This window comes from Oncorhynchus mykiss, chromosome 3, assembly GCF_057628025.1.
Source record: "Oncorhynchus mykiss isolate SJ-2025 chromosome 3, ASM5762802v1, whole genome shotgun sequence".
NCBI lineage: Eukaryota > Metazoa > Chordata > Actinopteri > Salmoniformes > Salmonidae > Oncorhynchus > Oncorhynchus mykiss.
The window spans coordinates 58,445,200-58,517,288 of record NC_143024.1 but is presented as its reverse complement, the minus strand read 5'-3'; the positions used below and the strand labels follow the sequence as shown (position 1 = coordinate 58,517,288).

General features: G+C 42.3%; 1 protein-coding gene across 3 annotated transcripts; it reads right to left on the bottom strand.

The window, feature by feature from the left end:
* Positions 1–15,183: 15,183 nt before the first annotated feature.
* LOC110520045 (polypeptide N-acetylgalactosaminyltransferase 13) lies at positions 15,184–71,812 on the bottom strand. Of its 3 annotated transcripts, XM_036974307.2 has the most exons (13): positions 71,293–71,812; positions 65,937–66,199; positions 53,489–53,657; positions 47,419–47,585; positions 46,827–47,034; positions 45,082–45,252; positions 40,699–40,816; positions 40,411–40,591; positions 36,646–36,785; positions 35,418–35,516; positions 34,370–34,504; positions 32,195–32,409; positions 15,184–18,757 (listed from the first exon to the last, which is right to left on the bottom strand). In XM_036974307.2, exons 2-12 carry the CDS (start codon positions 66,076–66,078, stop codon positions 32,224–32,226), a joined length of 1,716 nt encoding a protein of 571 aa, XP_036830202.1. In that variant the 5' UTR covers positions 66,079–66,199; positions 71,293–71,812; the 3' UTR covers positions 15,184–18,757; positions 32,195–32,223. The 3 variants fall into 3 exon arrangements, with proteins under 3 accessions (XP_036830202.1, XP_036830203.1, XP_090085760.1); XM_036974308.2 differs by lacking the exon at positions 32,195–32,409; XM_090229634.1 differs by lacking the exons at positions 15,184–18,757; positions 32,195–32,409 and adding an exon at positions 33,955–34,044.
* Positions 71,813–72,089: the final 277 nt, after the last annotated feature.

Genomic DNA, 72,089 nt, shown 5'->3' with positions numbered 1-72,089 from the left:
AGTGAAAAACCTGGCTCCCTGCAGGATCTCGAAGGCTGAAGACATAAGAGGAAGCGGATAACGATTCTTCACTGTTATGTCATTCAGCCCTCGATAATCTATGCAGGGGCGCAGAGACCCGTCCTTCTTCTTGACAAAAAAAAACCCCGCTCCGGCGGGAGAGGAGGAGGGGACTATGGTACCGGCGTCAAGAGCTACAGACAAATAATCTTCGAGAGCCTTACGTTCGGGAGCCGACAGAGAGTATAGTCTACCCCGGGGGGGGGTGGTTCCCGGAAGGAGATCAATACTACAATCATACGACCGGTGTGGAGGAAGAGAGGTGGCCCTGGACCGACTGAACACCGTGCGCAGATCGTGATATTCCTCCGGCACCCCTGTCAAATCACCAGGCTCCTCCTGTGAAGAAGAGACAGAGGAAACAGGAGGGATAGCAGACATTAAACATTTCACATGACAAGAGACGTTCCAGGAGAGGATAGAATTACTAGACCAATTAATGGAAGGATTATGACAAACTAGCCAGGGATGGCCCAAAACAACAGGTGTAAAAGGTGAACGAAAAATTAAAAAAGAAATGGTTTCACTATGATTACCAGAAACAGTGAGGGTTAAAGGTAGCGTCTCACGCTGAATCCTGGGGAGAGGACTACCATCCAGGGCGAACAAGGCCGTGGGCTCCTTTAACTGTCTGAGAGGAATGTCATGTTCCCGAGCCCAGGTCTCGTCCATAAAACAGCCCTCCGCCCCAGAGTCTATTAAGGCACTGCAGGAAGCTGACGAACCGGTCCAGCGTAGATGGACCGACAAGGTAGTGCAGGATCTTGAAGGAGAGACAGGAGTAGTAGCGCTCACCAGTAGCCCTCCGCTTACTGACGAGCTCTGGCCTTTTACTGGACATGAAGTGACAAAATGACCAGCGGAACCGCAATAGAGACAGAGGCGGTTGGTGATTCTCCGTTCCCTCTCCTTAGTCGAGATGCGGATACCTCCCAGCTGCATGGGCTCAGCACCCGAGCCGGCAGAGGAAGATGGTAGTGATGCGGAGAGGGAGGCGACGGAGAGCGCGAGCTCCTTTCCACGAGCTCGGTGACGAAGATCAACCCGTCGCTCAATGCGAATAGCGAGTTCAATCAAGGAATCCACGCTGGAAGGAACCCCCCGGGAGAGAATCTCATCCTTTACCTCTGCGCGGAAACCCTCCAGAAGACGAGCGAGCAAGGCCGGCTCGTTCCAGCCACTGGAGACAGCAAGAGTGCGAAACTCAATAGAGTAGTCTGTTATGGATCGATTGCCTTGACATAGGGAAGACAGGGCCCTGGAAGCCTCCTCCCCAAAAACAGATCGATCAAAAACCCGTATCATCTCCTCCTTAAAGTCTTGATACTGGTTAGTACACTCAGCCCTTGCCTCCCAGATTGCCGTGCCCCACTCACGAGCCCGTCCAATAAGGAGAGATATGACGTAGGCGACACGAGCAGTGCTCCTGGAGTAAGTGTTGGGCTGGAGAGAAAACACAATATCACACTGGGTGAGGAACGAGCGGCATTCAGTGGGCTCCCCAGAGTAACACGGCGGGTTATTGATTCTGGGCTCCGGAGATTCGAAAGCCCTGGAAGTGGCCGGTGGATCGAGGCGGAGATGGTGAACCTGTTCTGTGAGGTTGGAGACTTGGGTGGCCAGGGTCTCAACGGCATGTCGAGCAGCAGACACTTCCTGCTCGTGTCTGCCTAGCATCGCTCCCTGGATCCCGACGGCTGAGTGGAGAGGATCCGAAGTCGCTGGGTCCATTCTTGGTCGGATTCTTCTGTTATGGTGAGTGAATGAGGACCCAAAAGCGAACTAACTTAAACAGAGCTTCTTTAATAACCAAACATAGGTAGGCTCAGATAGACCGGCAGATTCCGACAGGACAGGACAAGGTTACAGCAAACATGACGATAGTCTGGCTCAGGCATGAAACACAACAAACAAGAATCCGACAAGGACAGGAACAGAAACAGAGAGAGATATAGGGACCTAATCAGAGGGAAAAAGGGAACAGGTGGGAAACAGGGTGAATGGGTAGTTAGAGGAGACAAGGAACAGCTGGGGGAAAGCGGGGGAGAAAAGGTAACCTAACAACGACCAGCAGAGGGAGACAGGGTGAAGGGAAAGGACAGAGACAAGACACAACATGACAGTACATGACATAAATATATGGCGCATCCACATAAATATATGGCGCATCCACATAAATATATGGCGCATCCACATAAATATATGGCGCATGCATCTGTTTATGTACTGTACATGTGCACCTCAGTGAGGTTTCAACTCAGGTTGCATGGCCTTAACTTATGTATGGAATACTATGTGATAAGTGTGTGTGTAACAGTATATCAAGTATGCTAATGTATGGTGTGAAGGCATTTGGGCAGTGTTCAAAGCACTTAAAGTACTACTTAAGTATTTTGGGGGGTATCTGTACATTACTTTACTATTTATATTTTTGGCAACTTTTACTTCACTACATTCCAAAAGAAAATAATGTACTTTTTACACCATCCATTTTCCCAGACACCCGAAAGTACTCGTTACATTTTGACAGGGAAATTGTCCAATTCACACACTTATCAAGAGAACATCCCTACTGCATCTGATCTGGTAGACTCACTAAACACAAATCCTTCATTTGTAAATTATTTCTGAGTGTTGGATTGTGCCCCTGGCTATCCGTCGATGAGAAAAAAATTGTGCTGTCTGGTTTAATATAAAGAATTTTAAATTATTTACTCAAGTATGACAATTTAGTTATTTTTCCACCCCTGAACATGGCTGGGGGTTATAGCATTTATTTCACATGACCCATCAATTTAGACATGTGTGTCTGGTTAAGCGTCATGTAATATTTGTACAATATTTTTATCTGGACACTTTCTGATTACCTGGATTTTTTCCTTATTGTAGGCTACTACCACTTTTAGTCTTAATCTTTACTACACTACTCACTGTTTAGCACATGACCTCATGTGAATCCTTAAAGAGATGGGTGGGGCTGGCTTAAGACGGTGTGAACAATGCTGAATGGGTGTAGACAAAGGAGAGCTCTCCAGTAGGTAACAAAACATTCAAAGGCCATTTTCTCAGTGTATCAACTTTCAAAGCAGAATGACTTTCCCATTGTTCTTAAAAAATGCTGTGTATGATATACCATTTTGTAGCTCTGAGTCTCTACTATCCAATGTAAAAAAAAAGCAAAAGCAGTTATCATGGTAACCAAACAAACAGACTTGTTAGTTTAGCTAACCAAACCATCTGTCCTAGTTTTCCATCATGAAAATGGAATTCAACAATGCCAATGTTTCAAATCGACTTTTGCTTTCAAAGGCATCTCAAACATAGAACATGCAAGAATGAACTATGGCCATTGAATTCTACCATGCAAAAATACTGTGCTTTCTAGGGAAATAATGCATGCTCTAGAATACCCTTCAAGCTAAACAGAAACAAGTATTCCACAATGCAATGGAATATGTAGGTATACTCCGTATACCCACTTATTTTTCAGTGAGCATTGCGTATTCTCATGTCTTAATCCCCACGATGTGTATCAAGGTAGTGGAAGTATACAGTGGGGCAAAAAAGTATTTAGTCAGCCACCAATTGTGCAAGTTCTCCCACTTAAAAAGATGAGAGGCCTGTAATTTTCATCATAGGTACACTTCAACTATGACAGACAAAATGAGAGAAAAAAATCTAAAATCTAGAAAATCACATTGTAGGATTTTTTATGAATTTATTTGCAAATTATGGTGGAAAATAAGTATTTGGTCACCTACAAACAAGCAAGATTTCAGGCTCTCACAGACCTGTAACTTCTTTAAGAGGCTCCTCTGTCCTCCACTCTTTACCTGTATTAATGGCACCTGTTTGAACTTGTTATCAGTATAAAAGACACCTGTCCACAACCTCAAACGGTCACACTCCAAACTCCACTATGGCCAAGACCAAAGAGCTGTCAAAGGACACCAGAAACAAAATTGTAGATCTGCACCAGGCTTGGAAGACTGAGTCTGCAATAGGTAAGCAGCTTGGTTTGAAGAAATCAACTGTGAGAGCAATTATTAGGAAATGGAAGACATACAAGACCGCTGATAATCTCCCTCGATCTGGGGCTCCACGCAAGATCTCACCCCGTGGGGTCAAAATTATCACAAGAACGGTGAGCAAAAATCCCAGAAGAACACGGGGGGGCCTAGTGAATGACCTGCAGAGAGCTGGGACCAAAGTAACAAAACCTACCATCAGTAACACACTACGCCGCCAGGGACTCAAATCCTGCAGTGAAAGACGTGTCCCCCTGCTTAAGCCAGTACATGTCCAGGCCCGTCTGAAGTTTGCTAGAGAGCATTTGGATGATCCAGAAGAAGATTGGGAGAATGTCATATGGTCAGATGAAACCAAAATATAACTTTTTGGTAAAAACTCAACTCGTCGTGTTAGGAGGACAAAAAATGCTGAGTTGCATCCAAAGAACACCATACCTACTGTGAAGCATGGGGGTGGAAACATCATGCTTTGGGACTGTTTCTCTGCAAAGGGACCAGGACGACTGATCCGTGTAAAGGAAATAATGAATGGGGCCATGTATTGTGAGATTTTGAGTGAAAACCTCCTTCCATCAGCAAGGGCATTGAAGATGAAACGTGGCTGGGTCTTTCAGCATGACAATGATCCCAAACACACCGCCCGGGCAACGAAGGAGTGGCTTCGTAAGAAGTATTTCAAGGTCCTGGAGTGGCCTAGCCAGTCTCCAGATCTCAACCCAATAGAAAATCTTTGGAGGGAGTTGAAAGTCCGTGTTGCCCAGCAACAGCCCCAAAACATCACTGCTCTAGAGGAGATCTGCACGGAGGAATGGGCCAAAATACCAGCAACAGTGTGTGAAAACCTTGTGAAGACTTACAGAAACATTTGACCTCTGTCATTGCCAACAAAGGGTATATAACAAAGTATTGAGATAAACTTTTGTTATTGAACAAATACTTATTTTCCACTAATTTGCAAATTAATTCATAAAAAAATCGTACAATGTGATTTTCTGGAGAAAAAAAAATCTCATTTTGTTTGTCATAGTTGAAGTGTACATATGATGAAAATTACAGGCCTCTCTCATATTTTTATGTGGGAGAACTTGCACAATTGGTGGCTGACTAAATACCTTTTTGCCCCACTGTATGCCATATCAATGAATAAGGCTGATGGAACAGATCAGAATGTTTAGCTTAAAATGTTGACAAACTATTATTTCTTCACATTTTAGGCACACAGTGGTAGATCTGTGAGCGAATGTTCCAAAACGCACATGTTAATGGTTTCATGGACAGAGATGGAAATATCTGTTCGAAATTTAGAAAGCGAGATCTAAAGATGCAACAACTATCATGGGCTGCTAATATAACTAGGATAATGCCTTTGGCTGCTAGACAATGAAAGAATGAAAATTAATAGAATAGGAGAAAGCACATAAAGAAGTCAATATAAAATAATTGCCTCTACGCGTCTATGGTGGGATTTTGGCTATAGGTTACTTTGAAGCAAGGTAAGACATGCCTCCTGATATGAAGTAAAACATTCAGGTTTCAAACAGTGAAGTAACAGGAGAAATATAGTGATGCTAATGATAGGCCTAACCGTACTCTGGTAGATGGAAAGGCTTTCCCAATAACCTTCTCAATTAAATGTTAGCTAGTTACAAAGTAGCCTATGCCTACCTGGCAGAATGATTTCATGCTTATTTGCATCAATCCAGTGTGCTACAGAAATACCACTATCCAAACAACAGTGCTAGGTGCCTGTGCACTTGAACTAAAGGGTAACTACACACAAAAAAAATCAAAATTTCTTAGATTTTTTCCCCCAGACCTCAAAATTGGTCTTGTGATGTGGTGTAAGCATTGTTAAGGACCTACAATATCAAATGCTGTTATTTTTCTACTAAAAAAAGTGTGACTTTGAGGGCAAAAACATGAAAAAATGGGGGAAATCAGAAACCTGTGAATTTCTGACTCGGTTCACAGACTCATTTATCTGTTTCAATAGTAGGCCTACTATTAGCCTACTTGCACAGTACAGCTTGGGTTGTCCTGACTGTGAAAGACCAATATGGGGTTTATAATATTAGGTAATTCAGAGTGTATGTCACTGCTTCTCATACAATTTTTCACACAGGGTGCCTTTCCTTCACCATGTCGGCCTTTTTGGAAATAGTATAGTATACCCACTTCTCAGGCACCACTACACACAGAGAGACAAAATGCCAAAATTGTGTGCAGGTCCCAGACCGCATACAATCGCTCGGAAGAAAAATATAAATGTGAAAACGCTTCGTAATCAGCAGGTATACACTAACAGTAAAATATTTACCTTACAGCTCTTCTCAAAAATGCAGAGAGAAAAAAGATAAACAATAGAAAAACTGAAAAATAGTAGCACAAGGAATAATACACGAGTAACGATAATTTGGCTATATACAGTGCATTCGGAAAGTATTCAGACCCCTTGACTTTTTCCACATTTTGGTACGTTACAGCCTTATCCTAAAATTGATTAAATAGTTTTTTCTCTCATCAATCTACACACAATACACCTTAATGATTTTTTTGCAAAAAAAACAACAGAAATACCTTATTTACATAAGTATTCAGACCCTTTGCTTTGAGACTCAACATTGAACTCAGGTGCATCTTGTTTCCATTGACCTGTTTCCATTGATCAACTTGATTGGAGTCCACCTGTCATACAGTCAATTGATTGGACATGATTTGGAAAGGCACACACCTCTCCATATAAGGTCCCACACCTGACAGTGCATGTCAGAGCAAAAACCAAGCCATGAGGTCAAAGGAACTGTCCATAGAGCTCTGAGACAGGATTGTTTCTAGGTATAGATCTGGGGAAGGGTACTGAAACATTTCTGCAGCATTGAACCTCCCCAAGAACACAGTAGCCTCCATCATTCTTAAATGGAAGAAGTTAAGAACCACAAAGACTCTTCCTAGAGCTGGCAGCCCGGCCAAACGGAGCAATTGGGGGAGAAGGGCCTTTGTCAGGGAGGTGACCAAGAACTCGATGGTCACTGACAGAGCTTCAGAGTTCCTCTGTGGAAATGGGAGAACCTTCCAGAAGGACAACCATCTCTGCAGCACTCTACCAATCAGGCCTTTATGGTAGAGTGGGCAGATGGAAGCCACTTCTCAGAAAAAGGCACATGACAGCCCACTTGCAGTTTGCCAAAAGGCACCTAAAGACTCTCAGACCATGAGAAAAAAGATTATCTGGTTTGATGAAACCAAGATTGAACTCTTTGGCCTGAATGCCAAGCGTCAAGTCTGGAGGAAACCTGGCACCGTCCCTACGGTGAAGCATGGTGGTGGCAGCATCATGCTGTGGGGATGTTTTTCAGCGGCAGGGACTGGGAGACTAGTCAGGGTTGAGGGGAAGATGAACGGAGCAAAGTACAGAGAGATCCTTGATGAAAATCTGCTCCAAAGTGCTCAGGACCTCAGACTGGGGCGAAGGATCACCTTCCAACAGAACAACGACCGTAAGCACACAGCCAAGACAACGCAGGAGTGGCTTCAGGACAAGTCTCAATGTCCTTGAGTGGCCCAGCCAGAGCCCGGACTTGAACCCGATTGAACATCTCTGGAGAGACCTGAAAATATCTGTGCAGCGAAGCTCTTCTTCCAACCTGACAGAGCTTGAGAGGATCTGAAGAGAAGAATGGGAGAAACTCCCCAAATAAAGGTGTGCCAAGCTTGTAACATCATACTCAATAAAAATGTAGGCTGTAATTGTCACACCCTGACCATAGAGAGCCTTTTTATTCTCTATTTTGGTTAGGTCGGGGTGTGACTAGGGGTGGTGTTCCTATCTAGGTGTTTTGTTTCTATGTTGGCCTGGTGTGGTTCCCAATAAGAGGCAGCTGTTTATCATAGTCTCTGATTGGGGATCATATTTAGGCAGCCATTTCCCCACTGTGTTTTGTGGGATCTTGTTTTTGTGTAGCTGCCTGTGAGCACTGCATGAGCTTCACGTGTCGTGTATTCTTCATTGCTTTTTTGTTCGGTTCCCTTAAATAAAAAGATGTTGAACCGATATCACGCTGCGCTTTGGTCCGAGTATGCTTACGACGATCGTGACAGTAATCACTGCCAAAGGTGCTTCAACAAAATAAAGGGTCTGAACACTTATGCAAATGTAATATTTCAGTAAAAAAAATTATATATCTATATATATATATATATATATATATATATATATATATATATATATATACAGTGCCTTGCAAAAGTATTCGGCCCCCTTGAACTTTGCGACCTTTTGCCACATTTCAGGCTTCAAACATAAAGATATAAAACTGTATTTTTTTGTGAAGAATCAACAACAAGTGGGACACAATCATGAAGTGGAACGACATTTATTGGACATTTCAAACTTTTTTAACAAATCAAAAACTGAAAAATTGGGCGTGCAAAATTATTCAGCCCCTTTACTTTCAGTGCAGCAAACTCTCTCCAGAAGTTCAGTGAGGATCTCTGAATGATCCAATGTTGACCTAAATGACTAATGATGATAAATACAATCCACCTGTGTGTAATCAAGTGTCCGTATAAATGCACCTGCACTGTGATAGTCTCAGAGGTCCGTTAAAAGCGCAGAGAGCATCATGAAGAACAAGGAACACACCAGGCAGGTCCGAGATACTGTTGTGAAGAAGTTTAAAGCCGGATTTGGATACAAAAAGATTTCCCAAGCTTTAAACATCCCAAGGAGCACTGTGCAAGCGATAATATTGAAATGGAAGGAGTATCAGACCACTGCAAATCTACCAAGACCTGGCCGTCCCTCTAAACTTTCAGCTCATACAAGGAGAAGACTGATCAGAGATGCAGCCAAGAGGCCCATGATCACTCTGGATGAACTGCAGAGATCTACAGCTGAGGTGGGAGACTCTGTCCATAGGACAACAATCAGTCGTATATTGCACAAATCTGGCCTTTATGGAAAGGTGGCAAGAAGAAAGCCATTTCTTAAAGATATCCATAAAAAGTGTCGTTTAAAGTTTGCCACAAGCCACCTGGGAGACACACCAAACATGTGGAAGAAGGTGCTCTGGTCAGATGAAACCAAAATTGAACTTTTTGGCAACAATGCAAAACGTTATGTTTGGCGTAAAAGCAACACAGCTGAACACACCATCCCCACTGTCAAACATGGTGGTGGCAGCATCATGGTTTGGGCCTGCTTTTCTTCAGCAGGGACAGGGAAGATGGTTAAAATTGATGGGAAGATGGATGGAGCCAAATACAGGACCATTCTGGAAGAAAACCTGATGGAGTCTGCAAAAGACCTGAGACTGGGACGGAGATTTGTCTTCCAACAAGACAATGATCCAAAACATAAAGCAAAATCTACAATGGAATGGTTCAAAAATAAAAATATCCAGGTGTTAGAATGGCCAAGTCAAAGTCCAGACCTGAATCCAATCGAGAATCTGTGGAAAGAACTGAAAACTGCTGTTCACAAATGCTCTCCATCCAACCTCACTGAGCTCGAGCTGTTTTGCAAGGAGGAATGGGAAAAAATGTTAGTCTCTCGATGTGCAAAACTGATAGAGACATACCCCAAGCGACTTACAGCTGTAATCGCAGCAAAAGGTGGCGCTACAAAGTATTAACTTAAGGGGGCTGAATAATTTTGCACGCCCAATTTTTCAGTTTTTGATTTGTTAAAAAAGTTTGAATTATCCAATAAATGTCGTTCCACTTCATGATTGTGTCCCACTTGTTGTTGATTCTTCACAAAAAAATACAGTTTTATATCTTTATGTTTGAAGCCTGAAATGTGGCAAAAGGTTGCAAAGTTCAAGGGGGCCGAATACTTTCGCAAGGCACTGTATATATACATTTCAGAATAAGGCTGTAAAGTGGGAGCCACAATCTCACATTTGAACTCATCAGACCGAAGGACAGATTTCCACTAATGGTCTAATGTCCATTCGTGTTTCTCATGCAAAGCTGTCATCAAGGCAAAGGGTACTTTCAAAGGGTGGCTTCTTCTCAGATATAAAATATATTTTGATTTGTTTAACACTTTTTTTGGTAACTACATGATTCCATATGTGTTATTTCATAGTTCTGTCCTCACTATTATTCTACAATGTAGAAAATAGTAAAAATATTGAAAAACCTTTGAATGAGTAGGTGTGTTCAAGCAGACTGGTACTGTATATTAACAGATACATAGATATAGAAATACAGACTGGTACTGTATATTAACAGATACATAGATATAGAAATACAGACTGGTACTGTATATTAACAGATACATAGATATAGAAATACAGACTGGTACTGTATATTAACAGATACATAGATATAGAAATACAGACTGGTACTGTATATTAACAGATACATAGATATAGAAATACAGACTGGTACTGTATATTAACAGATACATAGATATAGAAATACAGACTGGTACTGTATATTAACAGATACATAGATATAGAAATACAGACTGGTACTGTATATTAACAGATACATAGATATAGAAATACAGACTGGTACTGTATATTAACAGATACATAGATATAGAAATACAGACTGGTACTGTATATTAACAGATACATAGATATAGAAATACAGACTGGTACTGTATATTAACAGATACATAGATATAGAAATACAGACTGGTACTGTATATTAACAGATACATAGATATAGAAATACAGACTGGTACTGTATATTAACAGATACATAGATATAGAAATACAGACTGGTACTGTATATTAACAGATACATAGATATAGAAATACAGACTGGTACTGTATATTAACAGATACATAGATATAGAAATACAGACTGGTACTGTATATTAACAGATACATAGATATAGAAATACAGACTGGTACTGTATATTAACAGATACATAGATATAGAAATACAGACTGGTACTGTATATTAACAGATACATAGATATAGAAATACAGACTGGTACTGTATATTAACAGATACATAGATATAGAAATACAGACTGGTACTGTATATTAACAGATACATAGATATAGAAATACACTGCACTTTTCCCCACTTTCGTCAAGTGTATTCAGCTACTGTGAGCAACTTCAAACACTCACTCGATAATTTTCCAACCAATTTGACGTGCGTTGGTATCCCACCTGGTTCTTCAAGATCAATATGAGTGTTGAGGCTGTTTGTTTGCAGCCAGCATCTCATTAGCGCTCGTCTTCATCCATTTGCTGTTATCTCACCTCAAGTCTGTACACGTCTGTGCAGTACAAATGATCACATTCTAAAAACAGCACAAAGTCTGTGGCTGGCTAAAACCAACGGAACACTTGCCAAACGAAGGATTGTGTAACAGCTAACACGTTTAATGTGCACCCAATAGCAGCGTGTGTCTGAAGTAATAATTCAAGTCTCTCGAGGGAAAGAGGGAAGGGAACCATTTTTTTTTTTACCAGGCAGCAGTCACCGAGGCCTTCATTATACCAGGTAGACGAAGAAGAACACAAACGAACTGCAGCATTCAGTCATTTTATAATGAGTGTGGGGTGACACAGGTCACCTTTTATAGGTGTACTTCCCTCATTAAGAGGAAGAGGCTACTCAGATACTGATTCCTGTGCAAAGATGAAGCCATTAGCTTTGGCTGGACAAAGGTCTACTCTTGTGCTGTGAGCTCGAGCTTTTTAATTGCTACGTTTCCAGACACATACAGCTAAACTTTTGCCAGGCATCCATACCCTGTCACAACACTTGACAATGTGTCTGTCTGCACTTTTAGTAGATATGCTACTTAGGCCTAACTGGATAACTTAGTGTCCATGTGTATTGAAGTCACTATGTTAACCTGTTGTGTTCTTATTACTGTGCAATCAGTCATAATACAGCATGACAAGCGACGACATTTACACGGTACAAGAAGAGGTTAACACTAACCGATCATCACACAGTCGTAAGAAGACGGTGAAGTGTTACCCTCCTGTTCTATTGCTTTTTGTCCATTTCAGACCGTGTTTGGCTATTCTGAAAATCATTAGGCTTTAAACAGCTACTTGTTTCCATGTGGATTCACTCTTACCGCGCAGGCGTCAGAATCAAAGCAAGTAAATTACCCAGCTAGCATTGACATATGGTGCAAGGGAGTCTGCTATTGCACGGCTATTTATGGCTGCTCCCGGCTAGGTCAGTCAGTCACAAGGGACCCTTCGAAAATGCTGTCTGAACAATCCCTTTAATTGTGAGCAATGCCTTTAACCCACACACTCACACGCAATTAGTTTTACATTTTCAGTTTCATACTGCATGTGTCACTCAAAAGTACATAGAGGATTTGGGTTAGAGATTGATCTAAGTCTCTTCACAGTTCACACACTGGAAGGGGGGGGGGGGGGATGCAGATTCATTCTTGTCTTAAGATTATCCTAGAAGGGGGTTCGGGGATCTGTAATGCACATTGCAAAGAGTACAGAATAAAACACTTCCTAGTTGTGATCGCACATGTAAAAGGATGATATCAGGTTTTCTATTCCATTTCAAGTGAATGGTATTTCGGATTCCCATCATCGGCAAATCTTGTGTAAGGAAATGTTATAGGCCTACTCTGCTAATCAATATATTTTTTAGCCAATATACTGTCTCCCATCAAGAGCTTAAAGGAAGAAAGTTTGACATTCTTGTATAACCCATTTCATAAAAATAGCCTGGGCAAGACCTGATAGGACGGCCGGGATTGATTTATTAATCTAATCAGAGAGACGTAGGGGACATGCATTTATCGTGCACTCTGTATCAGCAGAGATGGCACTTGAGGTCATTTGCTGGGAAGAACAGCCAATCACTTGACAAGATCTTCTCTCATTTCCCTTCCCATCTCACTCCATAATCCTTCTGATCAGGGATACTGCATGGGGCCATGCTTCTGGTCACATATTAGGTTGGTTGATTCGGCACCCTATTTCTCACCAATGCTGTTGTCCTCTATTTGAAATACTGTACGACCTTGTTTTATTGTGCCTATGTTGATTTCCAAACGCAGCTCAAGGTTGATCAGCAATCCTCTGTCCACGAAAGAAATGGGTTGTGATAGCCTTTCAGCAAAGATAGCGTTTTGACTTGATCTGGGAACATGGCCTCCGTCCCAAATGGCCCACTCTTCCTCATATGGTGCACTACTTTTGACCAGAGCTCTGCCATTTGCGATGCACACTGGGCCACTCCGTACTGAAACAATAATAGGCCCCCAAACATTCTTCTGTCATGTAACATGAGAGCGTGTAGTGGCTAATCTAAAACACAGCTGGGTCAAATAGACAGAGCCACTGAGGCACACAATAAACTGTCAACATCTTGTGGTGATCAAACGATATTACATCTGTCCAAGATCTGAGATGATTGTCTTCCATACAGTAGATCAGCTTTTCTTTAACCATATATATATATATATATATATATATATATAGTGTATAATTATTATAAAGGGTTGTGGGTCAGAGTTAATACACACTGGCAAACCATTTCACTCATATAAGATACTGTATTGCAAGGCATAAACACCCCTGAATGAGTAACTACACAAATGGAATTCATACTTTATTATACAGTACTTTTAGTAGGCATCCTTTTCAGAAACACAGGAAACAGCGAGTCCTATATGGATGTTTTCATTGTCTAGAATAGCAGCACAACAGGGCTTGTTGCTAATGCACCAGCTCCTGGTGATTGAACATTGGTTACCACACAATTACTGTGGTTAGAAGAAGGGTTCCTCCTTCTAATCACTGCCTTACTGTCTAAATGGCCATTATCACATAGAAGTCGTTTTTTTTGTTTTTTTTACAATCACTTCCCTTAAACATGTCAATATCCAGATTGCGCCAGGGATTGCACAACCGCCGTCCACGTCAGTGGCTTCTGCATCAGTCGCTGCAGATTGTCTAGGGTCCGCATCCCAAATGGAACCCTTGTTCCCTATATAGTGCACTACTGTTGACCAGAGAGGTGCATCAAAAAAAAAAATTGTGCGCCGTCTAGGGAATAGGATGCCATTTGGGTCGCTGTCAAGATCTGTACATTTGAGATGTACTACTACAAGACAGACAGCTCTCCCATGGCAATTGATCAGTCTCCCCAGTCTCCCACACAGTCTTGCCTCAAACCATCTCTAATTAAAGCTATGTTTCATTCTGGGCACAGTGGAAGTGCAGGTCCCCACAACAATCAAGGGCAGGCTTACTCCTCTGGACCTCTGATCCTGTGTGAGAAGAAAGGGGCCATCCAGGCTGCTGATTCTCCCCTCCTCTCTCCCCATTATTGGATTCACTTCTCCGGCTGAATAAAATCCCATATATCAAGCGCACTAGCAGGGAGAGAGAGGCTGGCAGACACACGCGATCATGTACATATCAGACACGAGGAGAAAGAGAGGACCAACCCAGTCTAGGACCGTGGCCTTCCTCCCTTGCATTTAACCGTGAGGGTGTTGATGTTGGGAAGGAAAACGAATTGAAATCGGGTGAATAGCGGAACACATTTAAGGGGACGGCGAACGTAGTAGTCAAGTGCTGTAGTAGCTAATGCACTGCCGTTTCTTCAGGATACTGGGTGTGAAACGTCTCTATAATCACGACCGAGGACGCTGGTGTATAATGGCCCATAAATCGTGTGAGTGTTGAGGCTTTTCATGGCAGCCGTGTCGGAAATGCAATCCCTTTTTTTGTGTGTTACAGTAGACGAACACAGACGTGAAAGCGTTAAATCCCCGGCTGTCTCCATGGTGAGGGGCACTAATCATGCAGTACCTCTTAGCGCCACAGCGAGCCCAGTCAGATAAGGCTTCCATTATGCTCTTATTTTAGACCATCTCATCCCTGTAATAGACTGGCAGCCCCTGTGTGGCTGTCTTATTTATCCCCATGTGTCCTGATTTGTCTGTCTAGGCCCCACAGCAGCCCGCAGGTGTGAGCCTGGCTGATTGATGTTGGCTTAGGGTGCCTGCCTCCCTGCCTGCCTCGGAGTGCCTTGCTGCCTGCCGCTGTGCAGAGGTGCTGAAGTGTTGTGTAGCCAAACTCAGATTGGGCCCCATGAGGAGTCATTAATTACACTGGAGTGGTTGCCTTGGAGAGGTTTACAAATATTTATTTAAAAAAAAAACTCCCATTCTCTGATGTGGGTGGGGAAAAGGGAAATATACAGTGAAGCAATTAAGTTATGCCATTACATGTAATATTATGCAAATACGCTTTGAGACAGTTTTCCAGCAATGTAAGGCGTCTATAAACCAAATTAGTGTGAAATCGTTTGTCGTCAAGACTTCAACCTTAGACCGAGTCTTTATTGGAAGCCATTTTGACATGAGATTCAATCCGATCGCGGGTTTGTCGACAACGCGCCATTTAAAAGGCCGTTTCAGTTTGCGCCGACATATTAACATTTTAGTCATTTATCAGACACTCTTATCCACAGCGAACTTACAATTAGTGCATTCATCTCAAGACAGCTGGGTGAGACAACCACATATACACAGCCATAGCAAGTACATTTTCCCTCAATAAAGTAGTTACTATCAAAGTCAGTGCTAGAAGGAAAATACATATATATATATTTTTTTTTATATGCAGCGTTTACCGTGAATGTGGTCTCTGCGAAAGCGGGAACATTGCCTTTAAAGGACGCATTGTCGGCAAAGGGCAATCAGATTGAAACCCGGACCCAGTTTATACTGGACCTTCTCCATAGACTAACTCTAGACCTGACCCAGCAACTATAATGAGCGTATCATTGAGCCATGGTTAAAGCGCCCACCAGGCTCCTAGTAGATATTAAGGTTGAGTCCCAAATGGCACCCTATTCCCTCTATAGAGCACTACTTCTGACCAGGGACCTAGAGCCCGATGGGCCCTGGTCAAAAGTAGTGCAGCACATAGAAAACAGGATGCCATTTGGGACGCATCCCTAGAGCTAAGGAGGAGACGGGAGACACAGGGGGGGGGGGGGGGCCTAAAAGTTTCAACAGAAATGTTTAATCAACAACAGATTTATTCGATTTGTCGTTCACCGTTTCATTGGTTCGTATCATCCCCCAGTAATCAAACACATGGCAGATTCCATCAAGATAACTTTTTTTCATTTCTTCTTCTTTTTTTGGGGGTGTTTTTTTACAAAAATGTACAAACAGGTAACATACATCAGCTTAGACCAATACATGTACAGGGTAACAGTTCAAAATTCAAACACAATCTATAGTACATTCCTATTGTAGTACCATGCATGTCAAGATAAGCTACGGGGTGAAGTTTCCCCTACTGTCGGAACAGATCTAGGATCAGCTTCCTCTTCCCCAATCCCAACCTTAACTATTAGTGGGGGGATATGAGTCTAGGGGCAACTTCACCCTACACCTAAAGATAATCTAGGTGAAACTAAACGATAAATATATATGAACGTAAACAGAGTTCATTTCATTTGAGTCTGAATGCCAAACAAACAGTAGGCATAGATATGACAGTGTTCAAGCATCGAGATAGTTTGAATCCGTTTTAGTACAGTAATGTCCATTAGGTAGTTTGTGGGTTTTTGCTGATGAACCTCTAAAACACATTGCACATTTCATAAAACCCCCTAGAAAGCATTAACAGAGTTCCATTGGTATTTCTGAACAGCGCACGGGCAATGGATTCAATGACATAACCATGCCACGCTCTACATTTCAACGGGGCTTTCAAGTTTCACAGCGTCTTAGAAAAATAATTGGTTCTGTATGTACAGTCACTGTGACGACGAAAACATGATGATGGCCGTTATTTATTTACACCACCGGATGGATGTCAGCGGGTCCGGTTTGACAATCCATTGAAAAACATAGTTGATCCGTTTTCAAAAAATCTTGATCATAATCAAGACATTTTTTCATGCATCCCAAATGGTCCCCTGTTACCTATATAGAGCACTACTTTTAGACCAGAGCCCTATGAGACCTGCTCAAAAATAGTACAACAGGGTACGATTCAGGACGCATCGTTTGACTGACCATCAAAATGGCACAGTAAAGTGGTAAAACACGATGAGTTTTGTTTAGTCTCATTATACTGTTGCCATTGTTCATATTGATCGATTCACTAATGCTGAGATGTTTCGGGGAGCTTTAGACTTCACAATAGCTTAATTAAATAAACAAGAAACTTGATATTCAAACCGACATTGTAAATGCACTCACAACCTTTTCATGTCGACAGATCATTTTTGCTTTATGTTTAGATCGGGCAAATGATATGTTATAATGAACCGTGCAAATGATAAGTAAACTATTATAATGAAAGTGATGGACATAATGTCTAAAGTAGAATAAGGGAACCTTCAAGTAGACAGACGTATCCAAAATAAACGATACATTCAATAACCCAATGTTTGGGGAGCGGACCGTGCTACAGTGCAGTACAAACAATTTCAACAAACAACTGCATTCTGTGACAACTACTCCGGGTTGACTTTGAGGCAAAGCTTGTCAAGATTTTTTCCTTTCTCTAAATTCCTTGACCCATTCAATAATGGACTATTTCTCTTAAGGCATACCGTATCAATCCAAGTAACTTTGGCCTCAGATATACAGTTGTGTTTTGAAACAGTGTTATGACATGACATATCTATTTCCTGTAATTACAAAAGGGACAGTGCAAACCTTTATGCCATTGAGCATTGAAGCAAAAAAGCTGCCGAAATTACATTTGTAATGCAAATTGGATAATGGTAAATTAGATTTGACAGCTATATGCCTCCATGCACGAGTTCTGTATCACCTCTAATGTTTTGCGTTTTGTCAGCCTCTTGATATGTACCCATCAACAACAGCAACCCTTATCCTTCACCCTCAGATGTACTACGTGGCTCCAACACAGATGTGAATTGGGGGGTGTACAATGTCCGAACAGAATCATCTCTTTTCAGGGCTACACTTTAAACACACACTTGTGTTCAGAGCCAGAGTACATAGTCTGCGAGATCCCACAGACGTACAAATGGTGTCCTGCTATCGGTGCTGCTGCTGTACAAAAGTCGGGAACCTCTGAACGCACACCCGACCAGGTTTGAGAGCCATCTGACATATACGGTACCGTCAGTGCGATAGTCACTCTGATTCCAGCTTCCTCCATATGTAAAAGTGTGAGTCAACGTCACCTCAGACCCGTTCATATGAGTCAACCATACAGATATTTTCTGGCTGAGAGTGTGCACGCCAACCTCTTGCCAGCCACTGTGTGTAATATTGATTGAATGAGGGGATCGGAATTGCAGATAACGCCCTTGCCGAGCCTCCGAAGCCCCGTGGGAAAAAAAACACACAAAAAACACAGGCTGCAACCTGCCTGCTTCTTCCCCACCTGCGAGTGTTGAAGGAGGCAGGAGCGTGTGCATGATTTAAAAAAAAATACCTGGTGGAGCGAGGCAAAGGTAGTGGCCAGCGGGAACGAAGTGGGCGGTGGTTCAGGTGGGGGCGAAACTGGCCAGGGTGGTGGTGAGTGAAGTTGGAGGTCCTGCTCCTCGTCAGATCAGAGCGTCAGTGTCATGTTGCGGAGGAACCACTGCTGGGAGCGGCTGCCTGTGCAGTCTCTCAGGGTGGGCACCATCTTGTCCTCCTCAGTAGGCATGTCCAGACACTGGTTACTGTTGACGTGCAGCAGGGTCAGCCGCTGGGGAGAGAGGCGCAGGCAAACAGAGGCAGAAACACACACACACACACACACACACACACACACACACACACACACACACACACACACACACACACACACACACACACACACACACACACACACACACAAAGGTGAATGAGCATTATGCACTGAGCACATAGGCTGGGTTCTTGGCCTCTGCTCCACCTTGCAGCCAGAAAGATGGTTACTGGGAAGATTAGAGATACTTCAAAATTAATGTCCTCCACCCGCTAATACAGATTTTGCAGTATATTTTCCAGCAGGTTGTATGTGGATTACATTTCATTTACAGAAACATCATCATTGGGTATTGAAATTATGCTGATTTATGTTGCACTAAATAAGTCTTTCTACATTAATTTTGTGCTAAAAATCAAGGCTCTTGAATTAATCTCTGGACTCTTTTACCTCAAGAGGATTCGTTTTGTAGAAATCAATCTTTTGAGTGTCGATAATCTTTTGAGTGTTTCCTCGTGTCGATACTTAAGCCCCAAGACTAACGGCAAGGAGAGGTAGCATAAAAGGTCTTAATTAACCAGTTATGGCCACTTGCTCTCTCTTTGTCAGAGGTACTATACTTTGCCATTTTATACCTCCTTCACCAGTCACTACTCTAGTCAAAATGTCCATACAGAGCAGAGACGGGGTAGACTCCAATTCCTGCCATTTGGCCACGTTTCACTTCTGAGGAAATAAAATGACACATTTCCAACCGATAGCGTTAGCTGTATTGTGTCAGAACAGGTGCATCCATGCAATGAATCTCCAGCTCAACCCACTTGGGGTTTGAGGCCTGGTCAAAAGTAGTGCACTATACATGGACACGGGTGCCATTTGGGACACATCCCTGGTCTGTTAGAGGTAATATGATACAGCTCTGTGTGTGTGTTGGGACACCAGTCATCACCCAGAGCCATTGTAGAAGTACAGTACAAGTACATCATTTTTTACATACAACTGGCGACGAGACACATCGCTCGACCGGCAACATGTCCCGCCTGACTTACTGTACAGTAGGGGAGGAATCAGATGGGCTTGAAAGTTGAAAGTAATAGAGGATGTGGGGTTCAGAGTACAACGTTGTATATAGTCAGGTCCATAATTATTGGCACCCTTGATACAGATGATCAAAAAACACTGTATAAAATGAATAATACAAATACTGGGCTATATTGTATGCGCCAACAACAACAAAAAATGGGAACATCATTTTATACTAATGCAATTGCTGAGAGAAAGAGATATATTTTAACAAGTGACAATAATAAAAAATAAATCTTAAAAAGACCCCAACCCCCCCCCCCCCCCCCCCCCCCCCCCCCCCAATACTCGAGCACTGAGCCTTTATCTAAAATGTTTAATGAGATTGGATTCCTCTATACACAAATCCTTCCAGATCCTTGATATCCTTTGTCTGCTCTTATGGACTGACATCTTCAATTCAAACCACAGGTTTTCAATGGTGTTCATGTCTGGAGATTGCAAAATGTAAATTTTGCATCAATGAACAATTTCTTTGTGGATTTTGATTAGTGCTTGGGGTTATTGTCTTGCTGGAAGATCCACTTGCGGCCAAATGTCAGCCTCCTGGCAGAGGCGACCAGGTTTTTGGCTAAAATGTCCTGGTACTTCGTAAAGTTCATGATGCCGTTGACCTTAACAAATGGCCCCAGGACAAGTGCACGCAAAAATAGCCCCGTAACATCAAAAAATCCACCACCATATTTTACCGTAGGTATGAGGTACCTTTCTGCATAAGCTTTCGTTTTTCAACGCCAAACCCACCACTGGTGTGTGTGTGTCCAAAGAGCTCTGATTTCACGTAACCTGACCATTGCACCGGTTCCAATCCAAGTCCCAATGCCAGTTATCAAACTCCATAGTGTTTAATATCATATTTTTGTGATGACTTCTACTTGTGATATTCATGAACTGTATTTGGATGAACTAACAGTCCGCTAAAACAAAATGATTCAGGGAGTTGGTTTAGCATTTAAACTTAAGCACTGCGTTGGCATCATAGTTTGACAGAATGCTAGAATCCATATTCTCCAGCCCTATTGCTCATGGGTTAGATGAAATGCAATGAGTTTCCTTCTAGGGAGCTTTTCCTGTCCACTGTGTTCACACCTCTTGCTTTGCTTGCTCTTTGGCGTCTAGGCCAGGTAACTGTAAAGCACTGTGTGACAACTTCTGATATTAAAAGGGCTTTGTGAAATCTTTTGATTGATTAGTTGATCGATTGATTTTCCTGGAGCATAACTGAGAGGCATATGCATTGTTACCCTCAAGTTAAAAGGGAACTCATTAGCAGCCTAATTGGGGACGATTGCAACTAACATTGGCCACTTGATTATCGCCAGCTGATCTCTCGTTAAACCATCAATAGTTGCTAAAATCCCTCGCACAGCTGATTTGAATTGCAACCATCCTCCGCCCCTGATTTAGCGCTCCATAGTGTCGATGTCAGGGTTATCTTTTAGTCCTGATTGCAACCACAGAGAAATAGGCACAGTTGTTTACACCGCCCAAAATCGGTCCGCGAAATAACCACAAAGCGGGGAATTTTTGTATGGAGGTCAATGAGTGTCAAATTGGGTCAACAAAAAGTGGAATTGCTAATTTGCTACGTGCGGCTTATTTGATCGAATAGAAGTTTTGTAATGGTTCGTTAAGTAGTTACGAATGCAATGATAAGTGGATAGCATGTGTCATTTGGGCAACTTTGGAAAAAAAAAACGTTATATCGGAGTTGTACTTATTGTTCACTCACGTATCTGCCCTCTCATTGGCTGGAATAGTCCCACCTGATCACACCTCCTCCCGCCTGCCTTCCATCTTTGAGGAAATACATTTCCATTGTTAGAGCGGTCACTCGACTATCTTGTCAATATAATAGAAAATATTTGTTGCAAACCAACATTTTCAAAACTATTTCACCCTCTGTTGGGTATTAATCATCGGAACAATTTGATCTTGCCAGGCGCTATTTAATCTATCGCTGAAGCTTTACAGATTGTGCATAGACACAAGGAACATTGCCTTTAAATTCCAATCACGCTTTAACGCTGAACTTCCATGATATGGATTGAATAGAGCCCTAAGGGCTATTTATCTATTTAATAATCATTCTGTAAAACTGAAATAAAGTATTTCATTTCCTTGTTTACCACACAATATTTTCTATGGCAATGTGGCCTACCCTAGAATATATAAAAATATGCCTATCCAATTTATTGGGTACAGGACAGAACAACTTATCAACTCTGGTAATGCTCCCATGGTGATTTTAATCAGATGCACAGGGGGGTTGTGGTCAGGTCAGATCACCTTAAGGGAGAAATACAGTGCCTTGCGAAAGTATTCGGCCCCCTTGAACTTTGCGACCTTTTGCCACATTTCAGGCTTCAAACATAAAGATATAAAACTGTATTTTTTTGTGAAGAATCAACAACAAGTGGGACACAATCATGAAGTGGAACGACATTTATTGGATATTTCAAACTTTTTTAACAAATCACAAACTGAAAAATTGGGCGTGCAAAATTATTCAGCCCCCTTAAGTTAATACTTTGTAGCGCCACCTTTTGCTGCGATTACAGCTGTAAGTCGCTTGGGGTATGTCTCTATCAGTTTTGCACATCGAGAGACTGACATTTTTTCCCATTCCTCCTTGCAAAACAGCTCGAGCTCAGTGAGGTTGGATGGAGAGCATTTGTGAACAGCAGTTTTCAGTTCTTTCCACAGATTCTCGATTGGATTCAGGTCTGGACTTTGACTTGGCCATTCTAACACCTGGATATGTTTATTTTTGAACCATTCCATTGTAGATTTTGCTTTATGTTTTGGATCATTGTCTTGTTGGAAGACAAATCTCCGTCCCAGTCTCAGGTCTTTTGCAAACTCCATCAGGTTTTCTTCCAGAATGGTCCTGTATTTGACTCCATCCATCTTCCCATCAATTTTAACCATCTTCCCTGTCCCTGCTGAAGAAAAGCAGGCCCAAACCATGATGCTGCCACCACCATGTTTGACAGTGGGGATGGTGTGTTCAGCTGTGTTGCTTTTACGCCAAACATAACGTTTTGCATTGTTGCCAAAAAGTTCAATTTTGGTTTCATCTGACCAGAGCACCTTCTTCCACATGTTTGGTGTGTCTCCCAGGTGGCTTGTGGCAAACTTTAAACGACACTTTTTATGGATATCTTTAAGAAATGGCTTTCTTCTTGCCACTCTTCCATAAAGGCCAGATTTGTGCAATATACGACTGATTGTTGTCCTATGGACAGAGTCTCCCACCTCAGCTGTAGATCTCTGCAGTTCATCCAGTGATCATGGGCCTCTTGGCTGCATCTCTGATCAGTCTTCTCCTTGTATGAGCTGAAAGTTTAGAGGGACAGCCAGGTCTTGGTAGATTTGCAGTGGTCTGATACTCCTTCCATTTCAATATTATCGCTTGCACAGTGCTCCTTGGGATGTTTAAAGCTTGGGAAATCTTTTTGTATCCAAATCCGGCTTTAAACATCTTTACAACAGTATCTCGGACCTGCCTGGTGTGTTCCTTGTTCTTCATGATGCTCTCTGCGCTTTTAACGGACCTCTGAGACTATCACAGTGCAGGTGCATTTATAGGGAGACTTGATTACACACAGGTGGATTGTATTTATCATCATTAGTCATTTAGGTCAACATTGGATGATTCAGAGATCCTCACTGAACTTCTGGAGAGAGTTTGCTGCACTGAAAGTAAAGGGGCTGAATAATTTTGCACGCCCAATTTTTCAGTTTTTGATTTGTTAAAAAAGTTTGAAATATCCAATAAATGTCGTTCCACTTCATGATTGTGTCCCACTTGTTGTTGATTCTTCACAAAAAAATAAGGCAATCGCAAGGCACTGTAAAAGTTTATGCCCGTATCACAATGTTTGTACAGGGGGGTAGGAGGAGACTCAGCCTATGGTTAAATATGAGTGCTTGTGTGAAAATGTTTTTGTCTGAATGCAGCTGTATTGACCCTCTGGGCAGAATAAACTTGGTTAAGCTTTCATAAGGTCCGTTGAGTGTTTTACTTTGAGAATTAGAACCTAACACATTCTTTGTGAGGCATTGGAACATCTCCCTGGTCTTTGTGGTTGACTCTTTGTTTGAAATTCACTGTTTGACTGAGGGACCTTACCGATTATTGTACTGTATATGTGGGGTACAGAGATGAGGTAGTCATTCATAAATCACGTTAAACAGTATTATTGCACACAGAGTAAGTCCATGCAACTTATTATGTGACTTGTTAAGCACATTTTTACACCTGTATTTATTTAGGATTGCCATAACAAAGGGGTTGAATACATATTGACTCTAGACATTTCAGCTTTCATTTTTTATTAATGTAAAAAAAAAAAAAAAAAATTGAAAAACATGATTCCACTTAGACATTATGGGGTTTTGATTGTAGGCCAGTGAACCAAAAAACTCTAAATTTAACCCGTTTTAATTCAGGCTGTACAACATAATTTGAAAAAGTCAAGGGGTGTGAATACTTTCTGAAGGCACATACAGTTGAAGTCGGAGGTTTACATAGACTTAGGTTGGAGTCATTAAAACTTGTTTTTCAACCATTCCACAAATTTCTTGTTAACAAACTAGTTTTGGCAAGTCGGTTAGGACATCTCCTTGTGCATGACACAAGTAATTTTTCCAACAATTGTTTACAGACAGATTATTTCACTTATAATTCACTGTATCACAATTCCAGTGCGCCAGAAGTTAAATAGAGTAAGTTAACTGTGCCTTTAAACAGCTTGGAAAGTTCCAGAAAATGATGTCATGGCTTTAGAAGCTTCTGATAGGCTAATTGACATAATTTGAGTCTCAAACGCAGTGCCTCTTTGCTTGACATCATTGGAAAATCAGAAGAAATCAGCCAAGACCTCAGAAAATAATTTGTAGACTTCCACAAGTCTGGTTCCACCTTGGGAGCAATTCCCAAACGCCTGAAGGTACCACGTTCATCTGTACAAACAATAGTACGCAAGTATAAACACCATGGGACCACGCAGCCGTCATAACACTCAGGAAGGAGACGCGTTCTGTCTCCTAGAGGTGAACATACTTTGGTGCGAAAAGTGCAAATCAATCCCAGAACAACAGCAAAGGACCTTGTGAAGGAGGAAACAGGTACAGGAAACAGGTACAGTGCCTTGCGAAAGTATTCGGCCCCCTTGAACTTTGCGACCTTTTGCCACATTTCAGGCTTCAAACATAAAGATATAAAACTGTATTTTTTTGTGAAGAATCAACAACAAGTGGGACACAATCATGAAGTGGAACGACATTTATTGGATATTTCAAACTTTTTTAAACAAATCACAAACTGAAAAATTGGGCGTGCAAAATTATTCAGCCCCCTTAAGTTAATACTTTGTAGCGCCACCTTTTGCTGCGATTACAGCTGTAAGTCGCTTGGGGTATGTCTCTATCAGTTTTGCACATCGAGAGACTGACATTTTTTCCCATCCTCCTTGCAAAACAGCTCGAGCTCAGTGAGGTTGGATGGAGAGCATTTGTGAACAGCAGTTTTCAGTTCTTTCCACAGATTCTCGATTGGATTCAGGTCTGACTTGGCCATTCTAACACCTGGATATGTTTATTTTTGAACCATTCCATTGTAGATTTTGCTTTATGTTTTGGATCATTGTCTTGTTGGAAGACAAATCTCCGTCCCAGTCTCAGGTCTTTTGCAGACTCCATCAGGTTTTCTTCCAGAATGGTCCTGTATTTGGCTCCATCCATCTTCCCATCAATTTTAACCATCTTCCCTGTCCCTGCTGAAGAAAAGCAGGCCCAAACCATGATGCTGCCACCACCATGTATGACAGTGGGGATGGTGTGTTCAGCTGTGTTGCTTTTACGCCAAACATAACGTTTTGCATTGTTGCCAAAAAGTTCAGTTTTGGTTTCATCTGACCAGAGCACCTTCTTCCACATGTTTGGTGTGTCTCCCAGGTGGCTTGTGGCAAACTTTACGTTACCTACACCTTTTATGGATATCTTTAAGAAATGGCTTTCTTCTTGCCACTCTTCCATAAAGGCCAGATTTGTGCAATATACGACTGATTGTTGTCCTATGGACAGAGTCTCCCACCTCAGCTGTAGATCTCTGCAGTTCATCCAGAGTGATCATGGGCCTCTTGGCTGCATCTCTGATCAGTCTTCTCCTTGCATGAGCTGAAAGTTTAGAGGAACGGCCAGGTCTTGGTAGATTTGCAGTGGTCTGATACTCCTTCCATTTCAATATTATCGCTTGCACAGTGCTCCTTGGGATGTTTAAAGCTTGGGAAATATTTTTGTATCCAAATCCGGCTTTAAACTTCTTCACAACAGTATCTCAGACCTGCCTGGTGTGTTCCTTGTTCTTCATGATGCTCTCTGCGCTTTTAACGGACCTCTGAGACTATCACAGTGCAGGTGCATTTATACGGAGACTTGATTACACACAGGTGGATTGTATTTATCATCATTAGTCATTTAGGTCAACATTGGATCATTCAGAGATCCTCACTGAACTTCTGGAGAGAGTTTGCTGCACTGAAAGTAAAGGGGCTGAATAATTTTGCACGCCCAATTTTTCAGTTTTTGATATGTTAAAAAAGTTTGAAATATCCAATAAATGTCGTTCCACTTCATGATTGTGCCCACTTGTTGTTGATTCTTCACAAAAAAATACAGTTTTATATCTTTATGTTTGAAGCCTGAAATGTGGCAAAAGGTCGCAAAGTTCAAGGGGGGCGAATACTTTCGCAAGGCACTGTACATAAGTATCTGCATCCACAGTAAAACAAGTCCTATATCGACAAAACCTGAAAGACCACTCGGCAAGGAAGAAGCCACTGCTTCATATCCCAACCGTGAAGCACGGGGGGGGGGGGGGGGACGACGACGACACAACATCATGTTGTGGGGGTACTTTGCTGCAGGAGGGACTGGTGTACTTCACAAAATAGATGGCATCATGAGGAAAGAAAATTATGTGGATATTTTGAAGCAACATCTCAAGACAACAGTCAGGAAGTTAAAGCTTGGTCGTAAATGGGTCTTCCAAGTGGACAATGACTCCAAGCATACTTACAAAGTTGTGGCAAAATGGTTTAAGGACAACGAAGTCAAGGTATTGGAGTGGCCATCACAAAGCCCTGACCTCAATCCTATAGAAAATGTGTGGGCAGAACTGAAAAAGCAGGTGCGAGCAAGGAGGCCTACAAACCTGACTCAGTTACACCAGCTCTGTCAGGAGGAATGGTCCAAAATTCATCCAACTTATTGTGGGAAGCTTGTGGAAGGCTACCCGAAACGTTTGACCCAAATTAAACAATTTAAAGGCAATGCTACCCAAATACTAATTGAGTGCATGTAAAATTCTGACCCACTGGGAATGTGATCAAAGAAATAAATCATTCTCTCTACTATTATTCTGACATTTCACATTCTTAAAAGAAAGTGGTGATCCTAACTGACCTAAGACAGAGATTTTTACTAGGATTAAATGTGGTTTTTTTTACTGAGTTTAAATGTATTTGGCTAAGGTGTATGTAAACTTCCGACTTCAACAGTACATATATACACATACAGTACCAGTCAAAAGTTTGAACACACCTATTTATTCAAGGGTTTTTCTTTATTTTTACTATTTTCAAACGTTGTAGAATAATAGTGAATCCATCAAAACTATGAAATAGCACACATGGAATCATGTAGTAACCAAAAAAAGTTTTAAAAAATATTTATATTTTATATTTGAGATTCTTCAAAGTAGCCACCCTTTGCCTTGACGACAGCTTTGCACATTCTTGGCATTCTCTCAACCAGCTTCATGTGGTAGTCACCTGGAATGCATTTTAATTAACATGTGTGTGATATTAAAAGTGAATTTGTGGAATTTCTTTCCTTCTTAATGCGTTTGAGCCAATCAGTTGTGTCGTGACAAGTTAATTAAGGGTGGTGAACAGAGGATAGTATTTTACTAAAATGCGGCTAAGTCTAAGAACAGCACAAACAAGCAAAGAGAAACAACAGTTCATCATTACTTTAAGACATGAAGGTCAGTCAATCTGGACAATTTCAAGAACTTTGAAAGATTCTTCAAGTGCAGTCGCAAAACCATCAAGAGCTATGATGAAACTGGCTTTCATGAGGACCACCACAGGAAAGGAAGACCCAGAGTTACCTTTGCTGAATAGGATAAGTTCATTAGAGTTGCACTAACTGCACCTCAGATTGCAGCCCAAATAAATGATTCATGTAACAGACACATCTCAACATCAACTGTTCAGAGGAGACTGCGTGAATCAGGCCTTCATGGTCGAATTGCTGCAAATAAACCACTACTAAAGGACACCAATAAGAAGAAGAGACTTGCTTGGGCCAATAAACACAAGCAATGGATATTAGACTGGTAGAAATCTGTGCTTTTTGAGATTTTTGGTTCCAACCGCCATGTCTTTGTGAGACGCAGAGTAGGTGAACGTATGACCTCCGCATGTACGGTTACCACCGTGAAGCATGGAGCAGGAGGTGTGGGGGTGCTTTGCTGGTGACAGTGTCAGGGATTTAATTACAATTCAAGGCACACTTAACCAGCATATCTACCATAGCATTCTGCAGCAATACTCCATCCCATCTGGTTTGGGCTTAGTGGGACAATCATTTGTTTTTCAACAGGACAATGACCCAAAACACACCTCCAGGCTGTGTAAGGGCTACTTGACCAAGGAGAGTGATGAGATGACTTGGTCTCCACAATCACCCGACCTCAACCCAATTGAGATGGTTTGGGATGAGATGGACTGCAGAGTGAAGGAAAATCAGCCAAAGGGTGCTCAGCATATGTGGGAACTCTTTCAAGACTATTGCAAAAACATTCCTCATGAAACTGGTTGAGAGTATGCCAAGAGTGTGCAAAGCTGTAATCAAGGCAAAGGGTGGCAACCTTGAAGAATGTAAAATACAAAATAGTTTTGGATTTGTTTAACACTTTTTTGGTTACTACATGATTCCATATGTGTTATTTTATAGTTTTGACGTCTTTATTATTATTCTTCAATGTAGAAAATAGTAAAAAATAAAGAAAACCCTTGAATGAGTAGGTGTGTCCAAACGTTTGACTGGTACTGTATATATATATATATATATATATATATTTTTTTTTTATGCCCCTACACACCTCTCCCCTGGTAGAAAACATAAAAATGCACATACATACATAGTTTATTTCCTAATCACACTGGACTCCAAGTGTATCGGCATATCAATCACTCCAATCTTAATTCCAACCCTCAGATGTCCACAGACTAACCAATCTTTCCCAGTACAGTACACTAACACTTTACTAATTCCTTTTGCAATACATCCTTCTATTTTACTGTGATGTCTTACGAGGGGTTTTGAACTGATTTTGAACTGGTTTCAAAAGTATATTTCAACTGTCTATCACACATTTCTGCAATCCAGATTACTTTCATTTACAACGTGCTAAAAGCTGATCTTCAATTACTTTATCATCAGTCAAATCATTGTAGTATGTCACATTCTGCTATTTATCTGTTATATGTTTTGATTTTGTTGTTCCTGATAGGATGGTTTCTTCATTGGGGCGGGAGTAGTGAACGCAGGAAAAATGACAATTTCCCATGCCTTTACCGCTGTCTAGTATTAAGACGGCTTGACACCGTGACAGTGTCAGATCAGCTGGTTTACTAGTTTTATTCCACTGCTGTTTCATTGCAACCAGGGTTATTTTTTAGCTCGGAGCACTATGTAATCTCCCTTTAGTAGCGTGTTAAGAAATCCGGCGGTAACCTGCTGGTAACCCGCAGGTGCAATGTCTTTGTTGCAATCAGGCAAGGTTTTAGTCATGACTAAGAACCCACTGAATCAAAAAATGTCAAACGGTCCACATACTGTAGCTGAATATATTGACTTTGCAGCAATTATCGTCTTTGACTTTCAGGCAATGATTATTTCCGAAGTTATAGAGGACGTTTCCAGTTCTGTATTCAGCCTTTTATGTTTTGAATGGGTACGACAGACCCAGATGGTTTGTTTTTGGGTCGTGAGGTAAAAACTTCAATAAACTCTACCTGCATTCAGAGCACCATCACACACACACTCTCCACTATCTTTCTCTTTGTTCTCTCTGTGTTTTGTAAAAAAAATGACTTCACCGGAGAGGAGATGGACCGGGCGTTACAGTAAAAACCACTCAGGCAGGTTTTGGTGCACTTAACAGTCAAAGGTTTACAAAAATATATATGAATAATACAATGTTCTGCTTTTTTTTTTTCATGAATAAAACATATTCATGTATTGATGTTCTCAAAAACCATACCTGTTCAAATACTATTACATTATCAAACCCGAATTGTAATATCTGCCATTATAGTCCTGTACCTGACAGTAAGGTCTGAACCTTCACTACACTAAAGCTTATTTATTAATCATAAGGACATGGCCAGGGCAATGATAGAGGTGCTATTTCTGCCATCACTGCAAGATCCCACCATTCCGCAGTGCAGAGAAGAGAGAATGAAGAAAATAGAACAGAGGAAAACCAATCCATATTTAATGAAAATATTAGAAATGTGGGGGATGATTCCTCTGCTCATAATTATTTAATTGCTCCTCAGTGGCAATAAAAAAAAGTCCCATTTACAGCTGAGGCAGTCCCAGCGAGTGGCTCATGAGCTCTGTGCCGTGTGTGTGCACAGCTGAGACCTGCTAATTAAATGAAGATGGTTTCTAGGAGTCGGCCCAGGGCGAAGAACATTTATCCGCTGTGTCCTTCACAAGGAAGAGTCGACGACCGGACTCGCTGACAGATGCAGGATCTCTTTTAAAATGTGCGTTTGTGCTGACACTAACTACGCTTAAAAACAGAGCCTGGCATGTAAAGAAAATCACCACCGTACCAACAGATTTAATGGACATTTGTTTCGTGGCATTTTGCCATTTGAGGGAGCAGGCGACGATCAGATCAGGAAACGGTGTGTGAATCCCAAATGGCATCTTACTCCCTTTATAGTGCTCTACTTTTGACCAGGGCCTGATAGAGCTTCGGTCAAAAGTAGTGCACTATAAAGGGAATAGGGTGGCATTTGAGGTGGTGATCGCAATATTGTTTGTTCAGGGAGTGTCTTGCAGTGTTACTCTCAAGGACGGCGAACACCGTCAGGAGCAGAACAGGGAATAAGGCCGTCTGACAGCAGGCTGCTCTGCCACCGTCCCTTTTACAAAGAGCAATAACCCTGAACGCAACTCACCCAATTGAAATCAGCGGTAGTCTGAAAAGGAAAGCACACTGCCATGAATACGGTCTTTACCAGGCAGACACAGACTGTTTAACAGGCAAATAAACTCCTAATGAATTACAGAGGTACTGGAAAGAGGTAACCAAGGCTAAAGTTATGGGAATGACAAACAGAAAGAAAGCGCATATATTAAACAGAAGACTGTAGTTACTTGCAGCGAGCGTCCAGGCTAGATTTAGAATATTGATAGGTCAAATGGAAATGAGGAGTGGTGATTGAAATGCAGTCCTCAGACAATGAGCGCATGCTGCAAGCTGAACACAGCTGTTATGGCGTGTGTTCAAAAGGCAGCCCCCACGTTCCCGAGGCCAGCGCCATGAAAGAAGGATCACTTCAAAAGAACTTGTCAACAAAGGCGAGCCCATTTCAATCTGCCCATCAAATAGCTCGGTAATCAGCTAAAAATTGTACCAAAAAAAAAACGACCATGTCTCCTCGGCTCTCATTTAATGAGCACCACCGTATGAGGGGCCGCAGCCAGTGATTTTTGTTGTTGTTGTATCAAAATAAAATATGAACGTACTGTAGGAAAATACATGTCAAATGAGATCTAATTTGGTGCAGAAGAAGGCTGGATAAAGGTCTTTGCAGATAGCGCCATGTATACACCACCTTATGTGTCTCTGTGCTCCTGTCATTAAGCATTCATGTCAAAAGGTCAGTGGTAAATGCTACTAAATGCCCTTGAAACTGCTTTGCATGGCACACTTTGACTAACGAACAGAAACGTTCCCCAATCCCAACCGGCTCAAGCTCCAAGAACAACATGTCAAGGCTGAGGCAAAGGAAATGGAAAAACAAACCTTCTGTGAGGTCAAAAGCTGCTTACTAAAGCAAAGTGACAGCCTATTGCCCCAGATAGTCGCACGACTCCAGCTCTACAGACTAGACACTACACACCAGACTAGACAACTACACACTAGCCAACTACACCAGTAATGGCTGGTGAGCAGAGATATAGCAGGACGGGCTAATTTTATTGGCACACTAGACCACTACGCACTAGACTACTACACACTAAGACCTCCACTAGGTCTGGTAGTACAATACTGACCTGCGGTGACCCATGCAGGAAGACAGCCCCTACAGAAAGTAATCGGTGGGGCTGTAGTACAGCTTCCTAAACACCTCCAGCCGGGTGAAGTTCCTCAGGACCCAGGCTTGCAAGGGGCTACTATTACAGTACTCCACCGTGGGGCCCCAAGTGCCGTCCTCCAGCCTGCTGATGGTCAGACACGACTGGGTGATGATGTGGAGGAACGTGTGCTTCTGTGGATAGGCATCCGGATGGAGGATGGACATGTCATGGACAGACAAGAGGAGATGGGAGTAAGTGAGAATCGCTAGGACAGAGCCAGTACTCAGGCCAGGAAGGACCAACAAGATCATCGACAGTACTGTATACTTCCATTTCCAAAATAACTATTCCACACGACCTATCTAACGGAGGACAAAGGTTACAGTTGGACCATGTTGGAGTGTCGCTCAGAACGGAACCAACATTGCGTACAACCAGACAATCTTCAACCAGATTCCCTAGTTTGATAGACATTTTCGAGACTTGTGGTGCGGTGGGACTGATATTCCACAGTCCTAAAAGATGAGCAGGGAGGGATTGAGAATAGAGGTGAGTAGAGAGATGGCTCTGACCAGTGCTTGAATTGGTCCGGTACACACTAAGTACCGGCACGTCAAATGTTCTACTGCTTTGAGTACAAGCTTTAAAATATCGCAGCGTTTCTGCACCTTAATATAAACGAGTACCCAAAGTGAGTACCGACACCTCTTTCAGTCCACAGGCTCTGATCACCTGGAATATGGAGAATGTAAAAGTCAGGTATTTCTCTCTGCTCGAAAATGATGACCAGATGAAATGGTTAATGGTACGGGCTGGGATCAGCAGTATCGCCTATCACACCGTTGCTAAACAATAATCAGGCCATTGAGAGAGGCATTGAAACCCCACCGCCCTATATGTCAGGGACATTTCTCAAAGCATGAATTATTCATGATTCATATTATATATATATATAACTAAAGTAAAAAAGCGAAAATAGCTGGATCTAGGGTTGGACAGGAATAGATGGGGGCTTTTCAAAGTCGACAGTGACATGAGAGATCTTAATCACTGACAGGTGACACCGTACTCAAGCAGGCAGAACATAGGAATGTGTCCGTCCCAGTGGAAGAAATATATTGATAATAATTGTTAATATTAAGGTTACCGCTGTGTCCTACGGTTTCCCTTTAGGAATTCAAAATGCCCTATTGTTGGTGCAGGGATAGTACGCTGTGCCTGTTTCAAAGTCTGCTGCGCATCAAAAATAGCACTAGAATTAGCATAGATGATTTGCATTCTAGATATATTATGGAGATATATAGGACTGTATTATTCAGCCCTGGACCATTGAAATGAAAACCAATCTGTTGGAATATCATGAGCCATTCAGTAGTGTCTAACATTACTGTCATATTGTTGCAAAATTCCAGTAACTTTTCCCAAAATTCCCAAGAATTCCAGGAATCTTCCACCCAGGATTTCTGGAAAGCCACGGAATGTTGGGAAAGTTAATGGAATTTTGCAACTATGCCCGAGTCAACGAAGTGCAGTGTGGGACGTAACTGGAGAGTGGAGTCTGATCAGTCCCATGGTCTGGCTAACAGGTCACATTCCCCAGAGCATTAACATGAACACTCCTACTGACTACTGACACAACGTCACACAGGACTTCATGGACTAACGAGGGATAAACACTGGCCTTACAACCACTAAGCACAAGGTACTACTACCTACCAAACACATTACTTATACACACTTGTCTACATCAACTAGATGACAACATTCACGAGAACCAACCAGGTCAGCAAGCTTACCTCGAAATCATATTCCCACTTGCCAACATACTACATGAGAGGAGAACATTTTTAATAAATGGGGAATATTATGGACTGCAATGTGCACAGGGCAACAGAATGAAGGCGATTGTCCAGGAGTTGAACAGAAGCCCAACTCCTGACATGTAGCACCATCTGGTGGCTCAAAACAATCATAACATATTTTTTTTTTATGTATTAGTACAGGTGTGTCATTATACATATTACATCTCTTCCAATGTAATAATAGTGAATAAATGACTCCGGACAATCAGGCAAAAGCATCATAATCCTAGTTTTACAACCCTCCCGTCACGACTCACGCAGTATTATACAGGGGGAGTCTTGGTCTTACCTCTGCGTCATACGCAAACATCTGATTCCCCTTCATTTGATGACACTTCAGCATCACCACAGGGCCATGGGGGCGAGACACGTCCAGACACAGGTCATCTGTCCGGATCTCCTTATCAGCCGTGTACGAGAACACCTGGCAGAGAAAACGAGACGGTCATACACCTAGTAGTATCTCTCCGAAGCACTGTTCGCACAGGATTAGTAATTACTATAGAACGTCGGTTATGTAATTATTACCCCAGCACGTCATGTGGTGATTTATTTTTTTCCTCGCTCACAATTGACCGTTATGACGGAAGCCTGGAGGCTCTTCTCGGCGTGGAGATTTTTCAAATGTCTAGGTATAGCCTAATATTGGCCTGAAGGCCTTCAGCTTGGAGAACATCTCAATAATAATGCATATCAAGAAGAACCATGAACTGTAACCTATGCAGACATTTGATTTACCTGACGGATCGTCCGCTTCGTCTTTTAAAAGAGAGGTATCGCACTAGGAAAGTTGATATGTGGCAAAACAGATCATTCGCCTGTAGGCTACGAGCATAGCACTTTGTGTTAAACATCAATTTGTTCCCCATGTTCTTAACCAAACTGGGACGCGGCACCTGTTAAAACTCTGTAATATCCCTCAAAACACAGGGATGACGATTTGCACGGGATAAGTATTATCAGAGAACCTGGGAGTTTGCCCGAAAACAGTAGGCTTTTAGGGCTGGGATAATAACCTTCCTGCCAATAAGAAATTACTGACATGGTCGATTTGGAAGGGACAAATTCTGGTAACTTCCCACAATTCTGAGATTTTTCCGGCTAATTCCCTCCGGATTCAGTGAATCTTCCAATTGGGATGTCTGGAAAACCTAGGAATTTAGGTCCATAGCTCTCTCCTCTGGGAAAGGTCCATGGGTCCATAGCTCTCTCCTCTGGGAAAGGTCCATGGGTCCATAGCTCTCTCCTCTGGGAAAGGTCCATGGGTCCATAGCTCTCTCCTCTGGGAAAGGTCTATGGGTCCATAGCTCTCGCTCTTCTTTCTGCAGTCTCCTTACCTGATTCCCACCCATGCCATGGCAGTTGAAGAAGCCAACCTTCTCGTTCTCCTTTCTGCCCATGTTGTCCACACACTGGTTTGTTTCAACATTTCTGATCTAGGGGTAGAAAGGAGTATAAAAACATTGGACTCATAATTACCATCCTTCCATCCACCCTGGCATATCTACAGCTAACAAAAGCCACCGTTTATAACGGAAGAAGAAATGGCGTATCCTCTCGTCAAACACTGGCACTTCATTTCCAGGTGTCAAAATGAAAAGCACCTGTGTCTTTTCTCTGTGGCCCAGATGTCATAATCTAATTAAATATTTACTGTTCAATAAAACAAGCAATCTAAACTCATTGCCTATATTTCACCAGTGATGTAAGTCATAATTAAGGACCTTGCTTAGCATCGCAAATGGCTACATAAATCAGATCAGTGGTGATCTAAGTATTCCCACAAATCCACACCCCAAATTATTATTTAATGAGCCATCTAATATCTAAGTAATATACTCCTAGAGCCTAGGCTATACGCTAGGTGTTGTATAACCTGCTTACTATGCAGGAATGGTATTGTTCCTAATTAAATGATATAAAAGCTAATGACTGGGGATGTTAAAAGTGGGATGTGTGCTATGGAGTAAGTCAATCAAGGAGCAGACGGCGGGAGGGTAGGAGAGGGGAAGGGAAGACTCAGGCTGCTGCTGCTGCTGCTGTTCCGTGGCCATAGACAGCTTTTACTGCAGTACATTGGATGCAGGCTGTAAAATCCTCAAGCCTCAGCAGAATTCAACTTGGGGATTACAACCTCAGCTCTCCAAACTCCCAACTGGTCACATTATTTGACATGCTCTCTATCAATCGTGGCCTTTCTTTTTATTGGCATACTGTATGTTATCAAGACCATTCCCCTCTTTGCCTGGTGCTAACCTGTTAGCTAGAATGTTGTTCGCCAACTCTATCCTGTGCTTGCTTTTGAAACCACAACTAAACAAACGCATGAGGTTATTTATCGTCCAGTTTCAATGTTTGGAACATCCAGGTCTTCTGACTCACTTTAAAGAGAAGTAGGACTACAGTCTTACGATAGCAAATGGATGACTTGCACTGCAAATTACACCCTATTCCGTATGGGCCCATGTTAAAAGTAGTACACCGTGTAGGGAATAGGGTGCCATTAGGGATTTCTCCAGGGTCATGAGAGGTGTATTGGGCTGCAGTATCTGAAAGACTTCATACTTCACCAAGTGAGTAGTATCTCCGGGGGATCTGAGAGTCGGGGTAGATGTTCTCCAGGTACCAGGAGAATGGTTTGCACTGCAGAGCTTCACGCAGGGCCTTGCGAGAGGACACGTCTCCATAGTCCACCCGGGCCACACCTGCAACACAAACCAAGACCACGGAGCCATGTGTATCGAGCATGTCAGACTGGTAGTGCTGATCTAGGACCAGTTTAGACTTTTAGATTATAATGAATGGACAGAGGGGACCTGATCTGTGCTAACATCGGTTTTATTTTCAGCATAACCATTGTTGAGAGAAGAGCCCGCATTCAATTAAAAAAAATCCTAAATGTTATTTTGGGTTAAAAAAAAAACACTCCAGGCCACACTTGAACATCTAAAAATACACTGAACAAAAATATAAACGCAACATGTAAAGTGTAAAGTCCCATGTTTCATGAGGTGAAATAAAAGATCCCAGAAATGTTCCATACGCACAAAAAGCTTATTTCTCTCAAATTTTGTGCACAAATTTGTTTACATTAGTGAGCATTTCTCATTTGCCAAAATAATCCATCCACTTGACAGGTGTGGCATTTGAAGAAGACGATTAAACAGCATGATCATTACACAGGTGCACCTTGTGCTGGGGTCAATAAGAGGCCACTGTACAGTTTTTTGTCACACAACACAATGCCACAGATGTCTCAAGTTTTGCAATTGGCATGCTGACTGCAGGAGTGTCCACCAGAGCTGTTGCCAGAGAATTTAATGTTAATTTCTCTACCATAAGCCGCCTCCAATGTCGTTTTACAGAATTTGGCAGTATGTCCAACCGGCCTCACAACCGCAAACCATGTGTAACCACGCCAGCCCAGGATCTCCACATCCGGCTTCTTCACCTGCGGGATCATCTGAGACCAGCCACCCGGACAGCTGATGAAACTGAGAAGTAATAAAGCCCTTTCATGGGGAAAACCTCAGTCTGATTGGCCGGGCCTGGCTCCCCAGTGGGTGGGCCTAATTTATTTATTTCAATTGACTGATTTCCTTATACGAACTGTAACTCAGTAAAATTGCATTTTGCATGTATATTTCTTGTTCAGAATAGATAGAAATTATATAGAAATTATAATGGACCTATATATTTATTTTCAAATAACTGTCCTTTTTCTGTCCCACAAGCAAAAAAAAAAAAGTTTGCCCACTCCTGATAAAGGGAATAGAGTGGGATATGCACTAACAGTGGAGCTGCCCTGACCTGATCATCCCCTGTTATATCCTGGAAGAGCAGACACTCAATGCCGACCGGATACTGCGAGTATGCTTTTTCAGGAATCACTTAGGGTACTGAGCCCCCATTGACTCCTCAGAAGACAGACTAAAGAGCATTCTGGAAACCTGGAAAGGGTGCCTTTCATGCAAAATGTAACTAGATATTGGCAAGGTACTGCATAAATCTAATCTCATAACTTGGCTCCAACATTACTTGGATACTCAGCTGCCAATCTCTTGCCAATCGTATTGCATCGCTAGGCTGTGGGGACAACATTGTCTGAGCTTCCCATGAGATCATAAACAGCAACCGTCTCCCTTGAATACGTGAACGCAATTTCCCGGAAATCTCCAGTCGAACATCTTGAAGGATACTTAGTATAGCACTATTCCAATGAATAAAAGATCAAAGTGGGGAGACATGCAGTTGAACATAACACAATGCCCTGCCTTGTTTGGCACGTCAAGAGCAGCGTAGGAACTCACTGGAAGACGAATGAATGCAAAGAACAGTAGAGCGAAGACATATTGTACTTGAGACTCAATGAGACCAGGAGGAGAAGCAACGTGAGCCAGAGTAGGAAGGTCAAATATAGCTAGATACAGTACTGGAAGCTACAATCTACCCCGCAATATGAAAGCTGATCTACCCCCCCTAAAAATAAAAAAATATGTATGAAATACAAACAAATATATAAAATGAATATACATATAATTTTTTTTAACAAGATACGGTACGGGTTGCTTCCCTTTCCAACCATTTTGCTACATATCCTCTAGTTACAAAGCTCAAGGCATTCAGTACAGTACAAAGGAGAAATGACCCTGGCCTGAAAAACATACAGTAATGAGGAATTGGCTGTGAAAAAAAATATATATATATATACTCCTCTAAGACAAGCGAAAGGTGTTATGGTGCCTGACATGCATAGTATTGGTATAGGAGGCTACGCTAACCAATATAGGTCAATACTATGTATTCTATGCATGTAAGCAGAATAATAACAGTCACGAGGTGAATGCAAAACGACAGGAGATACCTATTTTCAGAACCCACCTACATGCCACTGATATCGGGGAATTTGTGCCATTCTGAAAAAATTGTTAGGTGGCGCGCGCATTGATGTGGCCGGAAGGCGGATGTTGTTATGATTCTGAAGGGTCAAATAGCTCGCAACAGTGATACGAAGCTGCCACATGGGGAATTGTAGTGGGCTCGTTCCAGCTCGTTGTATATTGTTATTGATACCTTGTCTTGTTTTGACTGATGTCATGTTTATGCTAATATAGCTCAAATTCTCTAGCTAGCTAACCAACAACTGTGACAATGCATATGAGACAACAATCGCTCACTGTGCACCTGTATTTATGTTTTCAATAAACATTTAGAGACAAAATATAGCCCAGCTATAACATTTGGTTCCTTGGACGTTGTGGGAACGTACTGTACGTTTTAGTTTCCCATTGGGTCTGGGAACTAAGACATGCGTTTCCTGACGAGCAAAACTGAACGTTTTTGAATTGTTCTGAGAACAGAAGTGAACATTTCATCTGCTCTGGGAATTATGAATTTTTAGATTGCAGGGAGGATCACATTTTTTTTTTTTTACTATGGTTCCCTGAAAGTTTTCCTGTGAGGTTTAATTAACATTATAAGACGGGATATTAAAGGTTATTTGAAGATATTTAAATAACGTTCTGAGAACATGTTTCAATGAGATTTATAATAACACCGCTAGCTTAGGTTAACTGTGAACTCCAAGCACAGATAGGACACATGGAAATTCATTGGCTTAGGCATTAATAATCATCCAAACCCATTTCTTTTTTATTGTGACATGCCGTCATTGAACTGGGCATCCTGCACAATTCCCAGAACGTTGTGGGAAGGTTATATGCAAAACAACCATAGGACAACCACGCTCTCGCCAAGCTCTAAGATACATATGGTTCTCAGAACGTTATGTGCTAGCTGGGAGTTTACATGTCAACAATCTTAGCCAACCCAGTCTGTTTTGCCCCTTCGTTGCTGACGCATCGGTTTCGTTGCTAAAAAAACAACCAGTCTATACCCAACATGACGGCGAGAGGCTGATTTCACACTTATCAGTACATGCTCGGAGCGCAGCGATTTACCAGACCATATGCATTGCCGCTCCATCAGAACTGGGTTTCACTACTATTTGAAATATATTACATCGCTTTAGTTTGCTTTAGTCTGCCTGGAGTGCCAGGTGGGCGGGGTTTTACATTTTCCAATAATTCTATTGGTTCCATTGTGCCAGGAAACTCCCCACTGAGCACACACTGGTTGAATCAACATTGTTTCCAACATGGAATAGACGTTGAATTGACGTCTGTGCCCAGTGGGTCCATCAATCCCAGTTGAAGTATTTTAAATGATCTGGGTTCAAATGGGTATTTGAACCCAGGTTTGCATTCCCACTCCATATGCATTCCCACCCGCTGAGAGACAACAGGTTCAAACGGAAGCGTGGTAGCGTACCTGGTGATATGATGTAGAAGAAGTCTTTGAAGCCGTCCATCCACACCTCGGCCAATCGCCTGTTGTTCTTGTTGATGACTTGGCCAGTGCCCCCGGGGAAGCTGTATGGGGTGGCCTTCCGGAACACATGACCCACGTGGGAACATGTTATAATCTCCAGCGAGCCGCCACACTGCCAGATCTGCACATACAAGTGGTCACACACACACACACACGTGGTCACACAGACACACCCACACACACCCACACAATCATTGTCATAATAACCCTCTATTCTTAACCACTCACCCTGAAAGACATCTCCAAGTTCTCTCCGCCCCAAATGTCCATCCCTGGATCGTACGTGCCAATTTCTTCAAAATATGTCCGGTCAATAGAGAATAACCCTCCAGCCATAGTAGGGGTTCTACAAGAGAAAAACAATGAGAGTGGATAAAGAAACACATTTGACAAGAGACACCTATCTTACAAAGTGAGAAACGGATCCGCTTACAAATAATCAATAACATACAGTAATATTGCTGAACAATATTGCTCGATGGACAGGATGCCCAGCTGGTCACGGGGGCACCTCAGCCACTCTCAAGGTACTAAACGATATCATAACCGCCATCGATAAAAAGACAGTACTGTGCAGCCGTCTTCATCGACCTGGCCAAGGCTTTCGACTCTGTCAATCACCGTATTCTTATCGGCAGACTCAACAGCCTTGGTTTCTCAAATGACTGCCTCGCCTGGTTCACCAACTACTTCTCAGATAGAGTTCAGTGTGTCAAATTTGAGGGCCCATGGTCCGGACCTCTGGCAGTCTCTATGGGGGTACCACAGGGTTCAATTCTCGGGCAAACTCTTTTCTCTGTATATATCAACAATGTCGCTCTTGCTGTGGGTGATTCCTTGATCCACCTCTACGCAGACGGCACCATTCTGTATACATCTGGCCCTTCTTTGGACACTGTGTTAACAAACCTCCAAACGAGCTTCAATGCCATACAACACTCCTTCCGTGGCCTCCAACTGCTTTTAAACGCTAGTAAAATGAAATGCATGCTTTTCAACAGATCGCTGCCCGCTGCCAGCACTAGCAAAATTACTTTGGATGGTTCTGACTTAGAATATGTGGACAACTACAAATACCTAGGTGTCTGCTAGACTGTAAACTCTCCTTTCAGACTCACATTAAGCATCTCTAATCCAAAATGAAATCTAGAATCGGCTTCCTATTTCGCAACAAAGCATCCTTCACTCACGCTGCCAAACATACCCTCGTAAAACTGACCATCCTACCAATCCTCGACTTTGGCGATGTCATTTACAAAATAGCCTCCCACACTCTACTCAGCAAACTGGATGCAGTCTATCACAGTACCATCTGTTTTGTCACCAAAGCCCCATACACCACTGCGACCTGTATGCTCTCGTCGGCTGGCCCTCGCTACATATTCGTCGCCAGACCCACTGGCTCCAGGTCATCTATAAGTCTTTGCTAGCTAAAACTTTGCCTTATCTCAGCTCACTGGTCACCATAACACCACCCACCCGTAGCACGCGCTCCAGCAGGTATATCTCACCAAAGATAACACCTCGTTTGGCCGGCCTTTCCTTCCAGTTCTCTGCTGCCAATGACTGGAACGAATTGCAAACATCGCTGAAGTTGGAGGCTTATACAGTGCCTTGCGAAAGTATTCGGCCCCCTTGAACTTTGCGACCTTTTGCCACATTTCAGGCTTCAAACATAAAGATATAAACTGTATTTTTTTGTGAAGAATCAACAACAAGTGGGACACAATCATGAAGTGGAACGACATTTATTGGATATTTCAAACTTTTTTAACAAATCAAAAACTGAAAAATTGGGTGTGCAAAATTATTCAGCCCCCTTAAGTTAATACTTTGTAGCGCCACCTTTTGCTGCGATTACAGCTGTAAGTCACTTGGGGTATGTCTCTATCAGTTTTGCACATCGAGAGACTGACATTTTTTCCCATTCCTCCTTGTAAAACAGCTCGAGCTCAGTGAGGTTGGATGGAGAGCATTTGTGAACAGCAGTTTTCAGTTCTTTCCATAGATTCTCGATTGGATTCAGGTCTGGACTTTGACTTGGCCATTCGAACACCTGGATATGTTTATTTTTGAACCATTCCATTGTAGATTTTGCTTTATGTTTTGGATCATTGTCTTGTTGGAAGACAAATCTCTGTCCCAGTCTCAGGTCTTTTGCAGACTCCATCAGGTTTTCTTCCAGAATGGTCCTGTATTTGGCTCCATCCATCTTCCCATCAATTTTAACCATCTTCCCTGTCCCTGCTGAAGAAAAGCAGGCCCAAACCATGATGCTGCCACCACCATGTTTGACAGTGGGGATGGTGTGTTCAGCTGTGTCGCTTTTACGCCAAACATAACGTTTTGCATTGTTGCCAAAAAGTTCAATTTTGGTTTCATCTGACCAGAGCACCTTCTTCCACATGTTTGGTGTGTCTTCCAGGTGGCTTGTGGCAAACTTTAAACAACACTTTTTATGGATAGCTTTAAGAAATGGCTTTCTTCTTGCCACTCTTCCATAAAGGCCAGATTTGTGCAATATACGACTGATTGTTGTCCTATGGACAGAGTCTCCCACCTCAGCTGTAGATCTCTGCAGTTCATCCAGAGTGATCATGGGCCTCTTGGCTGCATCTCTGATCAGTCTTCTCCTTGTATGAGCTGAAAGTTTAGAGGGACGGCCAGGTCTTGGTAGATTTGCAGTGGTCTGATACTCCTTCCATTTCAATATTATCGCTTGCACAGTGCTCCTTGGGATGTTTAAAGCTTGGGAAATATTTTTGTATCTAAATCCGGCTTTAAACTTCTTCACAACAGTATCTCGGACCTGCCTGGTGTGTTCCTTGTTCTTCATGATGCTCTCTGCGCTTTTAACGGACCTCTGAGACTATCACAGTGCAGGTGCATTTATACGGAGACTTGATTACACACAGGTGGATTGTATTTATCATCATTAGTCATTTAGGTCAACATTGGATCATTCAGAGATCCTCACTGAACTTCTGGAGAGAGTTTGCTGCACTGAAAGTAAAGGGGCTGAATAATTTTGCACACCCAATTTTTCAGTTTTTGATTTGTTAAAAAAGTTTGAATATCCAATAAATGTCGTTCCACTTCATGATTGTGTCCCACTTGTTGTTGATTCTTCACAAAAAAATACAGTTTTATATCTTTATGTTTGAAGCCTGAAATGTGGCAAAAGGTCGCAAAGTTCAAGGGGGGCGAATACTTTCGCAAGGCACTGTATCTCCCTCACTAACTTTAAGCATCAGCTATCTGAGCAGCTTACCGATCGCTGCAGCTGTACACAGCCCATCTGTAAATAGCCCATCCAACTACCTCATCCCCATATTGTTTTTATTTACCTTTTCTGCTCTTTTGCACACCAGTATTTCTACTTGCACATCATCATTTGCACATCTATCGCTCCAGTGTTCATTTGCTAAATTGTAATTACTTCTCTACTATGGCCTATTTATTGCCTTACCTCCTTACGCCATTTGCACACACTGTATATAGACTTTTTCTATTGTGTTATTGACTGTATGTGGGTTTATTCCATGTGTTGTTGTTTGTGTCGCACTTCTTTGCTTTATCTTGGTCAGGTCGCAGTTGTAAATGAGAACTTGTTCTCAACTGGCCTACCTGGTTAAATAAAGGCAAAATAAAAAAAATAATTAAAAGAATGTCTGGGGGCTTTGGAAATAAGACAGCAAGACATGATTAATTGCCCAGCTCTTCATCAAACAAATGGGCACTTTGGACACTAGCATTTCACACACAAAACAAAACCTGACCTAGACTGACAATCTCGATGCAAAATGACTATTTCATTGTTTGATCCACTCTCTGCCGTTTTCATTCTGCTAAAAAGAAGCAAACAGACACCGCTAGGGGCTTGGAGATGACAATCTTCTTTTAAGACAATGAAAATCAGATGTATGAAGCATTGAGGGACACCATCATAATACCGTGTTGTTGCTCTGTCCAATAAAATATAATTGATGGAGAGGTGTGTCAATATTTCTGCAGCACCAGCTTCATTGATCTATTTTTCTTGTATTCCAAGATGAAACTAGCTACACCGTGAAACTACAACTCCTGTATCAAATAACAACAACAACAACAACAACAACAAAAACATATTAAAAAAACATTGGCCTCGCAGCTAAGTCAGTATTTCACAGCAATGCAATCTATCTCCAAATGATGCAGCTCTGACAGCTATCGGAGAAGAGGGCTTCTAAAGAAATCCACACCAATGATGTCAGCTCTGCGACTTCCCAGCACTACCAACAACCTACTCTCACCTGAAATGATAACGCTAGAGAGCGAATATTTGTTGTCTTTACGAGGCTTTTCAGTAAACTGGTCTTTAATGTTACTGTCCTCCACTACATTTTTTTTTATTGTTCCCCTCTAATCAGGGACTGATTTAGACCTGGGACACCAGGTGCGTGCAATTAATTGCCAGGTAGACCAGTAGGGTTCGGACCTCATAGGGTAAGAGTCGAGCACCCCTGCTTTATAGTGCCCTACTTTTACAAAAGTAGGGCACTACAAAGGGAATAGGGTGCCAAATAAACTCATTTCAACTCGGGCAACAGATAAAGGCATATATGTGTGTACCTGAGTGGTAATGTCCTGTCCCCTTTGCGCCTGTCCATTTCTCTCTGAGGCACGGGGTACCAACGGAAATTCAGCTTCCAGTTGAATCCTCCGTAGGTCATGTCTGAGCCCGCCATGTATTCAAACGTCTCGTCGCTGATCACATCGATTATAGGACATACCACAGATCTCCTAAACAACCACGAAGAGAAAGATAAGGCATTCATTTGACAAGAAATACATTGACAGCCTAAACAACCACGGAGAAATCCAAAGCATTCCTGTTACAGGAAATAGTGAAAGAAAGCCCTAGATAAATGACATGTGGAATCAACTTCAGAAAATGACTTTGTAGGACTGGGTAGTCTCTTCAATTTATTCACTTCCTTCCCTTAAACCCCAAAACTTTGTGTCATTTCCATTAACAATATTCCACGCCTGGTTATATTAAACTGCTTGGCTGGCAGAGCCAACAGCATTAATTCATCCACAAAATAAATAATAAAGGAATAAATAATTTACAAAGCTAATGGTGCCATAACTGTTCATTCTTCAGGTGAGCGCCGAGACAAATAGCTAACTGCTGACCATGCATTTCTACAGCGGTGGCATTATCCCCAGCTTCATTATGAGTTTATTTCAATATTAGTAAATCATCGGCTGGTCCATACTCATTATAAACATATCCATTAGGAGAACAACACTGACCGGAGGTAACATACTACTTACAGTCAAAAGGAAATGGAATATATGCATGTTGATTATGTTGACAATGACAACACAGTATGGATGTGTGGCCTCAGACGGTTTGCTTCAGTAGGAGTTTTACAGTAAAGCTGAAGGTAACCTTTAAGGCGTGCGTCTCAAATGGCACCCTATTCCCTAGTGCGCTACTTTCGACCCGGGCCCATAGGGCTTTGGTCAAAAGTAGTGTACTAGGTAGGGAAATAGGGTGCCACTTGGGACCCACCCAGCCTCTAGGTGCTGCAGGGAATTCATTCAACGCATCCCCTTCACTCAGCACCCACTTCACTTCCTGGTCTAAATCTAATCAGTGTTTGTGCACTTTTATGCTCCGGCACCTACTTTTACACGTCAATAAACGTGCAGGGTCGTAAAAGTGTAATGGCTCCATAATATAATCTCCTCGGTAATACTAAACTAATTTCTGCCTGGCACCTGAGGCAAAATGGGTGGATGTCTGACACCAGATAAGAGAGATAAGGGGGTGGGGGGGGGCAAATACATTTTCAGTCCATCTACACTTTCTCCCTTTCATGTAGAAGGAAACCTTCGCCCACCGAACAAGCAAGTGCAATCCTGAAACAGGATTAGAATAACCACACCATTACTTCATTAATATAACCACGATTCCAAATAATAGGATTTCAACCCTGCTGTCACTTACAAATAGCCACCAACAACTGACTCAGTGCAATCACATTCTACTGTATCTCCCACGGTATAAAGAAGCGGCAGACAGCGTTGTGACAAAACAAGCTGCCACTCAGCTATGGGGCACACAGCTGTCACGGGCATTGGTGTCGTTGCCTGCTATAAAGTCGAGCTAGTGTCTACCATTAACGTCAGATCCAGTTTTCAGACGACACAGAAGACAAGCGGAAGGCTAATGAGTTAGCATCTCACTGAGGCAGCAGGAAGAGAACAGAGCAGAGATGATTTGCTTTCGAGCCTCAGCACCCTCATGTCTACCCATTGCCGTGTGTTCCATTTACATCGAGCGTGGTGATGGTGGAGCTCCTTACCGGTCCTCTTTGATCCTGGCCAGCAGAGGCTCCAGCCAGCCCACTGTGCATTCACAGTGGGCGTCCAGGAAGGTGATGACCTGTCCCCGTGTGGCAGCTGCCCCTCTTAGCCTGGCCCGGATCAGCCCCGTTCGCTGCTCCATCCGCAGGACCCGCACGGGAACCTCCAGGGTACGAGCATAGTTCTCCAGCTTCTTTCCCAAGAAGTCTGACAGAAGAGGACACATCAGAGAGGACATGTTTCAAACGCCCGGAATAACTTAATTGTTTGGTGTTTTTCCCGCGTTCATTCACAGTTATCAAGGCAAGTGCCGATTTTCTTTCAAATGTGGTATATTATTATCCTTTAATACAAAGAACGTTACAGACATGTTACAGACATGTTACAGACATGTTTCAAACTCCCATAGAACTTCATTGTGCAGTGTTGTTTTCCATATTCATTCACAATTATCAAGGGCCGATTGTCTTTCAAATTTTACATCGATACTATCACACAATACTAAGAACTGCATGTATTAATCCCAGAGTGACCTTTTAAACTCAGTGAAGCTAGTTAGTTGATGGTTTAGGCTGGACCCAGCTACAGTACCTCTCTCACTGGCGTCGTCCACCAGCAGGATCTCCTGCAGCAGGTGCCGTGGCGAGCGGTTGATGACACTGTGGACAGTGCGGAGCAGGGTGCTCCACGCCTCGTTGTGGAACACGATCACTATGCTGGTGTCGGGGAGATCGTCCGCGTACACCTTCGTCTTGCAACTGATGGACGGACAACGGGAGCTCTGGTTAAGAGGTCAAATAGGCTGCTACTCCTGATGCGTGTCTACAGTAGAGTGCTATCAACAGTGAGCATAGTTGTGTGACATGCTTGTGAATGTAAAATATATGTGGCTGAAATTGACCTCAGAGCGTTGTAACAAAATTAACTGCTTTCAAACAAAGCCAAAGTTCACAAGACTTAGTATATGCTGCACCAGTGTTTCCCCCAGGATTTTTTTCAGCAGTGACGGCAAGGGTGCATCGCTTCTAGACCTTAGCACAATGACATGCTATCTTTTCCCATAGATTTCCAGTTGTTGATTCAATGACTATCCATTTAAAAGCTAATCTCAGCAGAAATTACATGAATATATAGCACCTCAGAGAGTGCTGCCCTATATACATAGACTTGAAATCACTGTCCACTTTAATACTTGGAACACTAGTCACTTTAATAAGGTTTACATATTTTGCACTACTCATCTCATATGTACAGTGCCTTGCGAAAGTATTCGGCCCCCTTGAACTTTGCAACCTTTTGCCACATTTCAGGATTCAAACATAAAGATATAAAACTGTATTTTTTTGGGACACAAGTGGGACACAATCATGAAGTGGAACGACATTTATTGGATATTTCAAACTTTTTTAACAAATCAAAAACTGAAAAATTGGGCGTGCAAAATTATTCAGCCCCCTTAAGTTAATACTTTGTAGCGCCACCTTTTGCTGCGATTACAGCTGTAAGTCGCTTGGGGTATGTCTCTATCAGTTTTGCACATCAAAAGACTGACATTTTTTCCCATTCCTCCTTGCAAAACAGCTCGAGCTCAGTGAGGTTGGATGGAGAGCATTTGTGAACAGCAGTTTTCAGTTCTTTCCACAGATTCTCGATTGGATTCAGGTCTGGACTTTGACTTGGCCATTCTAACACCTGGATATGTTTATTTTTGAACCATTCCATTGTAGATTTTGCTTTATGTTTTGGATCATTGTCTTGTTGGAAGACAAATCTCCGTCCCAGTCTCAGGTCTTTTGCAGACTCCATCAGGTTTTCTTCCAGAATGGTCCTGTATTTGGCTCCATCCATCTTCCCATCAATTTTAACCATCTTCCCTGTCCCTGCTGAAGAAAAGCAGGCCCAAACCATGATGCTGCCACCACCATGTTTGACAGTGGGGATGGTGTGTTCAGCTGTGTTGCTTTTACGCCAAACAAAACGTTTTGCATTGTTGCCAAAAAGTTCAATTTTGGTTTCATCTGACCAGAGCACCTTCTTCCAAATGTTTGGTGTGTCTCCCAGGTGGCTTGTGGCAAACTTTAAACAACACTTTTTATGGATATCTTTAAGAAATGGCTTTCTTCTAGCCACTCTTCCATAAAGGCCAGATTTGTGCAATATACGACTCTCTCTTTGTTTGTTGTCCTATGGACAGTCTCCCACCTCAGCTGTAGATCTCTGCAGTTCATCCAGAGTGATCATGGGCCTCTTGGCTGCATCTCTGATCAGTCTTCTCCTTGTATGAGCTGAAAGTTTAGAGGGACGGCCAGGTCTTGGTAGATTTGCAGTGGTCTGATACTCCTTCCATTTCAATATTATCGCTTGCACAGTGCTCCTTGGGATGTTTAAAGCTTGGGAAATATTTTTGTATCCAAATCCGGCTTTAAACTTCTTCACAACAGTATCTCGGACCTGCCTGGTGTGTTCCTTGTTCTTCATGATGCTCTCTGCGCTGAGACTATCACAGTGCAGGTGCATTTATACGGAGACTTGATTACACACAGGTGGATTGTATTTATCATCATTAGTCATTTAGGTCAACATTGGATCATTCAGAGATCCTCACTAAACTTCTGGAGAGAGTTTGCTGCACTGAAAGTAAAGGGGCTGAATAATTTTGCACGCCCAATTTTTCAGTTTTTGATTTGTTAAAAAAGTTTGAAATATCCAATAAATGTCATTCCACTTCATGATTGTGTCCCACTTGTTGTTGATTCTTCACAAAAAAATACAGTTTTATATCTTTATGTTTGAAGCCTGAAATGTGGCAAAAGGTCGCAAAGTTCAAGGGGGCCGAATACTTTCGCAAGGCACTGTATTTACTGTATTCTATTCTATATCTCCATGTATTCTAGTCCATGCCGCTCCGACATTGCTCGTCCAAATATGTATAAACTCTTAATTCCATTCCTTTACTTAAAATGTGTGTGTATTGTTGTGAAATTGTTAGATATTACGTGTTAGATATTACTGTACTGATGGAGCTAGAAACAGAAGCATTTCGCTACACCTGCAATAACATCTGCTAAACATGTGTATGTGACCAATAAAATGTGATTTGAACACTGTGCTGTGCTAAATGGCATGCTGCTCCACACACACAGGCTGTGTCCCAAATGGCACCTTATTCCTTATACAGACCACTACTTCCGACCAGGGCTCACATACACTGCCTTCAGAAAGTATTCACACCCCTTCACTTTCCCCACATTTTGTAGTGTTACAGCCTGAATTGAAAACAGATTACACTGACATACACATAATACCCCATAATGTCAAAGTGGAATTATGTTTATTGAATTTCTTACTAATGAATTAAAAGGGAAAAGCTGAAATATCTTGTGTCAATAAGTATTCAACCCCTTTTGTCATGGCAAGCCTAAGTAAGTTCAGGAGTAAAAAATGTGCTTAACAAGTCACATAATAAGTTGCATGGGCTCACTCTGTGTGCAATAATAAAGTTTAACATGATTTTTGAATGACTGCCTCATCTCTCACATGCAATTATCTGTAAGGTCCCTCAGTCGAGCAGTGAATTTCAAACACAGATTCAACCACAAAGACCAGGGAGGTTTTCCAAAGCCTCGTAAAGAAGGGCTCCCATTGGTAGATGGGTAGAAAGAAGGAAGGAAACCGCTCTGGGATTCCACCATGAGGCCAATAGTGACTTTAAAACTCCTACAGAGTTGAATGGCTGTAATAGGAGAAAACTGAGGATGGATCAACAACATTGTAGTTACTCCACAATACTAACCTAATTGACAGGAGGAAAAGAAGGAAGCCTGTACAGAATAAAAAATGATCCTAAACTTGCATCCTGTCTGCAACAAGCCATTAAAGTAATATTGCAAAACAGTAGCAAAGCAACTCACTTTTTTGTCTTGAGTACAAAGTGTTATATTTGGGGAAAATCCAATACATTACTGAGAACCACTCCATATTTTCGAGCATAGTGGTGGCTGAATCATGCTTGTAATCGTTAAGGACTGGGTTTTTTTTTTTTCAGGGGGGGGGGGGTAAAAAAACACAGGCAAAATCCTAAATGAAAACCTGGTTCAGTCTGCCTTCCACCAGACACTGGGATATGAATTCACCTTTCAGCAGGACAAAACATAAAATACAAGGCTACACTGGAGTGGCCTAGTTACAGTTTTGACTTAAATCTACTTGAAAATCTATGGCAAGATCTATTGGTTGTCCAGCAAAGATCAACAACCAATTTGACAGAGCTTGAAGAATAATGGGAAAATCTTGTACAATGCAGATGTGGAAAGCTCTTAGAGACTTACCCAGAAAGACTCACAGCTGTAATCGCTGACAAAGATGCTTAAAATTAGATATTTCTGTATTTCATTTTCAAAAATATATATATATATATTTTTTAAATGTAATAACAGGTTTTCACTTTGTCATGATTGGGGTTTTGTTGTGTAGGCTGTGTTTCTGGCTGTAACACAACAAAATGTGGACAAAGTCAAGGGATATGAATACTTTACGAAGGCACTGTAGGGAATAGGGTGCCATTTGGGATGCAGTCACACACCCCCAGAGATACAGACCAAAGGCAGGGCAAGCCTGCCATGTAGTGTAGATTGTAATGTTAAATAAAGTATGAGGAGGGTGCATTAAAGATAGAGAGGAGGCAGCCGGGTTGGAAGTGGGAGGTGACAGGCGATTGGAGCGGACAGTAGGTTTATCCCATTCACCCCACGACGGGTGACAGGACAGACTGACAGAATGGGAGCACCAGGGTAGCTAGCTACTAGCCACTGAGCGATCATCTTATTTCTTTCAACCACTGCCTATTACACCCCATGACAATAACCCTCTCCCTCACAGTCTTGCAAAGCCAAGCTGAGTTCTTTAATAACGTTCCAAGGTGTACTGGCGAGTTTGAGGAAGATTTTGAGATGCAATTAGTACGATTCTGCAGCTTGGCACTCTCTTGGGGTAAAATAAAATCAACAGACCACAGACCTAGATCTATGGCTCTTTTGTACAAATTCTTCATTATAAACTGGGTGGTTACAACCCTGAATGCTGATTGGCTGATATCCATTGTATATCAAACCGTATACTACGGGTATGACAAAACATGTATTTTTACTGCTCTAATTACATTGGTAACCAGTTTACATTAGCAATAAGGCACCTTGGGGGTTTGTGGTATATGGCCAATATACCACGGCTAATTGCTGTTCTTACGCACGACACAAAGCGGAGTGCCTGGATACAGCCCTTATATATTGGCCATATACCACAAACCCCTGAGGTGCCTTATTGCTTAAATATACGATAGGACTAGTTCATTAAAGTGGAATTCATAATTCGCTAAATCTACAAGAATTAAACTTAGCACAATCCTTGTACATGTGTGAAATGGAGTGCGTGCAGTGTTCACATATATTGTAAATGTTCCTTTTTTTTGTGTGATAACTTTTCATATAAAATGTTATAGCAATGTAAACCCCATGGGGGGACAGTTGATTTTCGAGGCGGTGGGTAATATATAAACAATATAGACAATGTTCACAGTATTGGCATATGCTTACATTCCCTGCATCGTTTTTTTAATATTGTTGTATTGACAATGTTCCTATTTTCAATACCACAAAGAGCACATTCTAAAGAACAGTGGACAAAGAATGTCCTGTAGGAACACAGAAACACAAAATCACTGGGCTGTCTCCCGGAGAGAAGACCTGTCTCTCGATCAGCTGCTCAAGATAAATGTGGATCATATTTCACCCAAATTGCCCTTTGGGTTTTCATTATCCAGCTCTAGTAGGTCTTGGGCGACAGTAAACAAAGCCCTTCTCCCATTCAGACTGTCACGGCTGAAGTAAACACACAAAGACCGTGATGGATACCACACGGGCAAATAATCTCTTTGAGTCTAATGTTCTTCAATTAGAGCAGTGGTGTCTGGTGGCACTTTGAAATGGGATGACGGCCTCCTTGGAATCGCCGGAACGGAATAAACGGAATGGTATGAAAAACATCAAACACATGGTTTCCATGAGATAGATGCTGCTCCATTGATTCCATTCCAGTCATTACTATGAGTCCTCGTCCCCTCACCAGCCACCACTGAATTAGAGTATGTTACATCATGGAATGAATCCTGAGGAGTCCGAGGACTTAGACAGGGGGTGAGGCGCAGTGTGAAACGTTTAATATCTCCTTTCATTCTGCCCCAACGGGTCGTCTTAATCAAAGTTAACAAATTGGTTCATTCCAGACGATATCAAAATGTTCTGTTGAACCTTAGTTATTTGGCAGACAGTCTCTTTTGCTTCGCATTGCTGCGGCTGCTCCTAAAATGACACACCATGTTGTCATTCTCAAAGTTGCGTGTCAGCGTAGTGTGGTTTTCCGAAGTGAATTCAGCGGAAGTTTCTGGACTAAAACAACAACTAGTGAAAAAGGGCAGAAAGTAGATCCAACATGTTGGCCCTTTTTGAGAACCAGAGCATGTTGCGAAGCGAAGTGGAGGTATTAGGGCTTCTGAGGTGTAGCGGTAGACGGGGCTGTCATAGTGGGTGGTGTGTGTAGTGCCGAGTAAAGAGGTCAGCGGGGGTAATTCACAGTGTGTGTCTGGGAAAAGGCCGAGTTCACTCACCCGTCCAGTCTCACGTCCGGCAGACTCCTGTTGAGAGCAATCATGTCGCTGGCCATCAGATTGAACTGGTTAATCTTAAAGAGCTCCTTCATTTTCTCTTGCTCGTCCTTTGCGATAGCCACCGCTTTCCCCATCTCCCCCGGGCCCTCGTGGGCTCGCGACATGACTGCTGCAAGACAATAGGGAGACATGTTGCATATTTTACACTTCTGTGTTAAATGTGATATTTCACTGTTGTTTCAATGGAAGCGGAAGGTCCAAACATTGAACTTCAGCTACTGAAATCTGCTAAATGTAGCTACAACTGTTATAGTGTATATATTACTAAAGGTACAGAACTGTGGGCAAGCAAATGAACTTAAAATGAACCGTGAGCAAATTAAGCATGCTGTAGACTAGACTAGAGTGTTTCTAACAGAGAAATATTGACCTCAGATCACTCGGTACTGGTACCCCTTGTATATAGCCTCGTTATTGTTATTTTATTGTGTTACATTTCTATTATTTTTTACTTTAGTTTATTTGGTAAACTGTACTGTTGGTTAAGGGCTTGTAAGTAAGCATTTCACGGTTAGGTCTACACTTGTTGTATTCGGCCCATGTGACAAACAAAGTTTGATTTGATTTGTCTAACAGAGAAAGACTGGTCGCATATCAGTGTAAAATGAAATATGCCACATCGTCAGGCTTTGAACGCTGAGGTCATTAAAATGTCCCTACCAGCCAATGACATGCTGATCAGTCTGACACTGATGCAGCTTCACCAAAGCATTCTGGATCTATTAACTACTCTTCTTATCATCTGCCATACAGTCATGTCCTCCTAGCCAAGCATCATCTGGGCCTGTTGGGGAAATCCAGGATTTGTCCAGAGATTTAGGACGAGCCCTTCTCTCTCTCTCTCTCTCTCTCTCACTGATGAATGAGGAAGTAATGAGAGCGTTACAACAGCAGCCCTCATTGCTGTTTAAAAATATCAGCTCATATATCTGATCAATCAGCATTACTGAAGATCCATTAAAGCCTTGAAAACAAGCTGCCTCTGCTGCACACCGCTCCACAATGCTTCACAATTATCCAAAGGTAAATAATCTCCAGTGGATTTATGCTCCGCACTCCGATAATCTCTTAAACCAGAGGGAGTGATTTCCATGGGGGACCATTCACATTTGCTCAAAAGGCCCCAGGTTAAGAGGATTCCCATTTCGCATTCCAAATGGCACCCTATTCCCTTTACAGTGTGCTACTTTTGACCAGAGCCCAACGGGCCCTGGTCAAAAGTAGTACACGATGAAGGGAATAGGGTGCATTTGGGACGCATCCCCAGTCAACCCTCCTAGAGCTCCAATGCTGGGCTGGTGGAGGTTTAGACTCTGATCTGATCGAGGTTCTTCTCGGTGGTGACACCCTCCATTAGGACAATGGCTTAAACCCGATGGGCTTGCAGAGAGAGCTGAGCTGGATTATTCAATGAACTATCCATCTAACACATGCCCACCACAGCCACTCAGATCATCCATCAATCTATTTGTACAGACACTACTTTAGATAAATGGTGCACAAAGAGCTGAAAGGCCAGCCATACTGTCTGAAACATACTATATTTGTAACCTCACTGATTGAAAAAGGGTCTAAATGTATCGGGAGGTAACAAACATTACAGCTTCAACTGAGGGACTTATGAGACCGAACATTGTTCCTAGTCTCGCTCTTTCTCATGAGACAGTACATCAAATCAATCCAATGTTATTTGTCACATGCGTCGTAAAACAACAGGGGTAGACTAACAGTGAAATGTTTACTTTACAGGTCCTTTTCCAACAATGCAGAGTTGAAGATAAAATGTTAATTAAAAAATGTAAATAGTGACACGAGGAAGAAAATACACAGAGAATAACAAATAAAAAGTAAAAAAAAATATATATATATATAGGGGAGAAGAAAATAACATGGCTATATATAGGGGAGAAGAAAATAACATGGTTAAACATAGGGAGAAGAAAATAGCATGGTTATATATAGGGGAGTAGAAAATAACATGGTTAAACATAGGGAGAAGAAAATAACATGGTTATATATAGGGGAGTAGAAAATAACATGGTTATATATAAGGGAGTAGAAAATAACATGGTTAAACATAGGGAGGAGAAAATAACATGGATATACATAGGGAGTACCAGCAACGAGTTGTTGTGCAGGGGTACAAGGTAATTGTACTGTACACATACAGTACCAGTCAAAGGTTTGGACACACCTACTCATTCAAGGGTTTTTCTTTATTTGTAGTATTTTCTACATTGTAGAATAATGGTGAAGACGTCAACACTATAAAATAAAACATATGGAATCATGTCGTAGCCAAAAAAGTGCTAAACAAATCAAAATATATTTGAAATTTGACATTCTTCAAAACGGCCACCCTTTGCCTTGATGACAGCTTTGCACACTCTTGGCATTCTCTCAACCAGCTTCACGAGGAATGCTTTTCCAACAGTCTTGTAGGAGTTCCCAAATATGCTGAGCACTCTTTGGCTCCTTTTCCTTCACTCTGCAGTCCAACTCATCCCAAACCATCTCAATTGGGTTGAGGTTGGGTGATTGTGGAGGCCAGGTCATCTGATGCAGCACTCCATCACTCTCCTTGGTCAAATTGCCCTTACACAGCCTGGAGGTGTGTTTTGGGTCATTGTCCTGTTGAAAAAATGTTTTTTGTCCCACTAAGAGCAAACCAGATGGGATGGCGTATCACTTCAGAATGCTGTGGTAGCCATGCTGGTTAAGTGTGCCTTGAATTCTAAATACATCACAGACAGTGTCACCAGCCAAGGACCCCCACACCATCACACCTCCTCCTCCATGCTTCACGGTGGGAACCACACATGAGAAGATAATCCGTTCACCTACTCTGCGTCTCACAAAGACATGGCGGTTGGAACCAAAAATCTCAAATTTGGACTCATCAGACCAAAGGACAGAGTTCCACTGGTCTAATGTCCATTGTTCGTGTTTCTTGGCCCAATCAAGTCTCTTCTTATTATTGTATTTTAGTAGTGGTTTCTTTGCAGCAATTCAACCATGAAGGTCTGATTCACACAGTCTCCTCTGAACAGTTTAGATGTGTCTGTTACTTGAACTCTGTGAAGCATTTATTTGGGCTGCAATTTGAGGTGCAGTTAACTCTAATGGACTTATCCTCTGCAGCAGAGGTAACTCTGCGTCTTCCTTTCCTGTGGCGGTCCTCGTGAGAGCCAGTTTCATCATAGCGCTTGATGGTTTCTGCGATTGCACTTGAGGAAACTTTCAAAGATCTTGAAATGTTCCACATTGACTGACCTTCATGTCTTAAAGTAATGATGGGCTTTCGTTTCTCTTTGCTTATTTGAGCTGTTCTTGCCATAATATGGACTTGGTCTTTTACCAAATAGGGCTATCTTCAGTGTGTCAGTGTAAGTATGTGTGAGACTGTGTGTACATAATCAGTGCCAGGTAGTCCGGGTATCCATTTGATAAGTGACTATATCTTAAATTCCAAGATTATAGAAGGTTTGAAACACAATGTGGTCAGAATTGTGTTATGTATTTTTGATAGAATGATCTATTTCTGTTTTTGAGGCTTTACAGGATGAGCTATTCAGTTCTACTGTACACCCAGAGATGGCACAGAATGTTCTGGGAAACCGACAATGTTGACATGCTGACTATGTCTACATAATTTATTCATAAAATCAATATGCTATTTGCTTATTGAGTAGGTGATTTCGGTAACTATTGTATACTTCTGACGCCTGCTACAATGGCTTACCCATTACCAAACCCTTGCTGTCTTGCACAGCTTTCATCGAATCCAATTCGTAATGGAAACATTTTTGTTGGGTTTAACGTAAAATGGCACCCATTTAATTTATGTTCGTTTTATTCTCTTATATTATTTCTTATTGTTATTGTATTGTCGAGAAGGAACCTGCAAGTAAGCATTTAGTTGAACGGTGTATACCATGTATATCCTGTACATACAACACAACTAATAACTTGAAACATATGGTGTGTGTGCGCGTGTGTGTTGGGGTGTCAGTGTAAGTATGTGTGAGACTGTGGGTAGAGTACAGTGTGTGTGCATAGAGTCAGTGCAACAGAGGTAACCATTTGCAGGTAGCAATTTGATTAGCTATTTAGAAGTCTTGTTGAGAATTCTTATGACTTGGGGGAAGAAGCTGTTCAGGGTCTTGTTGGTTCCAGACTTGGTGCATTGGTACCGCTTGCCGTGCTGTAGCAGAGACCAGTCTGTGGCTTGGGTGGCTGGAGTCTTTGAGCCTTTTTGGGGCCTTCCTCTGACATAGAGTATAGAGATCCTTGATGTCAGGGAGCTCGGCCCCAGTGATGTAGCGCGCAGTACGCACTACCCTCTGTAGTGCCTTGCGGGCGGATGCCAAGCATTTTCCATACCAAGCGGTGATGCAGCCAGTCAAGATGCTCTCAATGGTGCAGCAGTAGAACTTTTTGAGGATCTGAGGGCCCGTGCAAAATATTTTCAGCCTCCGGAGCGGGAAGAGGCATTGTCGTGCTCTTTTCACGACAGTGTTTATCAGAGAGAGATAGAGAGAGAGAGCCTCCAGGTGACCAGACACCCACCAATGTCATGATTTCTATATGAAAACACGCACAGTATCCTCACAAGTTCAAGTGAACTGCTCAATATTATCCACGGGCTTAGAAATAAAAAAAATGACTGTGGCATCTGCCCTTTTCTCTGGCTCTTCAGCCCAACAAACCCATTACTGACCACCTGACATGGACCACGACAACAGTAACTTCAGCCCTAGTCCTTGTCCAGTGATTTTGTCAGCAATTACTGCTTCACGGTCTTCACACTCACATACAACGGGTCTGTAGAGACACGGTCAATAGTGTTGAGCAAAAACAAGAGTGCTCTATTCTTTCATTCCTCTTTCCTGTAAAACATCTGTTTACAGTTTTGGGGGGGACATAAATGGAGATTAATCGATTAGCCTACTTAAAACTTTTGTTGAGTTATTAAATGGACAAATAAGTACGAATACAGTATCCAGTATTGCAATCCACAAGTGACAGTGCTAAGAGCTTACTGCAACAGCGGCTATGTGGTGCGCCATTCTATAGCTAGAGGACTCCTGATATTTTTTGTCTTTATCTGCTGCGGTCTAGTACCGTCTTTTTTGCTAGCTAGGGCCACCTACTTGAAGTGCTGCCCGTCTTCCCAGAGGCCTACTTGCTGTGTGAACTGCTGACTGCTCATATGCTGCAGATGATTGTTGACACATCAACCAGGATCGAGGGGCAGGGCAATTTGTGACTTGTTTGGTAATCAGTGGCTGTACTGGAGGGGGAGTGGTTTCTCCTCTCCGAGGCAATCAGCAATTAGTACGTTGGGGGGGGGGGGGGGTTGTGCTCTTCACCCCTGCTAGGCAATTAGAAATGAGTGTTAGTACTTCAGTCTCCACTGGTTTCCAAACGGCGGCCGTATTAGCGGTGGTCTCATCGCTGAAACGGAGACGGTTCTGCCGAGTTGTTCGAGGAAGGAAAGAGTATCTTACCTATTGATTTTCCTGATCTCATGTAGCTTTTTTGTTGTTGTATTTTTGGTAACTACCGTATGTGTTTTCGATACCTGTACACTCCTCTCCCCTGTAGGCTTTATAGACTATCCCCACACCTTGGCTACATCCCTTCTAATTTAGTGTACCCTGCGCTCACAACCTCTGTGCAATTTTGGGTCTCTGGCAATGTTTGGAACTGCCTGATCTGCGGTCAAGAACGCAGAGTTCATCTCAGTTTATGCTGCCATTCAATCCCTTGATTTGTTTTTTTTGGGGGGGGCCCCTGACGGAGACATGGATAACCCCAGAGAACACTGCTTCTCCATCTGACTACATTTTCTCTCATAGTCCGAAAGCATCTGGTCGTCGCGGTTGTGGGCTACTAATTTCTCAAAACTGGAGATTTTCATTCTCTCTTTCAAATCCATCTCATTTTAATTATATGCTGTCACTTGTCCACTCAGGCTTAATATTGCTTTCATCTATCGCCCAGCAGGTGCCCTGGGAGAGTTCCTCAATGAGCTTGACCCCTTGATAAGTTCTAGGCCCTCTCTATACACCAAGTCACTCGGCTACATCATGTTCTCACATGGTCTCTATCATTGCTATGCGGATGACACTCAACTAATTTTCTCCATCCCTCCTTCTGTCACCCAGGTGGTGACGTTCATCTCTTCGTGCCTGGCAGATATCTCATCTTGGATGTCGGCATCTTGGATGTCTAGCTCTGACTTTGCTGATATACTTTTCCTCAATAAAGTAGCTGTTTACTATGCCTGTATGTTGTCGAACCTAGCTTAAGATTAATGCATTAACTAAGTCACTCTGGATAGAAGCATCTGCTAAATTACTCAAATGGCAATTGAAGTAATTTTACATTTTGTTTTCCATTTCAAAAGAACTGTGCTCTTTTGGTTTCCATCAGCAGTTCCCAATGTGATTTTCAAACTCAAATTGGAATCATTGATTCTCTCCAGAAAGGCTGTGAAGCCTGCTTATCAAGTGGGAGCAAAGGCTCAAGCAATGTGGGATATCACATTGATCTGCAGGCGGCTCTGATTATATTATATGATCTTAGCTTGATTTCCAACATCCTCAAGCCATTTCTATGCTTATTTTACTTTGTAGAGTGGAAGGGGACTTTGTAGCCTGTACAAGGTTGCTGCGTTAAGAGACTGGATGCATCTCATACGGCTCCCTATTTAGATCACTAACTTTGACCAAGGACCCTGTAGGGCTCTGGTCAAAAGTAGTGCACTATAAAGGGCTAGCACTTGGTGAAGTCACTCAATTGGCTTAGTGCAAGGGTATCAAACTCAATTCCTGGAGGGCCAAGTGACTGTGGGTTTGCGCTCTTCCCTTGTACTTGATTGATGAATTAAGGTCATTAATTAGTTAGGAACTCCCCTCACTTGGTTGTCTAGGTCTTAATGTGGCACGAATTGAAAGGAAATTGACACTGCTGACTTAGTGCTTACACAAACACACTGCTAGGACAATTGGCATTTTTCTGTAAGTATATCCTAAATTCCAAGATTATAGAAGGTTTGAAACACAATGTGGTCAGTATTGTTTTATGTATTTTTGATAGCTTCAAAAACAGAAAAACATAATTCTGTCTAAACTAGAGGACATTATTTTATAGGAGCCACTGTACAGTTCCACTGTACACCAAGAGATGGCACAGAATGTTCTGGGAACAAACAATGCTGACTACATGTACATAACTGATTAATAAAATCAATAAGCTATTTAGTGAAGTCGGTGGTTACTGAATACTTCTGACGTCTGCTACAATGGCTTACCCATGACCAAACGCTTTACCCTCTTGCACAGCTTTCGTCAACCTTTTTGTTGGGTTTAACGTCAAACGGCACCCGTTTCCTTTCTGTTGGTACTCTTATCTTTTATTTCTTGTTGCAATGTCGAAGGAACCTGCAAGTAAGCATTTCATTGGACGGTGCATATCATGTGTCGTATTGACAGGATATACAACTAATAACACTCAAATCATAACTTCATGCAGTACCCAACATAGACCGAGCCACCGCTGAGGTGTACCTACCCTCACCTGGAATCAAACATTCTTTAAAAGTCCACTATTGACTAGATTGTGTACACGCTAGAATCGGCGTCCACTTGTCCAAATTAGATATAATGCAATTGAGAGTGATCCAATCCATATGGCTTACTGTAGGACTTCATAAGTTGTGATTCCTTAGTCATAGTGTGGTGCTTGTATGGTTGTATAATATTGTAAGGCATGTAGATTGATGTAATACATTTGGTTGCATAATTACCACAAATGGATATCATAGGTAATCATCCGATCTAAAACCAACATGTGTAAAAGACATGTTTTGCTACACAATAAAATACAAATTATACAATACTACACAGAAACTGCAGTATATAAATGTATTGTAGTCATACACTGAGCATACAAAGCATTAAGCACACTCTTTCCGTGACAGACTGACAAGGTGAATGCAGGTGAACGCTGTGATCCCTTATTGATGTCACTTCAATCAGTGTAAATTAAGGGGAGGAGACAGGTTAAAGAAGGATTTTTAAGCCTTGATACAATTGAGACATGGATTGAGTATACTACTCGCCAATGTCCAGTCTCTTGTCAACAAGGTAGATGAAATTCGAGCAAGGGTTGCCTTCCAGAGAGACATCAGAGATTGTAACATTCTCTGTTTCACGGAAACATAGCTCTCTCGGGATATGTTGTCGGAATCGGTTCAGCCACCGGGCTTCTCCATGCATCGCGCCGGCAGGGATATTCTCCTCTCTGGGAAGAGGAAGGGCGGGGACGCATGCTAGTCATATTATCTCCCAAGAGAATTCTCGTCAATTATCGTCATAGCGGTGTACATTCCCCCTCAAGCAGACACCAAGACGGCCCTCAAGGAACTTCACTGGACTCTATGTAAACCATATATCCTGAGGCTGCATTTATTGTAGCTGGGGATTTTAACAAAGCAAATTTGAGAACAAGGTTACCTAAATTTTATCAGCATATTGATTGCACCACGCGCGGGTGTAATACATATCACCGCCACCCTAGACCCACTTCAGTTTGCATACCGCCCCAACAGGTCCACAGACGATGCAATCGCCATCATGCTGCACACTGCCCTATCCCATCTGACAAGAGAAATACCTACAGTGGGGCAAAAAAATATTTAGTCAGCCACCATTTGTGCAAGTTCTCCCACTTAAAAAGATGAGAGAGGCTGAGATGAGATGATGAGAATTTTAATCATAGGTACACTTCAACTATGACAGACAAAATGAGGGGGAAAAAAATCCAGAAAATCACATTGTAGGATTTTAAATGAATTTATTTGCAAATTATGGTGGAAAATAAGTATTTGGTCAATAACAAAAGTTTATCTCAATACTTTGTTATATATATATACCCTTTGTTGGCAATGACAGAGATCAAACGTTTTCTGCAAGGTTTTCACACACTGTTGCTGGTATTTTGGCCCATTCCTCCATGCAGATCTCCTCTAGAGCAGTGATGTTTTGGGGCTGTTGCTGGGCAACGTGGACTTTCAACTCCCTCCAAAGATTTTCTATGGGGTTGAGATCTGGAGACTGGCTAGGCCACTCCAGGACCTTGAAATGCTTCTTATGAAGCCACTCCTTCGTTGCCCGGGCGATGTGTTTGGGATCATTGTCATGCTGAAAGACCCAGCCACGTTTCATCTCCAATACCCTTGCTGATGGAAGGAGGTTTTCACTCAAAATCCCCCGATACATGGCCCCATTCATTCTTTCCTTTACACGGATCAGTCGTCCTGGGCCCTTTGCAGAAAAACAGCCCCAAAGCATGATGTTTCCACCCCCATGCTTGACAGTAGGTATGGTGTTCTTTGGATGCAACTCAGCATTCTTTGTCCTCCAAACACGACGAGTTGAGTTTTTACCAAAAAGTTATATTTTGGTTTCATCTGACCATATGACATTCTCCCAATCTTCTTCTGGATCATCCAAATGCTCTCTAGCAAACTTCAGACGGGCCTGGACATGTACTGGCTTAAGCAGGGGGACACGTCTGGCACTGCAGGATTTGAGTCCCTGGCGGCGTAGTGTGTTACTGATGGTAGGCTTTGTTACTTTGGTCCCAGCTCTCTGCAGGTCATTCACTAGGTCCCCCCGTGTGGTTCTGGAATTTTTGCTCACCGTTCTTGTGATCATTTTGACCCCACGAGGTGAGATCTTGCGTGGAGCCCCAGATCGAGGGAGATTATCAGTGGTCTTGTATGTCTTCCATTTCCTAATAATTGCTCCCGCAGTTGATTTCTTCAAACCAAGCTGCTTACCTGTTGCAGATTCAGTCTTCACAGCCTGGTGCAGGTCTACAATTTTGTTTCTGGTGTCCTTTGACAGCTCTTTGGTCTTGGCCATAGTGGAGTTTGGAGTGTGACTGTACAGGTAAATACAGGTAAAGAGTGGAGGACAGAGGAGCCTCTTAAAGAAGAAGTTACAGGTCTGTGAGAGCCTGAAATCTTGCTTGTTTGTAGGTGACCAAATACTTATTTTCCACCATAATTTGCAAATTCATAAAAAATCCTACAATGTGATTTTCTAGATTTTTTTTCTCATTTTGTCTGTCATAGTTGAAGTGTACCTATGATGAAAATTACAGGCCTTTCATCTTTTTAAGTGGGAGAACTTGCACAATTGGTGGCTGACTAAATACTTTTTTGCCCAACTGTATGTAAGAATGCTGTTCATTGACTACAGCTCAGCATTCAACACCATAGTACCCACCAAGCTCATCATCAAACTGGAGGTCCTGGGCCTCAACCCCGCCCTGTGCAATTGGGTCCTAGACTTTCTGACGGGCCGCCCCCAGGTGGTGAAGGTAGGAAACAACATCTCCACTTCGCTGAACCTCAACACTGGGGCCCCACAAGGGTGTGTGCTCAGCCCCCTCCTGTACTCCCTGTTCACCCACGATTGCGTGGCCATGCACACCTCCAACTCAATCATTAAGTTTGCAGATGACACAACAGTAGTGTGCTTGATTGCCAACAATGACGAGACTGAGGGATGAGGGCACTCGGAGTGTGGTGTCAGGAAAATAACCTCTCACTTAAGGTCAACAAAACAAAGGAGATGATCGTGGACTTCAGGAAACAGCAGAGGGAGCACCCCCCTATCCACATCGAAGGGACAGCAGTGGAGAAGGTGGAACGTTTTAAGTTCCTCCGCGTACACATCAGGCAAACTGAAATGGTCCACCCACACAGACAGTGAGGTGAAGAAGGCGCAACAGTGCCTCCTAAACCTCAGGAGGCTGAAGAAATTTGGCTTGTCACCCAAAACCCTGACAAATTTTTACAGATGCACAATCGAGAGCATCCTATCAGGCTGTATCACAGCCTGGTATGGTAACTGCACCGCCCTCAACCGCAAGGCTCTCCAGAGGGTGGTGTGGTCTGCACAACGCATCACTAAAGGCAAACTATCTGCCCTCCATGACACCTACAGCACCCGATGTCACAGGAAGGCCAAAAAGATCATCATTGAATAGGGTATGGTAGTAGGTGCCAGGCGCACCGGTTTGTGTCAAGAACTGCATCACTCAACAGTTTCCTGTGTGTATCAAGAATGGTCTATTACTTTATTTAAGGGATTCACCCAAATGACATAATGACATACTGGTGAACTATCCCTTTAAGAATGTAAAAAAAGGCCTAAACTAAATAATATTAACATGTGTAATACAAGGATCAAAGACCATTAGGCCAACCAAATACATTTTACGATGTTCATTGGAGCCTCTTAAAGCAACAGAGAGAATGGGTGACAGACTGCCAAAATCCTAAGCCATTAATTCCCCCAAAAGCTTACACTGACATATTTAGTCGGAAAATGACCTCAATGCTGAGCGCATGTGCCAAACCGGATAACACCATTTCAATTCAACTAAGAGCATAAGTAACTCGTATGTACTCTAACTTCAGGCACTTGTTGTGATGGAAATGAGTCTGGAATCGAGAAGGCCACGTAACTTTTTAGCTCCATTCTGGCAGAGGTTTCTCCCCAATTCCAACCTTGAAAGCAGCTTAGCGGGCCACTTGTAAACCTGCTTACTGGAAAGGCCATGTCGGGAAATACTGGGCCAGAGAAGGAAAGGACACTCCTGTGGATAAGCTTGATTAAACAGGGATACGGAAGATCCAACTGAAGCCAACAGTTGGATCAAGGCATAGTGTATCCCAAATGGTACCCTATTCCCTATAAAGTGCACTAGCTTCAGCCAGAGCCCTATGAACGCTGGTCAAAAGTAGTGTAGTATACAGGGAATAGGGTGCCATTTGAAACTCAACCCCTTTTCTCATTCTCAAGTGTTTTTCTCTTAATTGTGCACCCAGGCTGAGATTCAACAAGTTTATTAGTAACTCCATTGCTTTTCTTTGAAGTTACTTTGGTGTTTGTTCTCCAAACTTCCCAAAAGTAATAGCATGAGAATAGTGTAATTTGAATAGGACTACAGTGTTTACATCGGACAATTACTTGTTTGAGTTGGACTACCGTGTCGAGCTGGCAAATCTGTGTCAAATAAATGTCTGTCTAGCCTGAGTCATGGTGACTGTTTCACAGGGCCACAAACCCACATCTACAGATCAAACGCTCTAATGTATGTTTGATTAGGTTTTAAGACTATAGTATCAAATCCATTGGCTTCTATGGAAGTCATCAGTTGTGCTTGTTTCACCAACCATCGGTGCATTGTCTATGCGTCTCTGACGTATGCTTTTGGTGTTGTTGTTTGTGTCTTGCTGGTGAGAAACCTAAAGTTCACCTTTCACCTCATGGGATTAATAAAGTTGATTCAATTTCGGGCTCACCTCTGAGAGCAGGCAGCAGTGAGTGGTCCTTCCTGTCGTCACATTTGTTACATTCACTGAAGTAGAGCAGCAGGAAGACATCCACCAGCACCCAGACAAGCGAGGTGGTCAGCACCACCTTACAGTATACGAAACGCCGCATCGGCCCCCCGTGACGTGACGTGGCGGCAGAGAGGAATCAGCAGGCTGGCCCCTGACAGAAAGCAGGAACTCTGGAGACTAAACAAGGTAACGGAGGGGAGACACACCGGGATGTCATCCCACTACAGAGAGAGGAGAGAAAAACACACAGACCTGGTTGGAGGGAGAACTTTGAGAAATGAAAAAAAACCATTTAATTGATGAAATGTTAAGAGTGAACATTGTGACAATGAAACTGAGGAGAATTCATTGATTTCACCATACAGCTTCCACCAACAGCTAACTTCCTTTGAACATGTCTTTTGGTATGGAACACGGTTGTTGACAATGACTTGGTATTTTTCCATTTGAGAGAGAAAAGCAGAAAGCTAATTCCTTCCTCAGAGAGTCTGCATATCATCTGTGGTTTATTGGCAGATTTGCCTAGACCAGGCAGATAGATTTCAGTCCAATGAGAATGTTTGTGCGGAACAGAAATCTCAATGGAATGAAATGAACACCTCACTAGTATTCCACATGAAAAAAAAAAATTGCTATGTAATGTGACTTTCTCTAAGGAGAATTACTGGTTTACAGAGGCAACAAGCTGCATTCAATTCTCCCTGTATGAAACTGTGTGTGTGTAAAATCACAATAGATGTGCCGGACAAGACCGCTCTAAAAGAAGCAGTCCGAAGAGAATAAATAGACAATGTTAACAAAATGGACACTCTTTTCATAATATTAATTCATATCCACCTGACAACTTTGTTACGATAGTGATGGATTAGATCACAACTGAAATAGAGCATGCTTTGCACGTTTTCTATTTTCCTCCTACAAATGTTGATCTCCAATCGAATGTTAGGATGTACAAGAAGGTTGCTTTGACTGAAAGGTCTGCACTGTGGTACTTTCCCTTTAAATATCCTGTAAAGCAATAAGAGCTATCCATGATCCCAAAGTCTTGCGTTTTCGTTTCGGGGGGAAATTAGACCATATTAAATGGCATAAAAGGCTATCAAATATTTCTGTCTTACACACAAATTCTGGTATTGGAGTGTTCTGTGGGGCATTGAGTTTCCATAAACGCGGTCACATAACCACACGCAAAAATGCAACTGAAAACAGAAACCCCCTTGGTGTACGTTGAAGTGGTGTGTGTGTGTGTGTGTGTATAAGTGTGTGTGTGTGTGCGCATTTTTGTTTACCCACATCATCCTCCAATATGCTCAAGGCCCTATGCCAATGGAGGGTTCTTATAACACCCCTCTAGACTCATCCCCAGAAGGAAATTTGACTCTCCCATTTCCTTATCATTCTCCTGCTGCATAGGTGCAGCGTAGTGCAGTCTTTGCGCTCACAACATCCCTCTCTGCTTCCTGTATACGTCCATCACAGTAGATGACAAGCCTGTCCTGAGTTGACTGTTATCGCTTCCAAAAACAAAGATACCGTCCTGTAGGTTCAGTCCAGGCCTAACCCAACATACCTGATTCCGCTATTTAAAGGTATGGGTGAGCAGCTAATTAGTAAAAACAGGTGTGCTCTGGTTAGCCTCACACTACCATCCTGATCTGGTGAACTTAGGGAGTGAACGTTATTTGTAATAAGGGCTACATGGAGAAAATCGGACCTCTCTGAAATGAAAAATGGATGGCCATCCGTTCAGCAAGATATAATTGACCTCAACCCTCCCTCAACGTCGTTGCGCTCACAACATCCCCCTCTGCTTCCTGTATTCGTCAATCACAGTAGATGACAAGCCTGTCCTGAGTTAACTGTTATCGCTTCCAAAAATAAGCCTGGTCACCCAGTCATGTTTATTAGTAGCGTCACAGCCCCGTAAACAACCAGTCACACTGACAATGGTTCATCATTGGCCGCTTTCTGTCATAAGTAGACCTACAAAGCTTAACCAAATTTACAGGACATCTAAGGTGGGACATTAGCCCCAAAATGGCCTTGAGAACGGCAGTCTAATAAAATAAAGACTCCTTTGTGTGCAATGTTGTCATCTGTTGCAGACTTTTCGCAAACCATAAAAATGTATAGATTCCGGTGATAAGGTATTCAAATCCTCCATTTCCAACACATCATGAATCTGATTGAAATGAAAGAGACCAACGCCTAGTAACACTAGACCGCTTGGAACCTTACTCCACGCTACTTTCATCATATTGAATTCTATGCTAATTTCTGCAGAGAGAAGAAGAAAAAAAAAACTCGGAAACATGTCTGCTGTGTTTTCCCGCGGCCATCTGCTTAGAACTGTCGAGTGCAATGTTTGGGTCTGGTGCCACCAACCAGGCTGGAGGCGACGCTCGCGTTCCCCCTCTGAAGCGGCTGGGTCATTAGTCCAACCATCTGCACGGATGAATATTTCCTGTCTGTTGAGCAGTGCACTACAACAAGGTCTCTCCCCTCATTACAGCATACATTTCAGCTGAAAACACTTGTCGGAACAACGCAAACCTTATTGACCGTGGCGACGCTTTGACGCTTTAACCCACGGGCCAGAAGTGTAACATTTTTTGGGCACCTCTGACACTGACAGTTACTGTTTGACTGTACCCATACTCCTACACATCAAACAAGGCTGCTCTGAAGTTCAAACAATGGCAATTCAGCTCTAATGTCCTCTATCAGTTCTGACTGGTTTATTCTGGAATCCCAGATGCAGAATTATCTGAAGTACATGATTCTTCACTCAAGAAGCAGACTGAACTTCTCTTAATACAAGCTCACTTAGGTACACTCCAGGGCCACTGATATAAGCATTATGACAGGGAGCACTTTGAGCCCAATCTTTTACAATGTTCAGAAAAGGATAAATCAGCACAAATCGTTCAGCGTTAGGCATTCAGGGGACAGGAAATGATTATCAGGATGGACTAGAGGGCTGATCCTCTTAAGTCCGTCCGTCGCTCCGATCCAATGGGGTGCTGTGACGACGTCAATAACAAAGGGAAGAGGTGGGCTGTGCTACTAAAGTACACGAGGGAATACTTTAGTGGCATATCTATTGGGCAGGGCCCCACAACTCTCATCCTGGAGATACCGTCCTGTAAGTTCAGTCCAGTCGTAACCCAACATACCTGATTCAGCTATTTAAAGGTCTGGGTGAGCAGCTAATTAGTAAAAACAGGTGTGCTTTGGTTAGCCTCACACTACCATCCTGATCTGGTGAACTTAGGGAGTGAACATTATTTATTATAAGAATGGACAGAGAGATAGGCCCATGTGTTCATCTGATCATATTTCTCCAATTCTAAATCAGTGTGCCTTGTCTGCAATGAAACTGTCCCCTTTTTTGCAAATAATTGAATCTGAGACTTCGTTAGGAATCTGAGCATGGTACTTCCACAAGTTAACCTACCCAGACAGAGTAGACCTAGTGACACTGCTGGCTACTCTTCTTCTATGGCTTAACCCAACTTGAGAGGGTCACAAGTGTTTCCCTAAAAGCTGTCTGGGTTTAAACATCTTCTACTGTACAGAAAGTGAATATCTTTAATCAATTGATACTGACAGAATTAGATTACTTTTCAAGCAAAGTCAATTTTTTTGGTCTCCTCGGCTATAGAAGGATGTAGCTTCGCACTCTCATTCTCAAACCGAACAGAGCATAGGCTATAGGCCAGTCCGCGTGCAAGACTAGATTATTTGGACTAGGCCTAATCATAAATTATTTTCAGAAGAAGCCTTTGACTCTCCTCCTGAACTGCCATCATAGACCTACACAGCACAGCCATTGGTTAGGCAGCACACACGAAAAAAAATGGAATCAGCAAGAGCAGAGCAGGCCGGGGCTCAGGATTGTAATATCCATTGCAGTGTCTAATGCAGCCTAGTTGTATTTACACCATCCCAGAAGCGATCTTGTGAATATAACTTTGTTCTGTTCTTCTCCGAGCATGCACTTCGTAGCCTATAGGCTATGGATCATTTGATTGAGACCACACTAAATAGCCTATAGGCGCACGCCCAGCGAAGAATCAGAGATGCGGGGCGGCATCAGCCACACATCGATATATAGCCTAATAAGCAACAAATTCCAAAACACTGACAAATATCAACATTTCATTATTTACAAAGTACATGACCCTCCCCTGGACTATATTGAAAAAAGAAAATACTAAATCCTCGACTGAAATTGAAAAAGCATGACCCTCCCCCATTTTCCTCCAGGTGCCCATTCTGTGCACTTATATCCATCCCAAGCTCACGAGATCAGGATGGTAGTACGAGGCTACGCTTTATGAGGGTTGGACCGGAAAACCTATAGGACGGTAGATCCCCAGGAAGAGGACGTAATGTAAGTATCGTACCACTCGATTCATCGAGACCATTATGAAGTGAGAGACAACCCACAGGGTGTGATATGGTGGAAAGCCAAGCGCACACTCCCTCCACTCAGCAGCAGACCGATAAATAGAGGCTAAAAGGGAACATATCGATTCATCTGTTGTCTTTATACAGCTGAACTGATCTAAAGACAACGTGTCCGTAACAAATAGGCTAAGTGAGACTTAACTTGTTGACCTATTTGAGAGCCCACTGGCTACTACCACTTCAACTGTTACCAGTGTCTCACTGCAGGGTTGGGTTCAATTTGAATACAAGGCAGTCAATTCAGGAAGTAATACTGAAATGACAATTCAATAATTACAATAGGCCATCTGTTTTCAATGACTGTTCAATAAGTGAAGAGAAGCAAAAAAAAAAGCGAAGCTATTTGTGTCAAAGATTTTTCCCATTTTTGAATGACCCCCAACCCGGCCTCACAGCACTATATCGAAAGGTAAATTGCTAGAACAATCGTGTGGCAAAATGTCATCCTTGATATCGGACCTCCACAACAATCTTGTCATTATGATGGATGAGTAGGGTATTGACTTCAAACTGCTGCAGAAGGACAGGTGTATATCCAGGCTACAGCTCATCGATATCATTCCTACATTCAAGACTAAGATTATCTAATTGGAAAGCTTAGCGACAATGTTACAACAAATATTGTAGATACAGCCTATATCAACAGCAGGCTGATATAGGACCTTACATTCCTGCAATATCTAATTGACAGTCTAGAATCTAGTAATTAATAGACGGAACACTAGAACATGCTATATTCCAAATGAACATTTCTACTGTAGCCATCTCTTATGACATTGTCTGAATGCTGAAATATGAAAGCACGTCATTCAAGAAACATGTCATTTTGTACAATACTTACAGAAAATATGTCTTATTGTAATCAATTAATGGCACAATGATTTCTCGCTTGCCAGCAACGTGTTGCATTGGGTTAACAGCACTAATGTAATTCACTAATCATTTTTGAATGGTTGAAATGGTAAATCAAACTATCAATCCAAATGTTCCGCAGACGGGAAACCTGTATCTGAATGAAGAGCATAATTTTACGTCCCGATGATGTTGCTGGTTGGCAATCTTCCTTGCTTGACAGTCTTTGCTAGTCCGTCTTCAGATGTACCGCAGTCCCCCCGACGCGACACGTAGACTACCGATATATTGTAGCCTAAACAAGTTCCCCTGTAATCTCTAACATTCTATGCAGCGCAAAATGATATGTCTTTGTATCCACCTGTTCTCGGAAAGAATAATGTATAACGGGGTAACGGACAGGCGATACATTCTGGTGCAATCTACCATGAAAACTATAGAGGCAATAGTCCTTTTATTCATCCGTAATTGGTTGCAAGTCACGTCGATCAGGAAGTCCTGCTGATCCTGAGCATCAAGGGCGTCTGGTAAATGTATTTCTTTCAGTGTGCATCATATGGGAAATAGCCTAAAGCACAAAAGTCAAATACATAGGTTACACACGACATATTGAAATATCCTACAATACATAATATAATATATTCGTGGTATGAATTATTTGTAGGCTATATCTGAAAATATAAGTAGTTTATACACAGTTAATAATGAGTTAATATGTAGGATCTATAACGTTAAATAGTCAGTAGATAGTTATAAAGTCTTTGATCAAATTGTGTGATTGTCGTT

Coding starts and splice junctions, on each gene's coding strand:
- LOC110520045 (XM_036974307.2), bottom strand. CDS start 66,078: ATGCGGCGTTTCGTATACTGTAAGGTGGTGCTGACCACCTCGCTTGTC. Junction 35,517..36,645: donor GATACTACTCACTTGGTGAA/GTATGAAGTCTT, acceptor TTCTACCCCTAG/ATCAGAAATGTTGAAACAAA. Junction 32,410..34,369: donor TGTTTGCGTATGACGCAGAG/GTAAGACCAAGA, acceptor GCCTATCCACAG/AAGCACACGTTCCTCCACAT.